This window comes from Cupressus sempervirens, chromosome 3 (genome assembly GCF_028749045.1).
Source record: "Cupressus sempervirens isolate cs-2001-9-10 chromosome 3, ASM2874904v1, whole genome shotgun sequence".
Lineage (NCBI taxonomy): Eukaryota > Viridiplantae > Streptophyta > Pinopsida > Cupressales > Cupressaceae > Cupressus > Cupressus sempervirens.
Window position 1 is genome coordinate 485,336,440 of NC_143120.1, and position 72,089 is coordinate 485,408,528.

At 34.8% G+C, this 72,089-nt stretch overlaps 1 pseudogene; it reads left to right on the forward strand.

Moving 5' to 3' along the window:
• The first annotated feature begins 2,376 nt into the window (after positions 1–2,376).
• Positions 2,377–10,910, forward strand: LOC149567285 (uncharacterized; annotated as a pseudogene).
• The last annotated feature ends 61,179 nt before the right edge of the window (positions 10,911–72,089 follow it).

Genomic DNA, 72,089 nt, shown 5'->3' on the forward strand with positions numbered 1-72,089 from the left:
ATAGGAGGAGGCATCATTATTTGACATTACATGTGCCACAAGAGGAGGAGAGTGAGGAAGATATTGATGTTCATTTCAGCCTTTTCCTTAAGAAAGCTAAGAAAAATTTAAAAAAGAAATGATTTTTTAAAAATGCTCTCTGATAAACTTTGTTGGATAATGAAAGAACGTTGTTTTAAGTAATTATATATGAATTTTACGTATTAATATTGATTTTCATGTCATGTTAATGAATATTTTTATTTGTTAATGAGTTCTTGATTAATATTGCTTATTAATGAGTTTTATATCATATTAATGAATGTTATGTGATTTTATTGATTGTATGTTAGAGTTCATAAATGGATGAATGAATGAATGAAGTATGTAATTAGATGTTAATGGAGAATTTAGATTGATGTTAGGAGGAGGGGGGTGAGGCCAGATGAGCTTCCACCTTCACGTGGTTGGCCTTGTTAAGTAGAGAATATTAAAGTATTCTTGAAACCAAGTGAAGCTCAGACTAGCATACCTTCATTAATTAATCTTATTTCATTCATTGCAGGTCTTTTCTTATAAGTGCATTTTGAATGTGTCACTGTCAAGAAACTATCAAATAAAAAAATAGAAGGTCCAATACTCAACTCATCTGGCATTATTGGGCTTCATTTTTGTGTAAGTATTCTTTTCTTGAATGCATCAAATCTACATGGTTCCTCTTTTAGAGATCAAGTTTGCAGTTTGAAAAAGAGAGTAAATCCTTTGTAAATGAAAATTATGACACTGAGATATACCACATATGCTATCTTTAATTCTACTATGGTTCTCTTTATTGGTGTTATGGTCATTGTTGCAGTTATGATTAGATTAAATCGATACCACCTTCCAAGATTGATGGGACATCTTAGGAATATTGAAAATTTAATAGGTAAGATTTATTGGTATATTTTTACTTAACTTCAATTCATATGGCTTCACAATGTGCATGAACTTCCAACTTACAAAATGCAACTTGAACTTGCAAATTTAAACTATTACTTCTACATAAGGATGCAAGGAGCAAAAATAGTTGGACTATATTAGATTTAATCTTGTTATCTACTCCATTGATGGGTTTGTGACATAGCTTATTTATGTGTGTTTTTAGTGTTGTAATGTCCCCTTTTTGATCATAGTGTTTAGTGGAATCTCTATTAGTTAGTAGTTATTAAATAAAATCTTGTTGGCAATTAAGTTAGATTGGAGTCATTTATTTGTGCAACTTGAAACTTTTTTGTCTTAATATTTTGTAATGGACTTGCATAAATTCACTTAGTATTTATAAACATTTGAAGATAGTATATTAGGTTACAAGAGACTTCTTCTTTGAAATCATACTCTTGCAAACTACTTTTGTAACTCTAAGAAAAAGTTCAAAAATATTAGGAATGAAACCAACAAGTGTGAGATGACATGTTCCATTAATAACTTGATAAGTGTTACTAGAATGTATTTTGGTTTTTCATTGATGATCTTTGATTAAATCTTAATAGTTCAAGTAGTGGTCCCAAACATGTTTATTTCAATTTTGGAATGAATGTTCTTGCATAAACCAAACACACACATTGATTGACCTAACTTGCTTTAAAAAGGTGTGATAGCATTTGGAAAGAATCTAAACTTGGGTTATAAGAGATTAGATCTCATAAATGAACAATACAAATAATCTAGAATTTAGGATGTTATCCAAAATCAAATGATAAGAAATATAAAGACATGCAAAAGAGGATAGGTTATAAATATGATAAAATGACCCCTTAGAGAAGATGTATTTCCCTCCCTGGGACAAGAAGACATTGAATTATTAGATATGAGGTGTTCAAACAAAATAATACATAGGAAGACCTCAAAATCAATAAGACATAATTGCATGATGATAATGACTAAAAACTATGATATATATGATTAAAATATATAACAATAATGCACAATCAAGGGTTTGAATCCACTCTTTTTTCATCATCCAATTAGCAAAATCTAGATTCTGCATAGACAAGAATTTGAAACCAATCATCAAAAATGAGAGAAAATGAAGTACTGCAATAAATACAATAAATAAATAAATTAAATACATGGGTACTTTTCTTAAACCTTAATGCAAAAAATTACTCTCATGTCAAGAAATCATTTAAATCTCTAAACTTTGTTCGATTGTGAATTTTCCACTCTACCAGTGGTTTGTGAATGATTATGGACATTTATGTAGAGATGATATACACAATTGGAAATGTGATATACCAGTGGGGAAAAGTAATCATGTAACTCATAGATTTCAACCATTTTATTTGAATGCAAGCTGAAACTTAGTTGCCTTAATTTCTATAGTTTTCATTTGCATCATGATTGTTTACAAACATCATGGGAAAGTCTCTCAAAGAGTTTAGTATTCCCCAATCACACTGTAACAAACTAGCACTATGATGAGAGGAAAGGGGTTTTAAAATATACAATGAACATAGGATGATGTGCTCTAACAATTGTGCTATAACAAACAACAATGAGTTGCCAATATCACCCTAGTTGTTTGGCCTCTTTATTCATGTTGTACCTACTTCTTCCCTTCCTCATGCTCATGAAATATTGAGAAAGAATAAGTTTTCCCTTCCTTATCCTCCTTCTTCTTCTCCCTCTACATAATATGGTGTCAAATATTGCATACAAACTTTGAATCATTTCAGCTTCACTCCATACAACTATGACACATTTCAACAAAAATATCTCATCAAATCAAAACATTGGGGTCATGCTTCTTCCAAATCTCCCATCTTTGTGTATATGGGGAATGAGGGATTTATTGAATGGTTTACTCAAAACATTGGGTTTATGTTCGACATTGCTCCTCAATTCAGGGCCCTTCTTGTCTTCATTGAGGTATGTTATGCTTTGATTTGATCTACATTTGATGCAGGAGCATCCTAGGTTGCTTTTCTATCCTGCATCTTTTTAGTTTTCCTAGTTTCTGTTGAGTTGTAATGTCTTGCATTGTCGAGTTCTTAGTGGGTACCAAGCATTCAGTGGATGCTGAACTTCTTGGTTGATGTTGAGTTCATAGTTGCTACTGAGTGTTCTTTGGTTGCCAAGTCATGCCTTGGATGTCGAGTTTGATTAGATGTCGAGTGTCAATATTTCATGAAGCCTTTTTCTTTCAAGTTTTTTGTGTTCAGTTTCTTGTTGAGGCTAACCTTTGCATTGAATTTTGTGTTAGATGTCTATTGTGAGCTAACTTGTGGCTTAGCCTAGCATTTAATATGAGAGTTTATTTTGTTGTATTTGCAATAGGCCAACTTGTGGCCATGCACGTATTTAAGAGACTTGCCTAGAATCTTAGGGATGGGACTTAGAGTGAGAAGGAGTAGAATGTGAAGTTGGATCATTGAAGATTGTTATTAAATTGATACATGGTCATAACCCAGAAGACCTTATAGCTGAGGATTTGATAGATCATTGAATGCATATATGAAAGAAGGCATTTTCTCCCTCTATCTTCTAAGTTGTTTGTATTGTTATTTCTATTGTGTTGACTCTGAGCAAGTAGTTTGAATAGCTGGGTTCTCCTTTGGCCCTAGTTTTTCTTATCTCCTTGTGTTAGGTGGTACCACAGATGAGGTTCATCCTTGTGGAGATTGGATTGTGGAGAACCCTTAGTGAATTTGGTTGTAGGTTAGTAGATTTCAGGATTTGACCTACAACTTGTAGAGGGTTACAATCTTGTAAAGATGGTTTGAGGTAGAGGAAATGCTGATAGTACAATATTAGATACATTGGGAAAAATTACATCTAGATTAGATGATGTAGAGACTGCCCAAAGGAGAAAAGTAGATCTTGATTATGTAAGTGATGATGAAGTAGTAGCACCAAACCCTAATCCAAAACTTGAAGAAGATCAAGATGAAGCAAAGTTGTTGAGAGTATTGTCTAGAAAAAATTCAAAGCCTATTGTAGAAGTTGTTCCTTATTATGGGAAATTGAACACTAATGTTGTGTTGGATTGGATCTCTAAAATGGAGAAGTTCTATGAATATCAAAATACCCTTGTTAATAGGATGGTGAAGATTACAGTTACAAGATTGAAAGGACATGCCTCACTATGGTGGGAGCATTTACAAACTGATAGACAAAGGAGATGAAAAAAAAAGATTAGAGCTTGAGTGAAAATGGTGAACAAAGTGAAGAAAAAATTCCTTCTTTCTGATTTCCAAGTTAGCTTGTTGTGAAAGATGTAGAATTTAAGATAAAGAGACATGACTGTGAAGGATAATTCTGTAAATTAGACATGAGATTTGGACATGTGGATGATAATGTTGAGAAAATTTAAAGGTACATAAATGGATTGAGATCTAGAATTCAAGATGAAATAAGTTTTATAAAATTGGAAAGTGTGGAAGAAGCATAACAATATGCCTTGAAAGCTAAGGAGATCTTGACAAAGAAAGATGAACAAACAAAAAGAGGTAGAGGTGGTAGATTCCAGAGAGGAAGAGCTAGATCTTATAGTGAAGGTGGAAGATTTGATAGTTCTGTGCAAGATAAAGGGAAATTTGAATGGAAGAATGATAATAAAGACAAGACCAAGTGGAAAGGTGGTAATTCCTACCAAGGAGGTACTGGTTCTTATCGAGGAAGAGGTAATTCTTATTCTAAAGGTGGTTTTCATGATAATTGTTTTAGATGTGGTAAATAAGGGCATAAATCCTTTGAATGTAGATCCTATGAAAATGGGCAAGGTAACATAAATGTTGTAACTCAAGAAGACATTGAGGGTTTGCCTAGTGGACCTGAGGCTAGAGAAAATCTAATGGTGAGAAGAACCTTATGTAATAAGGGAAGTGATGAGGAACCTATCCTAAGGAGAAGTCTTTTCAAAACTAGATGTAAGATAACTAGAAAATGTCACAAAGTAATCATTGATAGTGGAAGTTCTACAAATTTGGCATCAAAAGAGTTGGTTACAAATTTGCAGTTGCAAAGGTTGAAGCATCCTAAACCCTACCATGTTTCATGGATCAAAGATGAGCATAAGATATTGGTAAGTGAACAATGTATTGTGAATTTTAAGATTGGACATTACTTTGATGAAGTTTTATGTGATAGTATGCCTATGGATTGTTGTCATATTTTATTGGGTAGACCTTGGCAATATGATAGATATGCTATACATGATGGAAGATTGAATCAATATACTCTTTGGATGAATGGGAAGAAGAAAATATTGTTACCTTTGATTGAAAGTCCAGATGAGGTTAATTATACTACTGTGAGAATTTGCATGGTTAATGGAAAACAATTTGAAAAAGAGATGAAGAAGAATCAATTCTATTTTGTTATAATTCTGAGGAGGCTAAGTTGTGCCAATAGTAATTGAGTGCCAGTCAATGGTGACCAAGTGATAGTTGGTAGTATTGACCAAGTGCTAGAAGAAATTAAAGTTTTTAAATAAGTATAAAGATATTATTGCAGAGGATATACTTGATGGTTTACCACTAGTAAGGAGTATAAGTCATTGTATGGATTTGATTCCTAGAGCTAGTTTTTCGAACAAAGAACCATATAGATTCACACCTATAGAGAATGAAGAACTTAATAGACAAGTGCATGAGTTATTGGAGAAAGGTTTGATTAGAGAGAGTTTGAGTCCATGTGTTGTACCTATCATATTAGCACCTAAAATGAATGGAGAATGTGTATTGATTCTAGAGCTATTAACAAGATCATAGTGAAAAAAATATTTCCTATGTTGAGGATGGATGGCATAATGGATTGTTTGAGTGAAGCTAAGTATTTTACGAAGATTGATTTAAAGAGTGGCTATTATCAGATCAAAATCAGAGAAGCTGATGAGTGGAAGACTACTTTTAAGACAAAAGATGGTTTGTATGAATTGTTGTTTATGCCTTTTGGTTTGACTAATGCACCTAGTACTTTCATGAAGTTAATGAATGAAGTTCTGGAAAGATTCTTGGGTAAATTTGTGATTGATTATTTGGATGACATCCTAATATTTAGTAAGACTAAGGAAGAACATCTTGATAATGTTAGACAAGTATTGCATAGATTGAAAGAAGAGAACTCAATGATTAATCTAAAAAAAATGTTCTTTTATGCAAGAAGAGATTGTGTTTTTGGGATTTGTGATTTTAGTTGATGGTTTGAAAATGGATCCTAAGGAGGTAAAAGCAATTTTGGAATGGAATGTGCCTAAGAATATGGGTGAGGTAAGATTATTTCATGGTTTGGCTAGTTTCTATGGAAAGTTCATAAAAAACTTTAGTTCTATTTGTAATTCTATGACTGAGACAATGAGAGGAGATAAAAAGGATTTCAAGTGGACATATGGAGCTGATAAGAGTTTTGAGACTTTGAAACAAAAGTTTGTTGAGTTTCTTGTATTGGCTTTGCCTAATTTCAATAAGGTATTTCAAGTTGAATGTGATGCAAGTGGTAGTGCAATAGGAGTTATATTGAGTCAAAAAGGTAAAGCTATTGCTTTATTTAGTGAAAATTTGAATGATGCTAAAAGGAAGTATTTTGTGTATGATCAATATTTTAATGCTATTATTCAAGCCTTGAAGAAGTGGAGACATTATTTGATTCCTAATTAGTTAATGTTGTATACTAATCATAAAGCTTTACAGTACTTGGGAAGTCAACATTAATTAAATCAGAGACATATGAAGTGGGTTGAGTATTTGTAGAGTTTTACATTTGTGATTAAGCATAAGAGTGGAGTTACTAATAGAGTTGATGATGCATTGAGAAGAAGACATTCTTTGTTGACTGAAATGAAGGTTGAAGTTCTTAGTTGTGATGAAATCAAAGAGTTGCATGATATTGATCCTGATTTTTCTAAAATGTGGAGAGAGTGCAGGGCACTAAATCTAATAGATCACATAAGTGAGTATGATGAGTATTTCATTCAAGAAGATATGTTGTTCAAAAGAATTTAGTTGTGTATCCCTAGAAGTTTTATGAGAATTGATTTGATTAAGGAAAAGCATAGTGGTGGATTAGCTAGACATTTTGGAATTGATAAGACATTGAGTTTGCTGAAGGATAAGTATTACTGGCCACAAATGTATAAGGATGTTTAGAAATTTGTAAGTTGTTGTGGAGTTTTTCAAGTTGCAAAAGGAGTGAGTCAAAATACTAGTTTGTATACACCCATTACTATTCCTGAGAAACCTTGGAATGTCATTAGCATGGATTTTGTTCTTGGATTGCCTAAAACAATGAAGGGGTATGATTCTATATTTGTTGTTGTTGATAAATTTTCTAAGATGACTCATTTTATACCTTGTTAAAACACATCAGATGTTGAGCATGTTGCTGAATTTTTCTTCAAAGAAAATGTAAGATTGCATGGATTACCAAGAAGTATTATTTCTAACAGAGATAGTAACTTTGTTGGTTATTTTTAGAAAAAATTGTGGAAAAAGATGGGTAATGAGTTGAAGTTTAGTTCTACATTCCATCCATAGATAGATGGACAAACAAAGGTTGTGAATAGAAGCTTGGGTAACTTATTAAGGTGTTTAGTTGGAGATAAGCCAAGTAATTGGGAAGTAGTGTTGACACAAGCTAAGTTTGCATATAATAATTATGTGAATAGAGTACAAGAAAGACACCTTTTGAGATTTTTACAGGAATGCATCCTAGAGGAGTATTAAATTTGAGGGATGTTGTTGGTGAAGAGAAGAGAAGTGTTGCCAGAGAAGAATTTTCTGATTTTATGGAGTCTTTGCATCACGAAGTAAAATTGAGAATGGAACAAAGTAATCAAAAGTATAAAGAGAATGCTAACACGTCTAGAAGACATCATGTTTTGACATTGGTGAGGAGGTGATGGTTCATTTGAAGAAAGGAATATTTCTTATTGGAACATACAATAAGCTAAAAATGAAGAAGTTTGGACCTTGTAAGATTTTGAAGAAGTTTGATAGTGGTAATGCATATGAAGTGGAGTTACTTGATGACATGGATATATCTTCTATATTCAATGTTGCTGATTTATACGAATATTATGAGTCATAAGATGAAGTGGATGTATCAAATGATTATCCTAAGAAGAAGGTTGAAGAAATTGAGTAGATATTGGAATAGAGAGTTGGTAAGAGCATGAGAGGAAAAGACTACTATGAGTATTTGGTAAAATGGAAAAATAGACCTAGTAAAGATGCTACATGGATTTCTCAATCTGAGTTCGATTCAGCTTAGGTTGTGACACTTGCATGATTTATGAGAATCATTTCTTTCTACCCTGGTTGTTTGATGCAGGAGCATCCTGGATTGCTCTACTATCCTGCATCTTTTTAGTTTTCCTAATTTCTATTGAGTTTCAATGTCTTACATTGTTGAGTTCTTAGTGGGTGCTAAGCATTTAGTGGATGTTGAGCTTCTTGGTTGATGTCAAGTTAACATAGTTGTTGTCAAGTGCTCTTTGGTTGTTGAGTCATCCTTTATATGTCGAGTTTGTTTGGTTGTCGTGTTCATGTGGGTGTCAAGTACATGTGGATTTCGAGTTCAAGTGGATGTCGAGTGTCAATATTTTGTGGAGCCTTTGTTTGTCAACATGTTTGTGTGGTTTCCTATTGAGGCTGACCTTTGTATTGAATTTAGTGTTAGATATATGTTGTGAGCCGACTTATAGATTAGCCTAGCATTTAATATGAGAGTTTATTTTGTTGTATTTGCAATAGGCTAACTTGTGGTCATACATGTATTTAAGAGACCTTGGTTAGAATCTTCAAGAGGGGAGTTACAATGAGTAGGAGTAGAATGTAAAGTTGGATCGTCGAAGATTGTAATTAAATTGATACATGGCCATAACCCAAAAGGCCTTATAGTTAGGCATGTAATAGATCTTTCAATGCATATATGAAAGAAGGCATTTTCTCCCTCTATCTCCTAAGTTTTTTGTGTTGTTATTTCTACTATGTTGACTATGAGTAGGCAGTTTGAATAGTTGGGTGTGCCTTTGGCCCTAGTTCTTCATATCTCCCTGTATCAACATTTCTACTCCATTATTGATAAAATCTAGCTAGAAAGAAGATCATAGTCATTAAATCTATAGAAATAAAAAAAGGTAACTACTATATAAGTATCTCAAAAGTGTACATTATAAATGCTTCTTTAAAATATCTTGGATCTAAATCTTATTAATGCTTCTTCAAATGTCTCAGATCTAAATCTTCTTATTCATTATGAGAAAAAAATAATTATGTATATTTCTTGTTTAAAGTTTTGATTGATTAGGATGATTCATATGAGATCAAGCTATCTTGATCAATAAGATTCATCTATCAATATAGTTTTTCATGAATCAATTAAACAAAAAAAAGCTTCAAATTTATTTAAATATGATAGAACAATGATATCTCAAGGTCATAAAATCTAAGAAATGTTTTTTCTCATTAAGATCATGACTCATTTGAGATCACACTATCTTCTTTAATAGAACCTATCAATTAGAATGGTTTTGATTAGTCATTGGAAAAAATCAAAGTTTAAAGTTTGTAGTTCAAATATGAAGAACAATTATATCTCAAGGTCATGAAAATTTAAGAAATTTTTAAAATGATTAATCTGTAATCACACTATTTCCTTTAGTAGTTGTCATTAATTAGAATGGCTTTGATGAATCACTCAAACAAAACCAAATATAAGGTCCTCTTCTTTACTAGTATTGATTAATAAGAATGGTTTTGATGAACCACTCAATCAAATCAAAATTTTAGGTCCACTAAAATAATAGTATGTTGTGATCATAAAAAATCTAGAGAATTTTTTTCATAGGCATTACAATTGCAAAAAAAAAAATATATATTTTTGTTTTTAGAATAAACTATGGAAACCTATCTATTACTATTTTTCTTTGATTAGGCAAAGAAGATCTTACTATGGGTTTATATTGGTTTGATTTTAGTACCAATACTATGGAGAATCAATGCCATATGGGAGTCAAGAAATAGCTTACAATAATGCCACCACAATGGGCTATCTCAGTGCCTCTCTAGCTTTGGTTGATTTTTTTGTATTGATTACAAATCCGAAAAAGAATTTAACAATAAAGGATTCACTAGTAGTTGTGTTTGGAGGATCTTATGGGAAGTAAGTTTTTTTCACTAATTTTGTCTTGTGACTTCAAATTCTAGTGATGAAACCATATTTTTATGTCTAAAATATATAATCAGTTTGTAGTGTTAATAGCCTGGTGTGGGCTCAAGTATTCACATATTACAATTGGGGCATTTGCATCATCTGCTCTGATTTTAGCTTTTGATCTCATTGTAGATCCAATTGGTTTCAAAAACATTGTCTCAAATTATTTTAGGGTATTCTCAATTCTTTCTTCCATAGTTCATAACATTAGAAAGCAAATTTTGGGTTATAATGTGTTTGTTCATTTGATCAACATTTTAGATTACATTTTGAAAACAACAAATCATCAATTTTTTTCCTTTTCTTTTCACATAAAGAAAAATAGTTTAACTTAAAACTTTGTACTTTATAGTTGAATTTTGATAACAACGTTACAATTTGATTTGCTATGAAAAATATCCCCTTCTCATCATTATTTTAATAATTTTAAAATACTATATACACTATACAATGAATTTAGGATTTGTTTTTGAGTTTTGATGGAGTGAAAGTGAAAACTTCTTCAATATGATTAAGAAGTCATGGAAGATATTGGAGGAGATGTCATCAACTCCAAGTGGTAGACGATCCATCCAAGAATATTTCAAACTTTCCAAGTAAAATTATATTTTTTGGAAAAAAATTGTTTGCATTGGTGTAGAGATAGCGACATTGGTAAGGTGGAAGGCTAATTGAATACAACTTATTTTGAAGCTATAGAAGTAGATTATCTAATCCCTACTAACTTCACATATTAATTAAATTTATTTTTTCATTGATGATAGTTGGTTAAATCTTAATATATTATTTTCTCTTACATTGTAGTCAGTTCATGAACTACCTGATGGTCATGGCCAAACAATCTTTACAACTACTATTGCTATTGTTGTTCTGATGGTATATTTGAACCTGTCGACTGAAGTATGATAGCCATGACAACAATTTTGAAGAGGTGATTCTTTTATAGTACAATGGATCTGAATTAGGAAAGACTAGAGCATAAATAATAAAATCTATGTAGAGAACAATGACATAAGCATGCTTTATTTTACTCTTTGGTTGATTTGCATAGAGTAAAAGTATTTTGAAGGTTGGATTAAATCTTATTGGAGTTCAAATTTATCTTTTGTAAACTGTATCCCTTTTATTGCTCTTTATTTTAATTCATGACTTTTCTTAGCTCATTCTTGTAGTATACCTAATGCATAGACACAATTTAGAAAAGAATGCATGTGTATACTTAACATGTAGGCACAAGGTAGGAGAGAATGAGTGTTTTAAAGTAGTTTCTCAACATATTATTCTAAATTATTGATTATTATTGATTTACCCCTCCCTCCTCTCATTATGCTCTTCGGAGTTAGGTTACATTTTAAAAATTTGTCATAGGTTTAATTAGAGTTTTCATTCCCTATTGAGTACATATTGAAGGAAAATCCTTATTGATGTATCCTAACAAATCTGATTTGTCAATGAAATGCAAGGAAATGCTATTGTGTGAGTACTCTAGCATTAGAGCTAAGTTTGCAGGTGCATTCCTTCATGGGTGAGGTCGTATTCTTATTATTCTTTCACATTTTATTTCTATTATATGACACATTTATGAATTTATTCCCTTTCTTGCACATTCATTTAGTAATGGAACAAGTGGTATCAGACTTGTATTGGTTCTCACTAAACTATTTTAAATAAATATTATACATCCCTAGAGTTACCTGGTTGGGGAACAAAGGAACATGTTTTTGGGATGACGATTAAGGGCGTAAGTTTTTGGGTGGTAGGGGGACAATAGAAAGGTGGTTGTGTAACTACATACGATACCTTATAAATTCCTAATGCAAGTTTTCAAGGTGCATTCAAATGATTTTCAAATCAATAACATTTTCTTAATCCCATTTATGGATGTCACCTACATAGTTGATTGTTCCCAGTTAGTCATGAAAAATCTATTGTATCTCACGTGATATTGCTACTAGATGAGTATTCTTCTTCATTTTATAATTATCCAATTAGGTCTATTGTTGGAGCTTTTGGAATTTCATTCTAAAACTCTTTAAACAACCTAAAAAACAAATAGTAACAACTGAAGATAAATATCCGAACTAATCACTGACTAGGCTATCGTCGATAATTACTTTGGATATTTATCTTTAGGTAATTTTTTAAAAACAAATTATATTGGTCAAAATTTTGACCAATGTTGATCAACATTGATTGAGCTTTTGACCAAAATTTTTCAAAATTTGACCAAAGCATTGATCAAGATGTCATCGTGGGTTTGGTATCCTAGTCGATCGAGGGAGCCATTTTGACCAAGTTTGGTCAAAATTTTGACAGACCTCACAAATAAGGGAGGCCATTTTTTACCAAATTTGGTGTCAATATTTTAATGTTAACAAGGATTGGTCAAATTTTTAATGAGGAAAATAGTGAGAAGACAATTTGTAGATCATTCTACCAATGTGAGTAGAAAATTCAACCAATTTTCATCGAAAAAAGAGGCCAATTCTACTAGTGTCAGTATATCTTGTTCTATCAAAAAGATATTTAAAAATCCACTTTGATATCATTAGTTCCCTTAATGAGTCTTATCACCAAGATTGAAAGGTCTTTCGTTGATCACAATGAAAATGGTGATACCACTATAACTTACACTATTAGAAGAGTCATAACATATTTCCAATGATCATAGTTTTGGTGGATTTTAGCTTTTTACAACCTAGTCTTCAAGGATGCTTATCCTATTTTTCTTCTATGAGATTATCATCAAAGTAACTCCCATTATCAAAAAGATGTTATTTCTCCATCCCAATAGTCTAATTCCTATGACGAGTTTGATTGCCAAGAATATTTCTAATGACTAATGACATAGATACTCCTCATATTTCAACTCCTTTATTAGTAATGCACATGAAATGATCATTTGATATATGTGGTGGCTATCTCATCAAGGTAACTCATACTAGTGAATCTTGTATTGATATATTCTTCTAATGGCCCCCATTGGTCTAATGTCATACTAATCCTCCATTAGGGTAACACATAAAGTGTTCTACTAGGTGTGGGCGTTAAATATGGGCCTCTAATTCAATCACACACTTCAACATGATCATTTTTTTTTAGTTCATCCCAGAATGAATATGAGATTATTCATTTGACATGTCTGCACAAGGTGATCTGTTGCCTTCTAAATATATAAGGTTTTACTACATACTCTCAGAATTGAGAGTTCGATAGCCAAACCAAACTAGTATGAAGGATTTGAATGAATGAAAATGCAATATTAATCTATTTTTTTAATATTTTTGTCTACAAAGATATGAATCTAGATGATTTTAAAATTAATCTAAAAATAGTGAAAAGTAATTTAAGCTAAATGAGTGCATTGGTAATCTAAATGATGAGCATGTAAAAGCCCTAGAGATTCAAATGTAAAATTCTTGAGTGATCAATCCAATAACAATTTGATACTCTTCACTTGCATCCTCTCCAAATAAAAGGTCAAGGGTCTCTTTTATAGAATCCTGGATCCAAGCAACAATCAAGATTAAACCAAGTGTATGGCTCAAATTGAATGTGAAATTGAGTCCTCCTTTATTTATTGAGTTGAATAAGATGAAATAGGGGACACCATTGATCCATTCAAATATCTGCTCATAATTATTATTCTAATTAATTAAATAATTAGTTTCAACAATTATGATGAGCATATTTGATTAAATCAATATATTTAATTCCTTTTTCATGTGAGATAAATTAGGAAAGAATATTGATCCATTCAAACATGACATCATAATTTAATATTATAATTAATTATATAATTAGTTTCAACACTTATGATATGTATAGTTAATTAAAGCAATGTATTTAAGTCCTTTTTTATGTGTATTAACTAAAGAGGGTGGATTTAATTTAATTGAAGTGCTTAAGATATATAATTAAATTAATTAAATTGGGAGGTTAATTTAGCCAATTTCAATCAATATTTAGGAATTAGATAAAGTATGTAATTAATGCAGATTAGGGATTTTCTGCATTCAGAACTTAAGTCAAGTAAAGATGACTAGAACTAGAAATACCTAGTACAATAGGACTTAATTGATCAAGAAATAGATGTTGTAAGATTGATGCACCAAAATTGGTTTAGAATGCCAATGTGCCAATATAGGGGTATTACATTTACCCCTCTAATTTGAATAAATGTGCGAGTAACACGTTGATTCAAAGAAATTGAAAGTTTGAAGTATAGAACAAGAACTGAGATTGATTTCTAAGGTTTGATGACATGGAAACCAATTGATGAGATTTTTAGCGTTATCTCCAGAATGAAGCTTAACCCTTCAGAGTCTAGATAGAACACCTAGATACTAATGTAATAGAATAAAGATTGTCAAAATTCATAGGATTGTTCCCAAAATGAGACTCAATCCTAAGGAATCAGGGTTAGAATGCCCTGATACATATCCATTAAATGATGATAAGATTAATCATGATTCATAGGATTGTCCTCAAAATAAGGCTTAATCCTCAAGAGTCAGGGTTAGAATGCCCCAATACTTGTCCATTAAACAATGATTGAAAGAAAGCTTATAATTGTCTTTAGAACAAAGCTTAATACTCTAAAATCCAGATAGAACACCTGAATACTAGTCTATACAAAAAAGATAACAAGACCTAATCATGAGTAGTAGGATTATCCCCAAAACAAGGCTTAATCCTCAGGAGTCTCGATAGAACACCTAGATACTTTTCCATCAAGCCATGATTAGAATTGTTATGAGTTTGATCAGTTGATCAATAAGTAAGATTAGATAGCATATGATGCCAAATAGAGGGAACAAAGATGCTCCGATTTATGAGATGCCTCTAGCAATTAGGACATTATATTCATATTAAGTTGAAGCTAGATTTGAGAGATTTAATGATGTAATCATCCTACCCCCTTGGGAGCGAAATCAAAAGATGACACAACATAATAGTAATGATAAGAAATATATCTGAAGATATTGATGTAAGAAAATATTCAGAATAATATTGAACATTTTGAAAGACTATTAAGAAAATTTTGAGTTGATTTAGAGTGATGCGAAGGTTGAGTTGACCAAGTGTAATCATAGTTGACCATATTTGACCAAGGTTTACTTTTGATGAAAAAGTTGAGAATTTGGAGAAAATGTTGATATGATGATGTTCCAAGATTCATAAAGTATCAAAAAGATAGCCTACATAAGCATTCAATAGTGTCAGTCCCAAAAAATTTAAAATGCAATTTGGAGTTGTTTAAGTGTTTTAGATTTTGATTTTGATCTCAAAATTGAGTTCAGAGCAGTCCAATTAGCTAGATGGGTGATTTTCACATCCATCAAAGCAATTTGAAAAATTAGGTCAAAACCTATATAAGGGCTAGAATGGTCATTTTCAAATAATTTGATAGTTTTTTCTTTTGTAGAGAAGGAGCTTTGAGATGAAAATGGTGGTCCCCATGCATCTTCACTGATTTGAATGATCCAAGCAACACAACTGGCCAATAGACTATGAACCTCTAGTGAGTAATCAATAAACCACTTAGTCATTTCAAATTTCATGCATTTCGATAGATTTTGAGCCTTTTTAGGATTGTTTTTAACTTTTCCACCATTGGGGTCACCATGCAAGGACTCAATTTATCACGCGAGCCTCTATAAGACCTCGTGCATTGAGGTTCTACTAGGGAATTTTTCTCATACAAAATATAGGGTTTCATCACATAGGAGATACCCATCTCTTGTGCGTGTGACCCTAAAATATAGTCAACAATTATTTTGAGATTGTTTCCTCACACGGGCCAAGGAGATTTCTCACGTAAGAGTATACAGGTGTGTGCAAGGTTCCAAAGTCTCATGCGAGATTCCTATTAAGATCGAGTACTATTTTGATACAAATTATTATGTTTTCCATCCAGTTCATGTCATCTTAGGTCATTATAGTGTGTTTTTAGGATGTGTGAATTGCAATAGTTTATGATTACCACATTTATGTTGAGATCAAATACTAATTGCGTTATGTTGTTTTCATGTTATTAGGTTGACTTTCTAGATGTAGGATTCAGGTCACATTATCCTATCATTGGGGCACTGACTAGGTAGCTGGATGCTATAGAGCTTAGACATATTGATGCACTTGGTCTCTCTCATCTATGTGATATCCCTGATTTGTGGGTGAATCATGGTTTGGTGACAATGTTGGTAGATCATTTCCATTCGAAGACAAACACTTTTGATTCTCCCCTTGGAGAGATGACTATCACACCCAAGGATATGTACAAGATTCTATGGATCCCCTTCTACGAGACATGGATTGAGTATGATACACATCTATGACCTGGGACATTGGTATCGAGGGCTATATTCAATGATGAAATCCTTATGGGCAGAGCTATCCCTTGGGAAGAGTTGGTGTAGGTTTATGGCCTGACCCACAGATTGGCAGTTGTACTCGAAGCTTTCCTTGGGTGTTATCTAATGCCCAATAGAGATCAACAGGGCCTATCATGTAGATGGGATTCGATGTTGTAGAGGATGTTGGAGCAACCAACACACTTTGTTTGGGTCCAATGTATACTAGCTCATATGTTCTGCGAGATGCACGAGATTTTCTATAGAGAGATAAAGAGCATGGCAATAGGAGTGTATGTACTACAAATATGGGAATAGGAGAACCTACCCATCACTAGACCTATATGTGAGGATATGTGATAGCCTTATGAACCATGTATATATAGATACCATAGGTAGATGATCCAAACTACATTAGGTAATATTGAGCAGTGGAAAGCACATCTAGATGATCTGATAGAAGTGGTATGGTGGCCCGCAAGAGACAGAGGCATGAGATGATGCCCAAGCATAACTCACATATATGTTTACTTTTTGGCCATTTATTGGTCAAATTGATCCATGTTATTGAGTGATTCCCTTTAACATGCATGTGGAGGTAGTACAACCACCTAGAGGATATTTCACAGGAGTACTTCACATATGTCTGCTTCACTAAGGAGGTGGAAAAGGGGTGGTAAGTGAGATTGCACCTTGGGAGGTTGATGACTAATGTACATGGTATTGCACTGACCTAATGGGACTACATTCTAGTGATAGTAGATGGAGGAGTGACTCCTAAGTATAGGGATCATTTTATTAGTCATCCCTTTCTATAGTTTATAGATCCAGTGCAGACTGCAATACCAATGCAGCCAACCCAAGCCCCATAGTACCACAAAAATAGGGTTCTCAATAGATAAATACACATATTCTAATCCCTTCATGACAAATGAGAGTGGATCCAAGTGCTAGTTGGAGTGCTTCCAGGTAGAGGAAACCATGTGGAGAGATAGGAATCTTGGGTTCCATTTTAAATGAGGCACAAAGGCTGAGAGTGGAGGACCAACATGCACAATAGGCATATCATGGAGGAGGCAATGAGAAGATGCAGGATCAACCTACTCTTGAGCCATAGGGCAGAGACATCCTAGCATAGACATAGGATGCTCTGAGTAGATTGAGGGATTGAGTGAGGACAACACAACAATAATTTAAAGAGTTGTATATCCAGGTCATTGTATAAGATACATGCCTAACAAAGTGGGATCAAGAGATCTAAGAGCTTCAAGAGAAGCTAAAGCTCCAATAGGACAAGGTCAGGATATAGACAATAAGAGAGACATTGTTATGCATCTTATGTCATCGCAGTCCTTGAGGCAGTAAAGTAGGTGCCTCGTTATGAAAAGAGAAAAGTTATGTTTTAGACAAGAGAAAAGTTATGGCCTGTTGGAAACTAAAATTGGAATAATTCTTAGGTTGTCATTGATTTAAAACCTTATTGGTAAGATAGTTTCCATCTAAATAGAGTGTCATATTAAGATGATTGATGAAGAGGATTTGAGATGAAGACATGACAAGAGGACCTAGAGGAAAGGTTGAATTATGAGAAACTAAAATGGGAACTTGATTAGTTGGACTTTGGTAAGATAATATGATTATTTAATAATAACCTAAGTGCAGAAGATAGTTGTATTGAATCCTAGAAGGAATATCAAAAAAAAATCAAATGCATAGGCTTGAACAAGCAAAAGAGTAAAAGAACTAGAAGTTTATGCTGAGTGATCCTAGTGTTAACCAAGTGACAACATAAGCTAAGTAGAATACAATGTTGATCGAGGATCAATATCACTCAAGTATAAAAATGTATGTTGAATAGAATAGTTAATATTGACCAAGTAATTTAGTGATGATCGACATGTTAGAACGTAGTGTTGGCTAAGTGACAACATTTTTTTGTTTGTAAGGAAGTCTTGATTCCAACTAACACAATTGAAAACTTGGGATATGGAAAGCATGTTGAAGATAAGGATGGATGACCTAGAGAATTTAGTTCAAGGGAAATTTTGTTTGAGCATTTCTATGCATGGATTCAAAGATAATTTTGGAGAATTTTCTAGAAGAGAAAGGACATGAAATTATGAAAGGATTTGATAAATCTAACATAACCCTAAGATTTGTGGTGATATTTAAGCAGCAAAAGATCATAACTACCTATTTAAGGAGGGTTAAGGGTGACCTAATTAAGGTTAACAAGTAGATTCTTTGTTGATGTTATTGACTGGTGAACTTAAGCATGAGGCTGAGAAGAGTTATGAAGAGTTGAAGTGTGATCGCTTGAAGGAGTACCAAGTAAATTAGAGACAAAGATGATAATGAAGGTCAATCAATGGATGAACATATGAGCTACATTGTGATTTTTATTTGCAAAGTGAGTTGTATTTATCGAATCAACCTATTGTTACTTTCTAACCATTGTATCAATTTATAATCCTTAATCAAGGTTGAACTAATATCCATTTATAAATTCTTTAATCAAGGTGACATTCTAATGGAATGTTCTAAAGCCCTCTAACAACGTCACTCCTTATAGAGTTATTATATCCTTCCCCAAGGTCACATTTAATAGTGTATTTTGTAACCTTTAATAGAGTTGGCTCATAATAGAGCTCACTTCAAAAGAGTGAAAATTGATAGCATGTTACTGGTGGTTTTTCCCAAATTGGGTTTCCCCATTTTATCCTAGTGCCATACTTGTGTGGATGTTATCTAAGATGTTTTACTAATAATATTTTTACATTCTACAAATTTTTTATTATTAGGAAAATGGACTACAAGTTTTATGTTGCTAATTATTTTGTATAGAGACTGAGATACTAAATGTTTAGAACTAAAGTATTTGAAGTGATTAATAGTTCAATTGGTACATCTTGACCTAAGGATAATTGATTCACCCCCTCTCTCAGTTGTTCTAAATCATTCTAATAATTTTTATCAGATTTGTGGTGCTTATGCATAAAAATTTGAAAATAGTTGTAACCAAAGATCAATATGTACAAAAGTAAGTGTCAAAGTTGAACAAGGAGAGCTTCCTTGTAAAGAAGAGTTTGATGAAGTTGCATTTGGCAAGAATTGTAGAAGGAGAAATACTCTATGTGGAACTTGCATATGTAGAGATACCAAGACCTTTGACATCTCAATAGATGAAAGAGAAGCAAGAAAATAATCAGGAAATGTTGGAGATTACATCATCCCTAAGCTATACTGAGTTTGATGATATAAAAATGCCAAGAAAATGTGAGATACACTATAGACTATCTATGGAGGAGACACAAATTTTTTAAGAGAAAAATCAAAAAGTTTGAGAGGTAAGTTTGATGAGACGAGAATGAAAAAATATGAAACCAATGTTGCTCAATATTATGGATGAGTCAAAGAGATCGTAAATGATAAAAGAGGATCCAATGGAAAGATTGATGGTGAAACTAACATTAGTAAGGTACTAGGAACTCTACTTCCTATATATTTTATTAGAGTCCCTATGATAAAATAACTAAGATGTACACCTAGTAACAACCTGACTTTGGAAGGATTAGTTGGTAGGCTTACTATTTTTGAATTGTCAAACTTTGATAAATTTAATCTTACTACTATTGAATCTACTTTCAAATCCATTGCTAGACTTTCACTCTAGCCCTTTTAAGCTTCTATCTCGAAGAGTTTTCAATGAAATTATGTACAAGTTCTTGTCTAGATAGCCCCTAGATTGTTCTCTTCTCATCAAACATCCTAAGGTTTCCCTTTTGTGGTCTTTCTAGGCTTTCTCTACCCTGATTCCCCCTTATTCCTCCATGTAGGATTCTTGTTGTTCCACAACATTAAGTCTTAAGTGATCTAGGATTGGGAGGTTTGACTGGTTGAGAAATTTCCCAATGAGAAGAAACTCCTCCTTTGATTTTGTACTTCAGTATTTACCATAATCAAGTGTTTTCTTTGGATTCTATCCATTTTTGCATGGTTTTTGTCTTTGGAAAAATTCATCAAGTGAGGACCCAGAGAATGAGAAATAATGACATCCGTAGGATTATATCCAATCAATTCATGATGAAAGGACCAAGAGAAGCAAAAATATGAAGTGAAGAAACTCTTAGATTGAAGATCCATAGCTAGAGTTCATTTCTATGTAGAGAAATGGGACTTCATGTTTTCAGTTACTAACCCTCTGGAAGTGAACATATTCTAGTGTGTTTCTGAAGATTAAGATCATATCCTATTTTTTGATGCTATCTTAGATCAAAGGTTGTGATTTAGAAATGAATAGCTATGGGTATAAAACAAGAAAATTTGTGCTCCATGTGTCTAGTGGACCCATGCATGGTGTTATAAAGAAGTTAACCTGGGCCCTTGATATGCATTACTAAATGATGAATCCATGGTCAGTGATCCATCTTGAGGATATCTATGAAAAAGTGGCCAAAGTAAAGGTAACGTTTCTAAGTGCTTCTCCCTTTGGGAAGTAAAGGTCACTAGGTGCTTTTCCATCTGATGGAAACATTCAAGATTTATTTTTGAGAAGACAAGGAATGTAAAAAATTCTTAAACTTAATGTAGGAATATTCTGTGGAGATTTCTTTTCACAGCTTCTCCAAGCTAATTTGTGACATCAAGATGAAAATCCTTGTGCAAAAAAAAAAGGTGAGAACTCAAGGCACAAAATAATAGTTCACACATTGTGCCCCCAAATGAAAGGAAATCAAAGGCAAAGGTAAGTCTATGGAAAAGCAAGGTAATGCCTCTTTCCTCCACGCTTAAAGGATTTAAGTGCAAGCCTTTGCTCTAGATTCTCAAGAAAGAGGGCAGTTCTTAGTAAACTTAAGTAAAAGGATCTGGAAATGAAATAATCTTGCTACTATAGGAGATTAAAGTGATTTTATGGTCATTAGATTTATGAGTTATCATGTGGGTGGGAATATGTTTCAAATAGTCATTGATCTACCAAATTCATTATGAATTTGACTGTTATGGCAATTAATTATGAGTTACTTCATTTGCGTGACACCAATGATCCAATTTCCAAATCTATATGATCAGACTTTGGCTAAATGAGGTTCCTCATTCTACAATGATTATTTAGTTGAAATAATTGCTTTCTCTATATGAATTTATAAGCTAATGGCAGTTAGAGATGTCTGGTCTAATCATTTGATTGGATTAGAGAGTGAGCTAAAGAACTTTTCTAATACCTTTTTCAAGTTTTATAATCATGGTAATTTGTACAGAAGATTAAACACCGAGCCCCTCTATCCAATTACACAAAATTTGAAGGAAAGTGGTTTAGTCAAAACTATTGGTTTTCCCATGGTTGTGCATGCACCACAATTGGAAAAGGAATGCATTAAAAGGTATAAATAAAAAACCAAGCAAATATTTTTCCCTGACCAATCTATTTTTCTTTTAGTAAACAAAGAATTGATGCAGTCTGTGTTTAGAATTCCAGTGAAGGAGCAGTATCGTGACATAAACTTTTCTTCTTTTGCACAAATGTTCAATGAAAAGAAGGCTCTACGAAGAGAGGACATGCAAAGAACTTGGTTCTAGACCCCTCTTTCCAAAAAGAGTAAAATGTCAAGGACTCTCTTTGGAAACAATTTAAAGAGGGAAATTGTGGATATCTTAGCCTTGTTGCTAAGAATAAAGGGTAAAGAAGAAGTCTTATATTTCATTGAGCATCACTTCTATATAGTTTAGTTCATCTGTGTTGCTGAACTACAAGTTGACTAGGCCCAAATCATATGTGAAGATCTAGCCTCCTGGCTAACTTTGGTGAAATCATTCAAGAAATTTTACATGTCATCATACATAATATATGCTTTAGCCACACATCATCTTTGGCCTGGTCTTCCTAGCATTTAAGATTATGATGAGAACATTAAGGTATATGAGCTATATCCTCCTCTACAACTAGAAAAGAGCTTTGAAGAATACATAAAGGTGAATGACACCTTCACAATGAGGCTATGTCGAGAGTTGCAAGGGTTTCCTAAGAGGATATTATCACCTAAAGCTATATAAAAAATGAGCTATTTTAGATATTTTTTTATTAAATTTCATCATTCTCATACCTAAGGATTGGAGTATTCGATGATTTTCTAAAAGGACTCCCCAGGTATCCTAAAGATAAAGTAGTGCTTTTTGAGTTATGCGGGAAAATTCTAGATGTGAATACCCTATGTTCCAATGTAAAGAAGATAGTTAGCATCCCCTTACCAATTGTGACAGGACCTTATTCTTGAGCATCTAGGTTTGATGCCTAGAATTTGGTGAAAGCCTTTGAGAACAAGGTCAAGTTGATCAATTATGAAGTTCTAAGGCCCCAATATGATCTTGTTAGTTTTGTCAAAGATCATCTAAAGCTAGGACATGCTTATAGGCATATTCTAGATATTGAGGATTATTGGGTTAGATGTTATAATGAGTACCAAACTAGAGAGACGTACTAGTCTAGGGTAACTATTGATGAAATCAAGTTATATAATGATAAAATTGATGTTAGTGAAATTGCAAATGATGGTTCTTATATGTGACCCTCCACTTATGAAAAAATCAAGAACACTCATATAGTGTCAATTCTACTTGATGGTCAACATTGATACAATGGAAACTCTCATGACTGGCATCATCAAAAGGATAGACAAGTTGGTAAAATGAACCCGAGCAAGGAGGAAGAGAATTGGAGCCAATAGTTCTACTAGTGAAGTAGCATTTGGAACTGCTCAATCATCACCAACTACTACTTCCACTATTGCTGCCACATCAACATCATCTAGACTAGCTCAATCTATTGGTGGAGGAAGAGATCAACCTTTTGAAAAGAACATGCAAGTCCCTCCAACCTATGCCAGACACTAGAAAAGTGGGATATAAAGAGGCAGAGTCAGATAAAGATAAAGAGAAGGAGAAATTAGTAGTCAAGGATTCCTCCTCTGTAACAGTCATCAACCTAGATAGGAAAAAAAACCCTTTGGATGGATAGGAGAAAGATGCATCTCAAAAAGGTAAAAATCTAGCCCTTTTAGTTATTAAAGAAACTACCTTTCCCTTTTCTAGTAGGAGCAAGGTGAAACTCCTAATGGTGAGGAAGCTCTTTGATCCTATAGCTCTATAGTCAACACTCAATGTCTTTTCAACTGAATCTTGGTTGGAAGAGGCCATTGATAGAAAGAAGAGGAGACGTGAGAAGAGTGCTCCATCTAAATACCTCACCGTACAAGAAAATTAGTCCTAGCCTAAGTCAAATAAATAAAAGAAGCAGAAGATTATTACAGTGTTGGCAATAGACTCAATTTTTAGATACTTGCTTATGGAGATTGCAAAACCCCAAAAGGAGGGAAAGTTTCATGAATTAACTCCTAATCATTTTTAAATCAAAACTATTGACTTGGGAATTCTAGTGCATAACTCTGTGGTCAACATCTGGAAATCAACTATTACAAAGATAGAAGATAAGCTAGAGGAGTTAAGGTCTGAGAAGGAGGTACTGAAAGCCTCAAATAGAGAATTGATGGATTCACTAGTACATTTAACCCCAAATTTCTACCTTAAATTTTGACCAATCAAATATAAATTTCTTGGTTGGTCACATTATAAAGGAATTTTTTTTTTGATACATGCTTGTGTTGGTCGTAATTGTGACCAATGTTTTATATTTTGTTTTGGTCTCAATTGTGACCAACACAGCAACATAAAGATTTAAAAGAAAGTGGCAAATTAGTTGAGCATTTCACTTGAGCACCATATCCATTGAATATTTCACTTTTCTAGCATTTAATATTAGAGCATTTAGAAATCTTGTGAGCAACATAACCCTAGAAATCCTTCCAGCACCATTTCTAGGAATCTTGCCACAAAAATCAAGCAAATTAGGTAAGCATTCAAAATAGAAAAGAAAGGATTTTGTTTTGAATTAAGAGACATTCTGCAAAGTACTCCAATCTTGATATTCTTTATTTCTATTTTCAATTTTCTTATCAACTTACAACCATCGTCCTTGGAGAGAAATAAAACCCTTAATCTTAGGGTTTTTTGAACCAATCTTCCTCATGGCCATCAAAACTGTGCACTGCACTAATGCTTTCTGGAGCAAAGTTGATGATTTTGACTTAAGAGTGGTGATTAGGTTACAGATTTAGTGGAATTCAAAAATAACAGTTTTTCTTATCTTCATAGTTGGAATTTTATGCAACTTTAGGGTCTAGAATTTACAAATTAAAAACATGCAAAACTCCTTCAAAAAGTTGACTATTGCTAGGACAAAGCTGGATATTTTTGCTCCAAATGCTTCAATCAAACAACTCTCAAATTTTCATATTTTTCAGAGGCTAACGCGTGCTCTTTAATTTATGAAAATTCACAAGCTCCAAAATGTAGTATAACAACACAATCAACTTGGAATGAAATTTAAAACATTTTAGCTAGAAAGCTTCCATGATACAAAATATATTATGGAATTAGCAGCCCAAATCAAAAGGAAAATTTACAAAAATAGTCAATTGAACACCATCAAACCATATTTAGTTCGAATCAATTATAATTACACTGTTAATCACAATACTCTAGCTTCAAAAAAAATGATGATTCTATCTCATGAAATCACACTCTCACATACAATAAATCTAAAACCTTGCAATAAAAAATGATACATAGTTGGAGTTGCCTAGACATACATCTAGTATTCGCACATCAAAAAATTGTTCTCACCTACTTTTGGTGACATAGCATTAGCTTGGAGACCTAAAATTTTAGAATCCTAGAGAAATCCCAAACACATCAGAGTTTCAAATTTGATTTGAATATTTTTTGGAAGAATTTTAAGTTATTTTCCAAAAACTTGATATGTAGGCCTAATTGAATTGGGTATCTTTTTAGGTAGGATTAATAGTTCTTCTTGTGGGGTTTTGAAATGAATCTTGTAATCTTTAATTTCGGTGATTCTATGTTGGTTTAGTTTCTTAAAGCCTTTGGTATGCTTAGGGAGTGCCTTGAAGGTGTTGGTATTGAAAGATCCTAAGGGGGTGCTAGTGAGTGATAGAAAGGTGAAGAGTCATCTTGGAGTTTGGTGAATCTTTGTGTGTGGGAGTAGAAGTAGGTGAGATTGTGTTGCTTGGTAGATTTGTGAGTACCATTACCATTCTACCTACTTGCTTGGCCCATTGGGAAATTGGAAACTTTCCTTGTATTAGCTTACCATGAACAATTGTGGACTTCCCTTGCCTTCATCAGTTCTACTTGCATCAAAGAGACAAAGATAAAAAGGAGGGAAGGAAAGTGAGATAAATATAAAGATAAAGAAATGAGAGATGAGAGATATAGATGGATCAAGGGAGAGATATTAGACATTTATAATAGGGGAAATAGAGGGGAGAGAAAGAGATGCGGTGAAAAAGATAGAGATTGGGAAGAGAGATCAAGAGGAAGCTATAGTTGAAGATGGAGAGGGAGAGATATAGGTAGATAATATATTTGTATTATATCTAAATATAAAATTATATTGATTACAATAACTAAAATTTTAGCAAAATTTCCTTCCATGAGGTTATAGTGGATGTAATTTTTTTGGAGAGCTCCCTTATTGACGCAATTAAGGAGAAGGCATGTAAAGGTTTTTGAGACTGACTTTCTACACATTGATTGCATGTGTTTGAAAGTTTCTAGGAATTTTAATAAATTTTTTTGCATATTCCATGGTCACTAAGTAAACCAAATTAATTAAATTTATCTTTATATCTCTCACACACACCCCCTTGTGTGTGTGTGTGTGTGCACACATGTGTGCGTGTGCATGGCTTCCTATATCTATCTTCAACTTTATATCTCTCCCTCTCTTATTCTTTTCTTATGTCAACTCTATAAATATTTATCTCTTCCATATCTATCTTCCCCTTTCTCCTCTCTCTTTATCTACCCCTTTTCTTTGCTTCACATGCTCCATATTTATATATCTTCATCTCTATCAATCTTCCATCACTTTTACTTATTACGGTCTATGATATCTCCCATTTTTACATTGGTTTTCTTACTAAACCATTTTATTTTCCAACTCACAGTCAATTCCATGATGTAAAATTTCAATTCCGTTTCCTTGATATCATAGTTTACAAAGGGAAATATGGAGGGAGGAGTTAACACATAAGGCTCTATCATAGCCACACAAATGCCAATTTCTTGTTGTTCCACATATCACATTACTCAAAATTCACAATTCAACATACTCCCACCTCATTATATTAAAATAAACTACACTCTCATTGTCTAATTGCAAAAGTGGAGCTAATAAAAAGCAAAGGAACCCAAATGATGGGATGGAATTTAATTGGCATTTTTTATTGCAAGTATTCATGTGGCTTGATGAGTTGAGCTTGGGCAGAGCCTCATCTTGGCACGAGCTGGGAGTCCAAGAAGATTTGTGGTAATAAATCTACAAGTGAAATAGTGTTCCTTAAAATCAAATGCATGATCATGTGTAGTAAAGAAAGTGAGAAATGATGGAAATCCAAATAGACAACCCACCATAGATCCAAAACATGATCCTTGACATGAGAATTGAGCTCTCATGGTTGCAATGCATATGATCCTTCAATCACTTCTCTCTTCAACCTATGCTCCAACCCCCTATACTTCACCAATTTGCACAAATGCCACCTCAAACTTCCAAATTCCCTCAATTTGCAACATCAATCATCTCTGATAATTCATCCACCCATACACAAACCAAACAACACTGTGGGACAATTTTAGAACATACACCATAGCTCTTCCCTCCCTCAAAATCCCAAATAACTTTACCTTTTCCCAAAACACTTGGTAAAGTAAAATCATTTTCAAATACCCTTTTCCAAGTACCTTAACATACCTAGACCTTACTATAGACTTCTTTGGACTAGGTCTAACTATCTGCACAAAGTGACACTTAAGTAGCATAAAATCCCATCAATTAATAGAGTATCCTCACTCTTCTCTCATCCTTATCACTCCAAACTCTCAACAGAGTCATATAATGGCTAAATATGACTAAATCCCAAAGGGTTAAGACTCTGATGTAGAGCATGCAACAAAAGCACCAAAATGCTCTTCCAAACTTCAAATAGCACCTTAACTTGCTTTCAAGGATATTGATTGATCCAATGGGCTTCTAACACAGGTAGACTCTACCTTGCAAGTGGACTCCACTTTACAAGCCCAACCCTCAAACCTAAGGCATTCAAACAACTTAGATCAATCACAACTATCAGGGACTCCCTATCACCAATAGGCCTAAAATGGAAAATACTTCTTAGATTGATCAGGACTCAACTTCTCTATTAGAAAATGGTTTCTATAGACTCAAATCAATAAGAAACTCCAACTTTGAACTTCTTCTCATACCCAACAACAAATTTGCAAAGATTGTTACCAGCATTCTATTAGGACAAATTTTAGTTTCCACTGTCAAAATCCCAAACCATACAAAGGACCAACCAATGTTTTTACACCTTTAAACACCCTTCAACCACTCATAATATATTCCAAAAGATCAAGCACAAAATCTACTCTAGCATCAACTTATGCCTTGTTTAATGTCACAGTCCTAATTAGCTAGATTAGGCTGGGTTACAAGGAAAACATAAAGAAATGGGTTCACGAACTTGTTTCAACCACTTGGATCTCTTCCACACATTCAATTTTTCCTTCTACACCCTCACCTAGGTCAAATTGATCAACTTGGGAGCCTGATCCTTCTTTTTCCTTCAAAACTAGACTAGACATAAGACTATGTTCAGTTTAGGGCTTGTTGGTAAAAATAGGTTCCCTACTCCTACAACCCTAAAACTTTGCCATCTCAAAGAAACCTCTCCTAACTTACATTCCACAAAGTGGCATTGAAATCCCATAGTATAATTGCAAGTTAGGAAGCCATCTTTCTGAAACCCTCAAATTTAGGGTAAATCCGAGTAACCTTCACAAAAACTATTATAACTTTTATTCTAAATAAGATAAAGCCTTCAAAACAATTGAAATAGAACTTGAACTAAATCCTATATCCAACCATATGAAACTTTTACCACTACCAATCTATACAGGCCATACAAAATTGAAAAAATAGAGAAAAAGGAAAAAAAATTGAGTTTTATTCACTAAATGTTATTCACTCGTTTGTACAATGACCTTCTCCACTTGTGGAGACCTTAAATAAATTAATTCCAATGGTTATAGCTAATATTTGAATGGTTGGAAGACTGTACAACCCCTTTTTCAATTTGACAACCAAAATTGCAAAAAATGTTATCTAGCAACTTTTTGCATTTTGCAACTTTCTTACACTTTTTGCAATTTTTTACAAACCCTATATCCAATGGTGTCTTAATGATTGAAAACCCTATAAACACACTTATACCCACCTAAAACATCCTAAAAACATCAAAATACTCAAAATCACATAAATTAAGACTCTTTGGTTACATATGGTCACTTGGTTTATAACCACACCAATGTGCCAATGTACCTTACAAGTGAGTCTTTATTATAAGTAAGTACCAAACCTCTTTCCTAAAAATTCTAATCTATCAAAAAACCTTGATACCATGCCTTGGATACTTAGGTGCCCTGCACTAGACTCAATCCATTGGAAACCCCCAAAACCCCAATTTATGACCTCCAAACCCTCAATCCAAGGGTTTCTCAAATCTACTGTATCTGATCAATTCTAAGAACAATCGATAGTTGTTTATCCTTTAGATGATCATACTAAGATGGTTCAAACCATAAAATAGGTTCCTCCTTCAGACCAAAACTCTACTGCTACTCTATACCCATGAATTCCTTCTAGGAAACCTGCACTGTTTCATAACAGTCAACCAATGTTGCATTCTCCTTTGTAATTAAAAGGTTAGAATACAATTATACATGTTAGAAATGCACATCCCATGAATTATAGGCCCTTATAATTCATGGGATGGCCATCAAGTAATAAGTCTTAGGATAAGTTACAAGATAACTAGCAGAATCAACACTTGTTTACTTGCACTAGGCGTACAAACTTCTCAAAATGAAGTGAAGTTCAACAATGATTAAAATAGAATCGATAAGCCTTTCTAATTCATAAATATATCAATCCAAACAATGAAGAGTTCAAAAAATCAATGAAATAGAAAAATGAGGATTTTATTGCTCATTGTTTTTATCAATCTATACAGCCAGATCTCTAGTGTACAATGGATGCATTTATGCTTTAATGGCCTTCCCCAAACTATCACAACCAACTCTTACTGGTTGGAGGCTTAGTTTAAGCCTAAATACACCCCAAACACTAATTCCCTCCAAATACCTTTATAGTCATTTGTTTTTAAATATTTGAATTTTAAATAACAAAAATGGTTTTAAATTTATATTCAACCCTTATTCTAATACCTAGACCTATCTCCTGCCCTTTCTAAACTTCTTGTAAACATAAGTTAGGTTTGGACAACATTAGTCCAATAAAAAAAAATTCTTGGTCCTTTAAGGACATTACAAGTATGACTTTCAGTCCTTTTAGGACATTACAAAATAAACTCATCTAATTAGATTATTTTCTTATGAAAACCATTATAGCTTTTAATTCTAGTCCATTTGTATTGCTTGGATATCTCCTTGTCCTACTCACTCGTTTGTTCTTCATGATATGTTTTGGTGTCTTCATAGGATGATCTTGGTGCCCCTACACCACTAATTAGGCCTCTAAATTTTCCATTTTGAAAATATTTTGAAAAGAATTCAAGAAGATACCAGTTAAGTTATGATTTTAGAGAGCTTGAATATTTTCAAGGTTTTAGTTCTTCAACCCCTCCATACAACTCATTCCTATAAAATAGCCTACTTACAAGGTTTTGAAGACTTTACTTGTTGATGGGTCTTACAAAGATTCAAATCCTTCTTAGTTCTTGGAAACTATACCTTTAGATATTTCTATACATACTCCAATCCTTAATTGGCACAAACCAATAAAACTACTGCTCTATCCAAACCCTATAACCATCAAGTCACCTTGTCGGGTATGCCTGAATCCACCTAGGGATTGATTCCAAAAATAGAAGACCATTTCATATTGACCCTGAGTTATTTATAGTTCCCTAATATATTCCTAAAGGTTGTTGTTTTCCAAAATTGGAAATCAAATTAGAGTAATTTCTATGATAACTACTAATGCAAAGGAAGGGCAGTTGGTATTAAATATAGAATAAAAGTTGCAAACTTAAGAGACTTAGATACTTGTGCCTATTGACAACTTCAAATTCTTCAAGGAATTAACTTGTTTAAGTCTATCACAATATTCCTAGATGCTGACTCAATTTCTTAAATACCTAATTAACTGGCACAGTGTTCTTTAAGACTCTAAGACAATACCATACTTCTATAAATTTTTCTTAAATGCACAATACCCTACCTGTCAATCCTGATGCGTGCTTGGAATGGGGAAAACTTTGGTTTTCCTAAAAATGTTTGACAATCTAAAGACACTTCTTAATACCCTTTTAAAATATTTTTATAACATAGCAAAGGATTGCATATGGTTACCATAGACCAATATAATTGTATAAGGTTACCATAGACCAATATGTTTTTAATTTTAACCCTTGAGTGCATAGAATAGCATTTGACATACATTATAGACTATAAAAAATGCATGCATTTAAAATCAGTTCTTTACACTTGAAAATCCAACTTTTTATACTATAGATCCCAAGCCTTGGTTTCAGAAGTCATGTGCTACATCTTTCTCCATCTAATTTCAAGTACAAATTTTCTCTATTTTTCTTTATTGAGATGGTTGATAGCACAACATAGATTGTGCATTAGTACATAGGTATTACCAAGCCCTATCACATGTGGATCTCTACCTTCCCAAGTGGAACCCACTCTCCTAGGGTCTTTGTCTTTGTCTTTGAGCGAATTAGAACATTTATGTTGAAAAAAATACCAGATCTAAAGAATGCCAGTTATTTTTTCTTTGTCTTTGAGTGAACTAGAACATTAGAGACTCTCCTCTCTCTGGATCAACATTTCCTCTTGCCCCTTGGTCACTTTTTCCATCCTCCTCTTGAGCCAAATTGACTCTCCTATTTCCTTCTTGGCTACTGCTGCCCATTTTCTCAGGAAGTGCTTGTATGTAGCAAGTGCAATATGTAGAGGTAGAGTTATGGAAGGTCAACTAAGTATTTGTTTCTTTTCATTTTTTATATTTCTTTATCTCTTTATCAATCTATCTCTCTATCTGTACCTCTTTCTATCTGTCTCACTTTATTATTCATTTCTATGTGCCTTCCTCTTACTACTCCATTTGCAGGTTGCAAAAAAATCATCCTTCTTCCACCAACGAGTCATTCCATTCAAGAAAGACCATGTTTGATGATATTAACACACAAAAAAATAGGGAGACAATTGCTAGACTGTGGTCTAACTTAAAAATAAAAGGTGATGTAAAATGCTATTGTCCTCGCAAAAATTGTAAGAGCTTAAAGACTCAAAGATATTTAATCAAAACAACTAAGGAACATTGTCGGCAACATGGTCACATTGAAGGGGGAAACAAATATTGTCCATTGGTATGTATTTTAATAATTTATAAATTACATAAGAAATGATTTGATGATGACATCATGGTCATGGCTAATATAAAGTCATCATTTTTCATATAGGTCAACATCCCTAAGTTTCATGTTATGGACAATGAAAATTCAGAGAGTGTGGATTTCCAAATGAGGGAACATGGAGGTGTGAATATTGAAGTAGAAGGTAATGATACCATGGAAGAAGATCACGATGATCAAGATGATCACAATGATCAAGATGATGATGATGATGGTGGTGTTGACATAGAGCTTGATGTACCTATACTTGAGAAGGCACACAAGTCCCTATATGAAGGCTCTGAAACAACTCTTCTTGTTTTTGTATTGTTGTTGGTGAACTTGAAGTTTATAAATGGTTTATCCAACGTAGCAATGACACGTATGTTAAGGTATGTCATCTTCTTTCATTATTTTACTCGTAGTTCCCTTACAATTAACATTGGGTTTGTGTACCAATTGATATTCTTGAAATTAACAAATTATATTTTTGGTCGTAGGTTGATAGGTGAGAGTTTGTTACCACCATCAAACATTCTACCTCACTTGTATCAAGAATTATCTGCCATCATGAAAGATATTGGAATGGAGTATCAAACAATACATGCATGTCTGAACGATCATATTATATATCATAAACATCATGAATTTACAACACAATGCTCTATTTTTCATACTAGTAGATATCAATAAGATCGATTAACAAAAAAGGTGTCTCATAAGGTTCTTTGGCATATTCCCATTATTCCATGTCTACAACGATTATTCAGGTGTAATAGCTTGGCACAATTTATGGATTACCATGCATGCAATAGAATTCAAGATGACATTATGCGAATGCCTGCATATGGTTTGGCATTTAAGGAAATAGAGGAAAAATGGCCACACTTTAAAGAAGAACCTCATAATCTCAAGCTTTCATTGGAAGCAAATGGTGTCAATCCTTTTGGAGAGATGAGATCTACTTATTCAGTGTGGCCTTTTTTTGTTATCAAAAATAACATACCTCCTTAGTTTTCCATAAAGAGAGAGCACATAATGTTGACACTGATTGTTCCAGGTAATTTTTGATTTAATGGTCATTTAAATTAATTTATTATTACTAATCCATCAAAATGGTCATAATAATTATGTAATATTTTTGTTCATTCAACTAGGTAAGTACCAAGTTAAAGATATCAATGTATATATTGAACCCCTTATTGATGAGTTGATGGTATTATGGAATGGGTTACTATGTATCACATCTATAGACCAATAGGACAAAGACAATTTAAATTTTATGCAATGCTTGTATGGACAATACATGATGCCCCTAGGCTAACACATCTTTGTGGTATGTTCTCTTCTTAACACCTCTTTTTTGGTATGTTATAGTGACAACACAAAGTTAACATATTTAATCCAATTATACACAATCTTGTAGGTCTTTAGATAAAGGAAAAATTTGCATGTCTAGTTTGTGGTCCAAAGATGAAATCTCGTCATTTAAAAAGTTTAAGAAGAAGGTGTTCAATGAGAATAAACACTTTCTGCATAGAAATCATAAGTACCAAATTATCGAAAAACATCTTTTCAATGGGAAAGAAGAGACTACATCAAAGCCTTAGAGAATGACACCTCGCCTATGGAAGTTGGCATACAATAAAATAAATCATCCAGGTAATGTCATTCCATCTGATGGTTTTTATTTCAAATTTATATTTTGATATTGTGTTTTGTTTACTGATAATGTAATTGATGCTTGTGAAGGTCGTCAAGGCATCAATGACCAACTTCCAAAAGGACTAAAAGTTTATCCTACACAATTTACTAGGTCGTTGTACTACAAGCAACTCCCAATTGTGCATTTGTTTGATCTTATGCATATTGGAAAGAATGTAACAGAGACATTATGGAAAATCTTGGATGGAAGGCGTGACAAAGACCAAATTGTCAAAACTTGTAGTGACATTGAAGAATCCAACCATGCAATGAAAAATGGCATTTGATAAAATAACAATGGAGACCAAATTGATACAAGTGCCCTTATTTGGTTATTGTCAGAGCAATAGAGCAATGCTATAAAAGAAGTCATAAAAAAAATATGACTTCCCACAGGATTTGTTGTGAACATAAACAATCTCATATCAAAGAAAAGTGAATTTGGGCCAGGATTGAGAATACAGGATTGGCATACATTTATTAAGGTAATTCATGTTATTTTGTATTCACTATATATTTGTATACTTCATGTAGTTTTAATTGCATTCTTTTATAAAATATTGACAAGATCATTTTACAAATATTGTAGTACATTCTACCTCTATCTCTCCCACACCACTTCGCTAACAATGTCAAATAGGCTATATATGATCTTGGAAAATACATGAGGTGGTTGTCATCTAAAGAAATCAATAAAGAAGATATAAAATATTGGAAGAGAAAAATTCCTCTTCTTATGTGTGAAATGCAAAAGTGCCTACCTCCAAGTTTTTTCAATGCACAAGAACACTGCCTCATACATCAAGTTGAGGAGATTGAATTGTGTGGACCTGTACCAACCAGGTCAATGTGGATGGTTGAGAGGCACTCAAAATTTTTGAAAGTCTTGTTTCGACAAATCGCACATCCTGAGGGTTCTATGGTATACTAGACCATGGTGTACATTAGTGAATATCTTCTTAAGTTTGTAGCAAAGATCCATGTAGATTGTATTTGGGATCCTAACTCAATTAACAAATTTGAAGGGGAGTACTTGATGGGAAAAGGTAGATTGAGGAAAGTAAGAGGTAAATCTAAGATGTTATTGTAGTTAATTAATTCTTATAAATTTTCAATATAAGTTATTTATAATTGGTGTATTTTTTTTTATACAGGTGGTCGAGAGTGGGATGCGATACATTTGTATATTGTGAACAATCTTGATTGGATGATGGTATGGATTGAATGATGTCAACAAAATGGTTGCTCATTAACATGGGAAGGTGTTGGTTCATTGGTTACAAAAGCCCATTGTAATGGAGATTCCAATGTTACACCGATGGTAGTTGATCTAGTAAAGGGTTTAAGAGGTGGAGAAGTATGTAGAAATTTATTAATGATCATATCTCAATGTATATTTTGTATCAATTCACAATGCAAATAATTTACGCATGCTTCAAAAATTGTAAGTCAAGCACCACAAAGCTATGTACTATCACGACCATAAATTTTGTATAAAAAAGTTAGATGACACAAAGAAAACTTGTGATTCTGGGATAACTATAGTTTTTGAGGTCACCAATATATCATCTAGAAACGACATACATCCTCAACAATCTTAAAATCAATACTATGGCATCTTGGATGATATAATTGAATGTGACTTTAACTCCTTCAAAGTAGTTCTATTTGTTGTCAAATGGTACAGGTTACAACTAAATCAAAATGATCTAGATAGAATGGTTATTCAACATGATAATGGATTTACAATGATTAATACAAGGTCATTTGAGCCAATTGGAGATGAGCCCTATGTTATTTCAAGCCAATGTGAGCAAGTTTTTTACTTAGAGGTTCCACATAAATAGGGTTGGTCATTTATTGTTAGACATGATCCAAGAGGAAGGCTGATAAAGTATAATGTTATGGAAGAAGAAGATATTGAAGATTATGAAGAAACATATGATGAAGATCAAGATGATGGTGATGACGATGATGGTGATGATGATGATGATGATGATGGTGATGGTGATGATGGTGATGGTGATGATGGCAATGATGATGGTGATGATGACAATGATGATGGCAATGATGATGGTGATGATGGCAATGATGATGATGATGATGATGAAGAAGAAGATAATCAATGACTACAGACATCATCACCCCTTCTGTTGATGATCTTGTATTCCATATATAAGTTAAATTTGTTCATGTTTGCGATGTTGCATATTGTTCATGTTTTCTTCTAAGTTATTTGTAGCATACGTGTATCATATAATTTTTAGCTAACTTAAAATAAATGATTAACATATACAAGAAATATGATTACATATTTATTGTGTTCAATTAAAATGATTACAACATATGTTATTTATAATTACCATTGTTTATATTATGTTTGATTATCACCCTTTTTCCAAATAGTCAATTGACTACAGACATCATCACCCCTTCTGTTGACAATCTTGCATTCCATATATAAAGTAAATTTGTTCATGTTTATGATGTTGCATATTGGTCATGTTGTCTTCTAAGTTATTTGTAGCATACGTGTATCATGTAATTTTTAGCTAACTTAAGATAAATAATTAACATATGCAGGAAATATGATTACATATTTATTGTGTTCAATTCTAACGATTAGAACATATGTTATTTATAATTACCATTGTTTATATTGTGTCTAATTATCACCCTTTTTACAAATAGTCAATTGACTACAGACATCATCACCCCTTCTATTGATGATCTTGCATTCCATATATAAGGTAAATTTGTTCATGTTTACGATGTTGCATATTGTTCATGTTGTCTTCTAAGTTATTTGTAGCATACGCATATCATGTAATTTTTAGCTAACTTAAGATAAATGATTAACTTATGCAGGAAATTTGTTTACATATTTATTGTGTTCAATTCTAATGATTAGAACATATGTTATTTATAATTACCATTGTTTATATTGTATCACCCTTTTTGCCAATAGTCAATTAACTACAAACATCATCACCCCTTCTATTGATGATCTTGCATTTCATATATAAGGTAAATTTGTTCATGTTTATGATGTTGCATATTGTTCATGCTATCTTCTAAGTTATTTTTAACATACATGTATCATGTAATTTTTAGCTAACTTAAGACAAATGATTAACATATGTAGGAAATTTGATTACCTATTTATTGTGTTCAATTCTAATTATTAGAACATATGTTATTTATAATTACCATTTTTTATATTGTGTCTGATTATCACCCTTTTTGCAAATAGTCAATTGACTACAAACATCATCACTCCTTCTGTTGACAATCTTGCATTCCATATATAAAGTAAATTTGTTCATGTTTACAATGTTGCATATTGTTCATGTTTTCTTCTAAGTTATTTGTAGCATATGCATATCATGTAATTTTTAGCTAACTTAAGATAAATGATTAACATAAGCTAGAAATTTAACCCCTTTGGTGTGGATCATGCATAGTGACATGAACTAGTAGGTATAAGTAAATAAATAGACATAATTTTCTTATATTCTTCTTGTTTATCATTGACCATGTATGTTATAAATAGACATATTATATAATCATATAATGTATATACAGAAAAAAGAAGGTCTGTATAGAAATATAATTGTATAGTCACTTTCAACTTACTACATTTCATATCTCCCGTATAGATAAGGAAGCACTGCATGTATAAGTCACGACTTGATTATTCTATCTATATATATATATATATATATATATATATATATATATATATATATATATATATATATATATATATATATATATATATATATATATATATATATATATATATATATATATATATATATATATATATATATATATATATATATATATATATATATATATATATATATAAAATTTAAATACTATCAAATTTCTATTTGATGGATTGCAGGACCCATCAAATAGGTAATTGTCAGATCTATCTACATCGAATGAGGGAAATGAGGAAATGGTAGATGAAAGCTCTACATGTAGTACAGCTAAAATAGGGAGATCAACTAGAGATCAAAAGATTAGAAAAAAAATTGATAAATGCATGCAATTTTTCCTTGCTAATGGGGGGTCATGTTCTTATGATGATGAGACTAAAGGCGACATCAAAGTGCCCTTTTAGTACACACACATTGAGAAAGAATGGGTACCCAATGAGCTACCTCCAATTAACACAGATTTTTGTGTTAATGAGAGGATATATCGCATTGCTCTACCCTCATTACATAGTTTTGGCCTATTTTCCATGGATGGGATAAAGGTATATTACAACAAAGTTGTCAAATTGTTCAAGTATGTCGGTCCATGTTACAATTACAGTGATTGGATGCAAATTGTTAGATATAAAAAAAGTATGCGTAGGTATGCACTCTTAGCTAATTATATACAATGGAAATAAAATGATCAAAGTTAAAGATTTTCTATGTACATTGATGGGATACCAAAAGCAACAGCTAATATTGCAGGTTTTATAAATAGTATGTGACCTTCCTCAACTAGTAAGCAACCCAATTGCATATTTGAGGCGCATGAGGGGAATGAAGTTTTTGTTTGTGCAATAAAATCAATAAGTGTAGGGGAAGAACTGCTAATAGATTACCATTTAAATCGCATAGATACAAACAAAGTTACTATCATGAGAGTTGTAAGTACTATATACCATTTTGTTAATAAGTTTTTTTTTGTTGTCTATTGCTTTCAGTTAGCAGAAGTTTTTATGTTTAATCTTTGTGATAGGACGTTATGGATCTGACAGATGATAGAGGCCATGAGGATGCTACTTCCACCCATTCTTTAGCAAGGGTAAACCTTATTGAAATTGTACAAATTAGATAGTTGAAAAATGTTATATTATTACGTTATTTTATTTACAGTGTTTGAGTTTTTATGATAGTTTTATTAATATTCCTCTCACAATCTAATGTTCAAGATAAAGAAAAAGCACCTGCAGTAAGTACAAAGCCACTAGCTACCCCTTCTGATGACGATATTGCAGAAACTCCTAATGTAACAATAATGTTGAAGAAAAAAAATTTAAAAATTAATTTACAAATAATGAGAATTTTGGATGAAGAAAATATTCCATCCGAGGAGATGGTGAAGAGGCTATCTGATTTGAGAGCAAGCTCGTCATTATGAAGTAAGCAATAATGAATCTTTAGTTATAACAAAATTTCAATAAAGATTTATATTTTATAATATTTTATGTTGCAAAGTAAAATATGTAATATGTTTTCTTGTTACAAGATTTTTTGGCAACTGATCCATAACCTAGTCAAGGACAACGCGGTGAGGTCGGTAGTAGAAGAGCTCTGACTGCCACTAGTAAAATAATATTTTAGTTAACAAGTTACAAGGAATTTTTTAATTGTGTCATAGATCATACGTAGCATCATGAAGTCCCTGATGTGCATCGTACTATCCATGGAGGTGCTCATTTTCTATTTAAATCTAATTATGTAATTATTAATACAATTTAACATCTTTAATTAAACTTGGTGTAACCTTTTTGTGTATATTTTAGAAATTTAGAGGATATAGAATCATGTCATGCTAAACAAGTGTCGAAGGATGTTCAGACTGATCAGCATGTAGCTCATGTCACACATTCAGGTAAAGAAAATCTATGTTTTGTTTTTTAAATTAATTTTTTGATTTATAGTTATTTTACTTAAATAAAAACCCATAATTCACTAATATAAAATGGTGTGAATTTAACTCATGAGGTACTTGTTATTGTAGCATACCCCCCTTTGGTGCAGTAGCCTCATGTTCCTCAAGAGATGAGGAGGAAACATGCATTGCAATTAGAACCGGTAGAGGAGGGGGATGACGAGGACATTGATATTCCTCTTAGAAATTTCATGAAAAAAAAAATAGCAAGAAAGCCAAAAAGAAATGATTGTTGTATGTTAATGAATTTTATGTGTTAATGACTTATTCATGAATGTTGTGTTAATGAATTATTCATGGATGGCTTACTCATGAATGTTGCACGTTAATGAATTATTCATGAATGTTGTGTGTTAATGAATTTTATGTGTTAATGAATTTTATCATGTGATTATAATAATTGAATGTTATATTTCAAAAATGGATGAATGAATGAATGTTATTAAATGTTAATGGGGAATTCAGAGTGATGTTGTGAGAGAGGGGGGGGGGGGGAGGGAGGCGCCAAATGAGCTTCCACCTTCATGTGGTTGGCCTTGTCTAGTAGAGAATATTAAACTATTCTCAAAACCAAGTGAAGCTCAAACTTTAAAGATAAGCTTATAGTTAATAGTGACAACCAATTAGCAAGTCCAAATGAAGTTCTTCATTACAGGTACCTTTTTAGTTTTTAAAGCACAATGTCATGTTTTAATATTGTGTAGTTTTTTTCTTAAGTCAAAGTATTATTTTACTATAAGAACATAATTTATGACCATTTTAGTAACTATTCTAACATCTCTTTATGATAAATCCTATTTTGGCAAAGATGGCGATAAGTGGTGATGTCTATTCCTTGGGAGATTGGATTGTACAGGTTTTTTTCTCAAAATCATTTGCATGTGGTAGAAATGCTTACTTACAACCATTTCATTCTACATTTAAAAACATTGATGACACTCTAGACACAAAATAATGCTAAGTATAGAGATAAGTATTCATAAACAAGATGGTGAGAAAGATAAGTATTCATAAACAAGGTGGTGAGAAAGATGGTGAGAAAATGGGTATTTTGGGTGAGTAGTACTCTCTAATCACATATTTTCTACTTCTTCTAAGATTGGGTTTTTATACTCTTATGGTCTAATTGGTACTTTTTTTTGTTTGTAGGATGGAGAAAGTAGACATTAAGACTACAAGTAGCTAGTTCAAGATTATGGGTACAATTTTGTGTGTGTCTGGAGCCATGGCCATGAGCTTATTGTGTGGTCTTGCTATAAGCTAGCTCTGGCTTTCATTAGACCCTCCCTCAAAAAACATCAATTCCCTAACTTTCTACATGAGGGGAATTTAGACAAAACTATCACTGGATGCATTTACCTCTTAACAGTTGTGACAATCATGTCATTTGCCATGATTGTACAGGTGGAAGCTAAGATCAATTATTATTATGTTTCATGATTAATTGAGTTGAGAGGCTCATAATTCACAGATATGTTGTAGACTTTTTCCTTGGTTCTATTTGATATTGTCATCCTCTTTTCCTAGTTTTTAGTCCTTTCTTACTATAATAGAAACATTGGTCTCATTCATGAAGCTCTTTGCTTATATAGTAGTTGTATTCTTGAGTTGTGACTAAAAATTGAGAGCATGCAATGTAGGTAGAGACAATGAAAAGCTTTCCAACCCCATTATCCCTGTCAACACTCACAACACTTTTGGGATCCAGTGAAACTACTGCTTTGATAGTGTTTTTGGACAAGGGTGTTGATAAATCATCATGGTGTTTGGAATGGGGTGGGGTTGTCATTGTTGTGCTTGGGGTGAGTGAAACAGATCTTATCATTTTATTGTTGTTAATGTTTTAAATCAAATTTCATCATTCATCATTTTAATCTAGGAATATTTTGATTTTCCTATTTTGATTTTTTTTTTTCATATTTTGATATTTTCATGATGGATCATAGAATTGATCAAAAATATGAACAAATCATCATAAATAATAGAAGTTTCAAATTATTAAATTTCCCTACAATTTTTCAATGTCCTAGCTGGGACTTTGTGGCAAATTCAAAAGCCTCACTTTCTCACCATCTTGTTTATGAATACAATTTTGTTTATGAATACTTATATATTTGATAAGTATGGAGAGTATGGAGATAAATATGGGGAGTATAATAAGTATTCATAAACATACTTATCTATTTGAAAATTGCTTAGCAACTTTTTGTTGCATTTTGTAATTTTTAACATAATAAAGTCCTAAGACTCTCAAACCTTCCTAAGACCTATATACACTTATTCTAAGGTCTTTTCAACCATTTTGGACTATATTCCTTATTCTAAGCCTATTTAGCCCTTATAGGTCTCTAAGGATTCATGGTTTATAGAAACACCAAATGAACCTTGAACCTTTACAAATGGGCTTATAACAACATGAACTTATTCCTAACATCCTAAAAAGAACTCAAGTCCCTTGAGTTGGTATTGTGTCCAATTGATACCCTACCTTTTCAATCTCTGTTTGAGTCATCCAAGTTGCATCTTCATTGGGTGTGTCCTTCCATTTGACTAGGTAGGAATAATAGGTGTCTCTCTTAGTTTGTTTTGTAACCTTCTTGTCCAAAATGCATTCAATCTGAGGTTTAGTGACCTTAGGTAACTGAGAAACATCAGCACTATCCTTATGACTTATTCTTGCATCACAAACATCAGTAGGTGGCTTATATGTATAAAGATTAGAAATGTTAAAAATTGGAGAAAGGCCTATATCTGATGGAAGATCAATCTTATATGCATTGTTTCCACATTTCTTTAGGACTTATCACCATACTTTGACATCAAGGACAAAGGGTGTCCTCTAAAACACTGTATGGACTTTGTGTTACCATGCATTACCCTATAATATGAAAAGTCATATCTATAACTAGACCCACATATCCTTCTTTGCAATTCATGACTTCAATATTTACATTAGCACCTATTGTTTTGTATAGGTTACAAGACTGATATATACCAACTCTAGTGTTTCTCTTTTAGCATTGGCATTAAATGCACTCCACAAACTATGGAAATGGCCATGGAATGAGAAAAATCCATCTGGAAAGGTGATGCTCTTAATTTGGAAATAATTTCTGTGTGCTGCTTAGAAAATTGTCTTTTAAGTTACTAAGATAGTGATCTTCTCTATAGTCTACTGCCAATTTTCAACCACAAATGTGGCAACCAGCTAGTGGGATTGTGATGACTAATGATATCTATGCTACGAATCTAGAAGAAGTTGATGCTTTCATAGCTTTGTCTAAGAATGATTCCTATGTAATGTCTACCTCTAGTGGAAAGGTCTCCTTGTTCAATATGATGACATTCAAGGTGTAATTTTCTTTTGGTGGCCTTTAAGCTTCATTTTTACCTTTATTGTACACCAAGAATGTAAGAGTGCTTGAATGGAGAAATGTTAGATGTGTTTTGATTTGTTTTTGGGATGTGAGGCCTCACCCCGACCCATCGTAGCATAGTGATACATTACTATTATTTTGATATTCATGACTCGAGATGTTGAGACATTATTTGATGCTTAGAACATACTATACTATTTCATGTTGTGTGATGTTACATTCAGATATATTTGATGTTTGTCATTTAATATTTCATGTATATGTATGTTGATGAAATCAGTAATGTAGGATTAAGACTTTGATTTAAGAGAATTTAAATGGTTAAGAAGTAAGCAGGTTTGAGATCCTTGAGAGGATAGGACCTTTTGCATACCGTTTAGCTTTGCCACCTAGCTTGTCACGTATCCACGATGTGTTTCATATTTCAGTACTTAGAGGATACATTTATGATGAGTCTCATATTATAGATTGGGATTCTTTACAGGTGGAGTCGGACGGACAGCTAGCACTGGAGCCTATCCGCATTATTGCCCGACGGACCCTAGCACTTCGAGGCTGAGAGCTAGACTAGGTTAGGGTCCAGTGGGACTGTTACGATGAGGTCATAGCTTCATGGGAGGATGCAACACAGATGCAACCTCAGTACCTGTACCTTTTTTATGAACTCCAAGAGGAAGTTCATGCCTAGTGGGGGAGTATGTGAGGCCTCACCCTGGCCCATCGTAGCATAGTGATACATTGCTATTATTTTGATATTCACGACTTGAGATTTCAAGACATTATCTAATGCTTAGAACATACTATACTATTTCATGTTGTGTGATGTTACATTCAGATATATTTGACATTTGTCATTTAATGTTTCATGTATATGTATGTTGATGAAATCAGTAATGTAGGATTGAGACTTTGATTTAAGAGACTTTAAATGGTTAAGAATTAGAAGAAACCCTTATTGATGTATGTTTCAATTTATGTGGATTTCTGACACGTATACATATATGTACATGTGACTTTACGAGACTACTAATGTGTGCAATAAGTGTGCAGATATTTTAGCCAAGGAACCCTACGGAGGAACAGAACTGATCTTTGTGTGCTAATTTTGGAAACATTGTTGTTCATAATTCACGTATTGTATTCTGAGATGTATGTATGTATCTTCCTATGTTCAGTGAATGTTAGTGTTCATAATTATGTTCTTTTAGTGTCGCTTGACACTCGTAATTTGGTTTTGTTCTTCAGTATGCTGATTAGGGCTAGTTGTGTAACCTTTGGACCCAAGTTGGTTTAAGGTAGTGTCAGTTTGCTAATTAGGTTCTTAATCGAGGTTAGTCATCCCTTAATCTGGATTAGTGCTTAATCTGCATGATAGAGTAGTTAGAAGGTCCTATTTTATTCCTAGATTTTGTTTGGCTCTAAACCTTTTTCCTAAGGCTTAAAACATGAAATAATTATACCCAAAGGGTATGGGTATGGGTTAGGGGTCTTTTCCAACCCTAGTGAGAGTAGAGTTAGGAGTTTCTAGAATTACAAGTGGGTGGGAGAAGTTATTGATCCCTTGGGTGGTTGAGCTTTGAAGCTTATTTAGAGGCCCTTCTTGGACTAGTGGAGGTTGTTACCCAATCTCTACATTTAGAGAGGAGTTCTTGAAGATTGAAGGAAGGAAGTGGAAACTCTACTCAAACTTGTTCATTGCCATTACCTCTTTGTGAAGGTAGGAAATTCTCATCTCCCTTATTCAGTTTTCATATTTGTTTCATGCTTATGCTACCTTGTTGTTGTTTCAATGTTTGTATGTTTGTGGGTATGTTGGGAAGATTTGAAAATTATGTTATTGTGGATGATTTCCTTTCATGTTTATGTTGCAATTTTGAGATTTTTCTTGCATGGGTGTTTTGGTATTACTCAGCTTCGGAGAGGGCAGAAGTGACCAATTTTGGCAAAGGTCTATCTAGTTGGACTCCAACTAGTGTAGAGTCTCTTCTTAGGATGAGAAGAGGGAGAGAGGGTAGGGTGTTATGGGCCCCTACCCATTAGCACAAACCTTGTATGAGTATGGCATGTTTAAATGGCAGAACGAAAGTTCTTGGTTAATAGCCACAATTGGGAATCTGATTTGGTGTTGTTCTTGACTTCTCCTATTGAAAGAATCCACCTTTCCCTAGTGTTGATTCATTGTGGATCTTATTGTGAAAACCTTGTATTAATATGCATGTTTGAATTGTTCTTGGTCATGTTTTTTTGGTCACCTGATCAGATTTTGTCCCCTCCATGGTTCTTAAAATATGTTGCAAAAATCGTTATAAATCCCTTGATGAGGGTCATGAAGAAAACTCAATCAAATTGTTGTAATTGGGATTGATATCCTATGTAAATTAGTTTTTCAAAATTTGTTGTAAATGGCAACGAAGCCCAGTTTTCTTCCTGGTTCTTTCTCGACTGAGCCTTTGAATTAGGTTTGCCAATAAAATTGGTGTTTGAGTATAATTGGTTGTCATGTGATTTAATTGTAAACTTTAATCTGGATGGATGCACATCAAAATAGGATGGAAATGTTGTTGATTTAATTAGGCAAATTTCAAGTTTACTTCTATGTTGGAAACGAAAATTATATCATGGATGTAGATTCAGTTTGATTTAGCAAATTTTCAAGTTCTTTATATGTTCCTTATGTGTTCAAAATGATAATTATGTTCAGGAAAGAAAATAATGCCTATGGTTGATATATTGCAAATGCAAGTTGTATAGGAAATCACATTAAGTATGGTGCTATTATGCCTCAAACTCTTGTATCAATGTTTTAATTTTATACAAAAAAATTCTAGACTATATATATATATATATATATATATATATTCTCGCATGGCTTTGAAATCTACACTTAGAAAATTTTCAAAAAAAAATGTGGCCCAAGAGAGTAAAAACTCTCTGCCTTTTGTATGAGAGTAGCATTTAAATGTCTCTAGTGATAGAGAATCAAAAGATTCTCTAATTATTCTTTTCTTCCTTTTTGAATATGGTATCTAAAATGAATAAAGAAGCACAATAATAAAAATCATATAAAGAAAGAGATTATAAAACTTAATAAAATAAACTATATATATATATATTTTTGGCTACCCATAAAACTTTATGTCATTAATATAATTCCCCCTTGGTGGACGTCAGTTTGGAAGGAGGTATTAGAAATGTTTTTTTTATGTTGCAAAGTCAAGAAGTCATCATGTAGATGATGTCACCTGTCCCCTCTCTTAAATTCGCAGTGATCATGAGACTGGCTTGTTATTATATGTTATTCTTCCCACCTCCTTTATTCCTCACTGAGCGCTCACTCAACTTGGGGGAAGCATTAATTTTGCAGTTAAACAAAATAGAAAAAGTTTTGCTTTTGCTTGGTCTCTATTTACTCCCCTAGCGTTGGTCACCACCTCACGCATCCACTTGGGATTGCGCAACTTCCGTCCACGCAGGATCAGGGGGCCCAACCTGCCATGTGCAGGCCTCCGGCAGTGCGTGCGCAGGGGGCTAGGGTGTAGGTGGGGGCTTAGGGTAGTGTGGGGTAGCTTGGGTTAGTTGTTAATAAGTTTAGTTTTAGTTATTTATGTTAGTTAGTTATTGTTTATTTTATTTTGTGTTTTATTAAATGTTTAATTAAGTTAGTGTTAGATTTTAGATTAGTTAGAAATTAAGTTAGATAGGGTAGTTAGTATTTTAATGATATTAGTTTAGTATTGTTAAGTAAATATGATGATTATGTAGTTTCAATTTTAAATGAGTTTAATTAATGTGATGAATATTTAGTTTTAATTCTATTTTGGTTTAAGTATTAGATAGGATTAGTGTTATTAAAAGAAGGTTAGTATTTTAGTCTGTTTACCCATTTATATTGAATGAATAACTAAATGAAATTTACGTTTTATTTATTTATCATTTAAGTTAGTAAAATTTAGTTTATTAAAATGCAATTATTGGAAAGTGATATTAATTAAATTAATATGGATCAAGTATTTTTTGTAGAGTTAGTTTATGTTTTAGTTAGTGTTTTAAATATTTAATTAAATATAATTTTGTTAGCTTTAATCATGATTTGGTTAGTAATTGTTAAAATTAGATTCTGAATTAAAGAAATTTAGATTTAAGTGTAATTATTTAGTAATGTAATAAATGTCGAGATCAGATTAATAACGAGAGTTCATTTTAATGATGTATTCCTCTGCAAGGATTATAACCTTAAAATGATATGTAGAGAACCTTTAAATTGTGTTGTTAACCAGATCAAACTTAGAGCATTTTAATTATTAATTTAATTTTTTTTTTTAAAATTGTGTGTTTTTGCCCTCGTAGTTTGGGTATGACATTTTGGTATTAGAGCCTGTGTTTCAACACTAGGAACCTTAAACCATTGTGCTTCCTAAACTTAACTCAAACTTTTAATTGTGTAGATGTCGCCTGTTACTCGTAGCCGACGAGGGAGAGGTCGTAGGGCTAGGGGTGGTAGAGCGGGACAGGAGGATGGACCACCTCCACCACCACCACCTCCACCTCCACCACCACTGAACCCGAACTAGGACATTATAGATGCACTTCAAACTTTGATCGGTGTAGTTCAGCAAAGAGTAGTACCTGTAGTTCAGCCAGTTCAGTAGATTCCAGTAGTGGAAGTAGAGGGACCCAGAGGAGGCAGGCCCAAAGTTAGAGAGAGGACTAGGAGTCCCCCACCGAGGCAGTTAGAGGGTTAGGGTGAACATGAGGAAGAGTCCATACACCAGAGAGGACCCCCAATTGACAGACCTCCTAGACATGTAGGAGATGATATCAAGGAATTGATTCGACTTGGGCCACCATTATTTACCGGTGCCACTGAGGGAATAGTAGCAAAGGCATGGTTACAGAGCCTACAATGATGCTTTGGGTTACACCCTTATGGGAGTAATCTAAAAGCATGCCTAGCAGTTCATCAGTTGAGAGGGGATGCCTCCAACTAGTGGCATCAGGAGGAGATCATAAGTGGAGTGAGGATGGACACCCTCACATGGGAATCTTTCTTAGAAAGGTTTTGAGAGAGGTATTTGTCAGAGCATTTTTGATAGAAACAGATAGAGGAGTTCCATTCTCTTTATCAGAGAGGCCTTTTAGTGGCTTAGTACGAGAGTAGGTTTCTCGACCTCCTTCCTTATGTGGAATACATGAAGGATGAGAAACTACGAGTGCATCGCTTTATCATGTGGCTGAATTTCTCTCTTCAGGGACCAGTTCGAATGGCCTTCCCTACCACCGTCAAACAGGCAGTAGAGATAGCACTAGTTGCTGAGGATACTCGAGGTAGGTAGGAGTTATGGGATCGATCTCAGAACCAAAACTCTTCCCAGCAGAAACCCCCTTGGAAAGGGAATCAAAATTTTACAGCAGGGTCCTTTAAGGGCCAACAGTCTCAGTAGCCAAAACCCCAGCAGCAACAGTAGCAAAAATCTTCTCAAGGTTATCAGGGCTCCAAGCCCAAGCAGTGGTAGTCACAGGGTCCTAGGCAAGATTAGAAAGTACAGGCCACACAGTCACAGTCAGTTAAGACTCAACAATCTTCTAGGGGTGGTTACAGTGGATCTAGCAGGTTAGGAGGCCCACAATAGTCTGGGTCAGAGGGTGCACAATCTTATACTTGCAAACCATGCTACACTTGTGGTGGCATGGGTCATATAACTAGGGAGTGTCTGCAAGGATAGGCATCCAGTGGTCAAAGTAGGGCTTTTTCAGAGCCAATAGTTGGTGACCTAGGTAGATCTCATAGAGTTTTTGTAGCGGTTGACAACCACCAGGCTGAGCATCAGGCCACAGTTATCAAGGCTACAGGTACTATACAGGGCTGTATGGTTGCAATTTTATTTGATTTTGGAGCTATTGACTCTTTTATATCTCCATATGTGGTGGAGCATTGCAGGCTAGTGGCAGTTAGACAGGATGTTAGTTGGGAAGTAGAATTAGCCTCAGGAGCCAGAGTGTCAATTAGTTCCATGGTGTGAAGTTGTCAGATGCAGATTGGAAACATGTCCACTAGGACTGATCTACGCAGTACCCCTCTAGGTTCTTATGATGTTGTTCTTGGCATGGATTGGCTTTATGCCCACAGTTCCAAGATGGATTGTCGACAGAAGAGGGTGGAATGTGTGGATGATGATGGTATCTCTAGGGAGATCTTTGGAGTGAAGAGGTCGGTGTCCCTTCGTATGATTTCTGCTATGCAGCTTAGACGGTGCATGCAAAAGGGTTGTCAGTTGTTTTCTATCACTATTAGTGACAGAGAGGAAGATTAAGAGAGGGAGCCATCCCTTGATGATTTTCCAATCCTTTAGGAGTTTGTTGATGTGTTTTCTTCAGAGCTTCCTGGTATGCCTCCACCTCGAGCAGTGGATTTTCACATAGACCTTGTACCAGGAGCTAAGCCAGTTTCGAGAGCACCATACAGGATGACTACTCATGAGCTTAGTGAGCTAAAGGCTCAGTTGGAGGAACTCTTAGAGAAGGGGCATATTCAGCCTAGTGTGTCACCTTGGGGTGCACTAGTGATCTTCATCAAGAAGAAGGATGGATCACTTAGGTTGTGTATCGATTATCGACAATTGAACAAAGTGACCATCAAAAACCAATATCCTCTTCCCAGAATCGATGACCTCTTTGATCAGTTGTAGGGTGACTAAGTATTTTCAAAAATTGATCTAAAGTCAGGTTACCATTAGTTGAGGATTGTGGATAGTGATATCCCCAAGACAACTTTTCATACTAGGTATGGCCATTACGAGTTCACCGTGGTATCTTTTGGCCTTACAAATGCTCCAACTATATTCATGAGCCTCATTAATGGAGTATTCTATACCTTTTTGGATAATTTTGTGGTTGTGTTTCTTGATGACATTCTGATTTATTCTCATGATGAGAGAGAGCATGAAGAGCACCTAAGACAGGTATTGCAGAAGCTGAGAGAGAATCAATTGTTTGGCAACTTGTCAAAGTGTGCATTCTTTAGACTCGAGATACATTATTCTAGTCATGTCATATCAGGTGATGGTGTCTCAGTAGACCCATCAAAGATTAGGGCTATTATGGAGTGGCCAGCACCCACCAGTGTTACTGAAGTGAGGAGCTTTATGGGGCTAGCAAGATATTACCGAAACTTCATTTCAGGATTCTCTAGATTGGCACACCTCATCACATCTCTTCAAAAAAAGGGGAAGAAGTACGAGTGGATAGAAAAGTGTGATAGAGCTTTTCAAGAGCTCAAGAGAGCCCTCACGAGTGCACCGATTCTTGCAGTACCAGATCCTGTTGCAGATTTTGTGGTGTGCACCGATGCATCTTTAGATGGATTAGGGGCAGTCCTTATGCAGGAAGGACGACCTATTTCCTTTGAGTCTAGGAAATTGAAGACTCATGAACTCAATTATCCTACTGATGACCTAGAACTTGCGACAGTGGTTCATACCTTGGTGAGATGGTGACATTTCCTTCTGGGTCATAGATTCGAGCTTCATTCCTATCACCAGAGCTTGCAGTACATATTTTCTCAACCGAACCTTAATGCTAGGCAAAGAAGGTGGATGGAGTTTCTGTGTGAGTATGATTTTGATGTTCATTACATCAAGGGAAAGGAGAATGTGGTTGTAGATGCCTTAAGTAGAAGGCACCATGAGCTTTCATCTGTGACTACTTGCACTGACTTGAGAGAGCGGATCTTGCAGCACTTACCAACTGATGAACTTTATGCACAAGTTAGTGATGTAGGAGCATCCAGAGGTATAAGGGCAATCCTGTGTCACCCAAAAAAAGTACTTAGACTTAGTTTCTATTTCATGTGTTTTCATTTTTGGACACCCATTTGGGTCAAATAAAGGTTCCAACTCTCACAGTTCCACTATCAGTGTGCTAGTAAATCTTGAAAAATAGGAGTATGTAATTGGGCCATCATTTTGGTAAACTAGAAGGTGTGAATTGGCCAGATGAATGTAATTATGATTTAGAACATTCCAGAAAAATAATCAAGCCAAAAGGCCCCACGGTTTGAAAGTTATTGTAGTTTTTTGAGTTTTGGAGACCTCCTGAGAATGCTTCAAAGTCAGGTTAGGGGCATTAAATGACCTTGAAAAGGGCCAAAAAATGGGGGATGAGCAAAGCCTATCCATAGGGCTATAGGGTGCTTCGAGAGCTTTTCAAAAATGTAAATGGTTTGTCAATCGGAGCTACGGTTCAAAAGTTATGGCTCCCGAAAGTTCGGTTACCATTTCTGGATTCTTCTAGATTTGCGCTGACTTCTAACGTAGCTTTTAGAGCCTTCTATTTGGTCAGTGGATGCCTACTAGAACTTTCTAGAATGTATTCCTAGTCCTTAACCTTTCAAGGTCTATTTAAGGAGATTCCTGGCATTGTAGAAGGTAGTTCGGAGTGGAGTTTGAGAGGAGGTACTAAAAAGAGAAATTATCTCCACATTTATGCTATTGTAAGCCCTTAGGGCATGTTTTGAAGTTTATTTTCTTTGTACTGAATGTACTATCTTATTTTCAGTTAATACAATTTCTCTTTTTTGTTGTGCCCACTCTATTCTTGGGTTGTGTCCCCATTAAGTGGTATTAGAGCCGATTTTCCTGAGTGTGTAGACAGAGCGCCGACTATGAGGCAGTTTGCACCAGGACTGTGTGGTTGTGGGTTTGAGTTAGAAGATGCCTCCATGAAGAGAGTGTGGTAGAAGGGCTAGAGCTATTAATCCTGAGGAGGTTAGAGCCCTCCAAAGGCAGGTACAAGCATTGCAAGAGTAGCTCCGTCACAGGTGATGACAGTGAGGATGACAATGAAGAAGAAGAAATGGGACTAGAAGGGGAATTTGATGGGGAGGTTCTGAATCATGCAGAGGAAAGGCTTTTTAGGGCCATTAATAAGTTTGGGAAAAGAACCACAATTGAAGTGGGTGTATTTTCAGGAAATTTGAAACTAGATGAGTTGATCGATTGGATCAATGAACTGGAAGAATACTTTGAGTATGAGGATATCAGGGACCCAAATAGGGTTAAGTTTGCAAAGGCCATGCCAAAATCTGGTGGCAAGAGGTCCAATTGGAAAGAAACAGAAGAGGAAAGGAGAAGATCACAAGATGGGATCGCATGGTGGAAAAATTGAAGAAGCAGTTCATTCCTGTGGACTACGAGCCTGATTTGTTTAAGAAGATGCATGGGTTAAAGAAAGTAGGAAGATCAGTCCAAGAATATACAGAGGAATTTTACCGACTCTTGATTAGAGTAGGGCATGCAGAAGCAAATAAGGAGAAGGTTGCTCATTATATTAGTGGGTTGTGACCTAGCATCCAGGAGGAATTAAGTTTGGTAAGAATAACCAGCGTTGAAGAGGCATACCAGTTTTCTCTACGAGTTGAAGAGAAGCTGAATAAAAGGTTTGAAGGAAGACAAAGAGGGTGCAGTCAAGGAGGAAGGGGAAGTGGTAGATCATCTGGAGGCTGCAATGAAACCCAAAAGAAAAATGAAGATGTGGGTACTAGCAGGAAACAGAGGAATGAGGGTTTCAATCACTCCCATGATCAAGACTTTGGAAATCAGAGAGGAAGAGATAGAGGACATGGACAAGGAAGAGGAGGCTTCCGTGGTACCTATTTCCATTGCAATGAAGAAGGTCATCGTGCCTTTGAATGCCCTCAACGACAAGGAAGGACAGATAGAAGAGCTGAGGGCCAAGCTAGGGTTGCTCATGTGGATGAAGATGCACAATCATCACATTTAGAGGATGCAGAAAGAGGAGAGACCTTGGTAAATGAAAGAATCCTACTAAGTGGTGAGATTGAACCAGGACAATGGAGGAGTTTGTTTTATACTAGATGTAAGTGTGAGGATAAATGTTGTGATGTGATCATTGATGGTGGTAGCACTGATAACTTGGTATCAGAAGAGATGGTCTCTAAGCTAAAGCTCAAGAAGGAGAAACATCCCCAACCCTATTGGATTGCTTGGGTAAAAGATGATCATAAGGTCCTGGTAAGTGAACAATGTTTAGTAAAATTCAAAATTGGGAGTTACCATGATGAAGTTCTCTGTGATTTTATTCTGATGGATGTTTGCCATCTATTGCTGGGTAGACCATGGCAATTTGATAGACATGCAGTACATGATGGACATGCAAACACATACTCTTTGACAAAGGATGGAGTTCACCACAAATTGAAGCCCATGAAAAAGGAAGGTGAAAAGGTATGTAGCAGTGCTAGGATTTGTCTTGTTGATGAAAGGAAGTTTTTAGATGGCATGAAACATCAGCATATGTGCTATGCTTTGATTCCTAGGAAAGATAAAGAAGGTAGTAGTGAAATACCACTTGAAGTTTTAGATTTACTAGGGGAGTTTGAAGATATTATCTCTGATAATATTCCAGATGGATTGCCACCAGTAAGGCAAATCAGTCATCAGATAGATCTGATTCTAGGAGCTAGTTTTCCTAACAAGGCTGCTCACATGATGACTCCTACTAAAATAGAGGAGCTAAATAGACAAGTTCAGGAGCTGTTGAGGAAGGGCTTGATTTGAAAGAGCCTGAGTCCATGTGTAGTACCTGCAGTACTCGCACCAAAGAAGGATGAAGAGTGGAGGATGTGTATAGATTCTTAAGCTATAAATAGGATAACCATCAAGTACTAGTTTCCTTTGCCAAGGATGGATGATCTTATGGACTGCTTGAGTGGAGCTCAGTACTTCACAAAGATAGATCTGAAGAGTGGTTATCACCAGATACGGATTTGAGAAGGAGATGAGTGGAAAATAGCCTTCAAGACCAAGGAGGGTCTTTATGAGTGGTTAGTCATGCCCTTTGGATTGACGAATGCCCCAAGCACCTTCATGCGGCTCATGAATGAGGTACTTAAGAAGTTTTTGGAAAAAATTGTTATTGTCTATTTGGATGATATTTTAATTTTCAGAAAGACTTTGGAAGAACATTTATTGCATATTCGTAGTATCCTTGAAAGGCTAAGGGAAGAGAAATTGTTAATTAATCTAAAGAAGTGTATCTTTGCAAAAAGGGAGTTAGTCTATTTGGGGTTTGTTATATCACCTGAAGGTCTCAAAATGGATCCAGAGAAGGTAAAAGCCACCTTGGAATGGCCTACTCCAAGGACTGCTACTAAGGTAAGATCATTTCATGGTCTGGTTAGTTTTTATAGGAATTTTATTAAGAATTTCAGTGGCATATGTGCATCCCTAACTTATACAATAAGAGGGGATAGAAAAGAGTTCAAATGGACTGCAGCAACTGCGAGAAGTTTTGAATTGCTAAAGAAGAAGGTAACAGAACAACCTGTGTTGGCACTTCTAGATTTTAGAAAGGTTTTTCAGGTGGATTGTGATGCCAGTGGCAACACTATTGGGGTTGTATTAAGCCAAGAAGGTAAGCCTATTGCATATTTTAGTGAAAAATTGAATGATGCAAAGAAGAAGTATTCTATTTATGATCAAGAGTTTTATTTAATAGTTCAGACCTTAAAGAAATGGAGGCATTATTTATTGCCAAAGGAATTTTTTTTGTATACTGATCATCAGGCATTACAGTACCTAAATAGCCAAGGTAAATTGAATCAAAGGCATATGAAGTGGGTAGAGTTCTTGTAGAGTTATTCATTTGTGTTGAAGCATAGAAGTGGAAAATCTAATAGGGTTGCAGATGCACTAAGTAGGAGACAGTTGTTGCTTACAGTAATGCAGGTTGAAGTAGTTAGGTTTGATGAACTCAAGAATTTGTACCCGAGGATCCTAATTTTTCTGAAGCATGGAAAGCTTGTAAAGAACCTGTTGCTATAGATAGAACCAAGTGGTTAGACTATTTGATTTAGGATGGCATGTTGTTCAAAGGTAGTCAATTGTGCATTCCAAGGAGTTCCATGAGGGAAAATCTGATTAAGGAGAAACACAGCGGAGGGATGGCAGGACATTTTGGTCGAGATAAGACCATTGCCATTCTTAGAGAATATTATTTTTGGCCTCAAATTTCACAAGATGTGAAGAAGTTTGTATAGAGTTGCCAGGTTTGTCAAGTTGCCAAGGAGTTTAGTCACAATACTGGCCTATATCAACCATTGCCTATTCCATCAAGGCCATGGGAGGACATAAGTATGGATTTTGTTCTTGGATTGCCAAGGACACAAAGGGGTAATGACTCTATATTTGTGGTGGTTGATAGGTTCTCCAAAATGGCACATTTCATTCCATGCCACAAAACTCATGATGTTGTCCATATTGCAGACTTGTTTTTCAAAGAGGTGGTAAGACTACATGGTCTTCCAAGGAGCATAGTTTATGATAGAGATACTAAATTTGTGGGGTATTTCTGGAGGACATTGTGGAAAAAATTAAGAACTGACTTGAAATTCAGTTCCATGCATCACCCACAAATTGATGGCCAAACAGAAGTCTGGGCAATTTTTTGAGATGTTTAGTTGGGGATAAGCCCAAGGGATGGGATTTGATTCTACCACAAGTAGAGTTTTCTTACAATAACTCTATAAATAGGACTACAGGAAAATCACCATTCCAAATTGTCTATGAGAATAGCCCAAGGACTGCACCAGAATTGAGGAAGATAGAACAAGGGGAGAGGACAAGTGCTGAAGCTGAGGAATTTGCTGAACATATCAAGCGTTTATATGAGGAGGTTCAAGCACACATTACCAAGATGAATCAAGAGTATAAAGCTAGGGCTGATCAAAGGAGAAGACATAAGGAATTCCAAGTAGGGGATCTAGTCATGGTGCACTTACGAAAAGAAAGATTTCCAGCCGGTACTTACAACAAGCTGAAAATGAAGAAATTTGGTCCCTGCAAAGTTTTGAAGAAACATGACTTAGGAAATGCATATGAGGTGGAGCTACCAGATGGTATTCACATTTCTCCCATTTTCAACATTGCAAATTTAACAGAGTATCATGATGATGGTGCAGATGAGGAGCTGGTGTTAGAGCCATATCTGATTCTTGCTTCTAAGAAGGAGGAGATAGAAGACATTCTACATCATCGTGTGGGTAGGAGTACTAGAAATAGGCAGTATGAAGAGTATTTGGTCAAATGGAAAGGACGACCGATCAAGGACTCAACTTGGATTTCAGCAGCTGAGGTTTCCCATTTGGGATTTCCTCTACCATTCATGAAGTGATAGGGTCACTTTTCAATCTACCCTGGGTGTCTGATGCAGGAGCATCCAGAGGTATAAGGGAAATCCTATGTCACCCAAAAAAATGTACTTAGACTTAGTTTTTGTTTCATGTGTTTTCATTTTTGGACACCCATTTGGGTCAAATAAAGGTTCCAACTCTCACAGTTTCACTATCAATGTGCTAGCAAATCCTGAAAAAATAGGAGTATGTAATTGGGCCATCATTTTGGTAAACTAGAAGGTTTGAATTGTCCAAATGAATGTAATTGTGATTTAGAGCATTCCAGAAAAAGAATCAAGTCAAAAGGCCCCACGGTTTGAAAGTTATTGCAATTTTTTGAGTTTTGGAGACCTCCTAAGAATGCTTCAAAGTCAGGTTAGGGGCATTAAATGACCTCAAAAATGGCCAAAAAATGGGGAATGAGTGAAGCTTGTCCATAGGGCTATAGGGTACTTCGAGAGCTTTCTGGAAATGTAAACAGTTCATCAATCAGAGCTACTGGTCAAAAGTTATGGATCCTAGAAGTTCGGTTACCGTTTCTAGATTCTTCTAGATTTGTACCGACTTCTAACATAACTTCTAGAGCCTTCTATTCGGACGGTGGATGCCTACTAGCACTTTCTAGAATGTATTCCTAGTCCTTAACCCTCTGGGGTCTATTTAAGGAGATTCCTGGCATTGTAGAAGGCAGTTCGGAGTGGAGTTTGAGAGGAGGTACTGAAAAGAGAAATTATCTCCACATTTATGCTATTGTAAGCCCTTAGGGCATGTTTTGAAGTTTATTTTCTCTATACTAAATGTACTAGCTTATTTTTAGTTAATACAATTTCCCTTTTCTATTGTACCCACTCTGTTCTTGGGTTGTGTCCCCATCAGTTAGTCAGTTAGTACATTCTTAGAGACCCTTGGAAGGGAAGTTTGCAGAGTATTCCTTGGAGTCTGATGGAATTTTGTGTCATAGGGGATGTATGTATGTACCTTCCATTGGGAGTTTGCGTGAGCTCATTGTACTTGAGGCTCATAGAGCACCTTATGCAGTGCACCCCGGTGTTAAGTTACATGCAAATTTGAGGCAGTTGTATCATTGGCCAGGCATGAGAGTGTAGATTGCTAAAATATTTGCCAGATGCCTTGAGTGTCAGAGGGTGAAGGCGAAGCATCGTCATCTTGGTGGGCTTCTCTAGCCACATGAGATAGCAGTGTAGAAATGGGACACTATATCTATGGATTTCATTGTTGGTCTTCCTATGTCATCTCGTCGCCATGATGCCATTTTGGTGATAGTTGACACATTGACCAAGGTTGCCCATTTCTCACCCATGCGTACTACATTCATAGCATGAGATATAGCTCGAGTGTTCTTGCAGGACATTGTTAGACTTCATGGTGTTCCTCGTAAGATCATCTCTGATAGAGACTCTTTGTTCACTTCTTCATTTTGGAGAGAGTTGCAGTTGGCTTTGGGCACCAGGCTCAATTTTAGTACAATGTACCATCCTTAGATCGATGGAAAGACTGAGCGAGTGAATCAAGTTTTGGAGGACATGCTACGTATGTACATGATGGACCATCAGGTCAAATGGGAGGAATACCTACATCTTGTCAAGTTTGCCTATACCAATGGGTACCATTCTTCCATAGGTATGCCGCCTTATGAGGCCATGAATGGGAGATCATGCAAGACACCCTTGAGTTGGGACAGGATCAAGGATCAAGTATCTATTGGTCCCCTGTTAGTAAAGGAGATGGAGCAGTAGGTAATCCTGATCAGACAGTACCTGAGAGAGGCACAGGATAGGCAGAAGAAGTATGCTGATGCGAAGAGGACAGATCGAGAGTATCAGGTTGGTGATAGAGTGTTCTTGAGGGTGCGACCACACAAGAGTTCGATTCATTTTAGAAATGGCTCTAAGTTGGCACCTCAGTTTGTTGGGTCATTTGAGATCCTTGAGAGGATAGGACCTATTGCATACCATTTAGCTTTGCCACCTAGCCTGTCACGCATCCACGATGTGTTTCATATTTCAGTACTTAGAGGATACATTTATGATGAGTCTCATATTATAGATTGGCATGCTTTACAAGTGGAGTCGGATGGACAGCTAGCACTGGAGCCTATCCGCATTATTGCTCGATGAACCCTAGCACTTTGAGACCAAGAGCTGGACCAAGTTAGGGTCCAGTGGGACTGTTATGATGAGGTCATAGCTTCATGGGACGATGCAGCGCAAATGCGATCTCAGTACCTGTACCTTTTTTATGAACTCTAGGAGGAAGTTCATGCCTAGTGGGGGAGGATGTGAGGCCTCGCCCTGACCCATCGTAGCATAGTGATACATTGCTATTATTTTGATATTCACAACTCGAGATGTCGAGACATTATTTGATGCTTAGAACATACTATACTATTTCATGTTGTGTGATGTTACATTCAAATATATTTGACGTTTGTCATTTAATGTTTCATGTATATGTATGTTGATGAAATTAGTAATGTAGGATTGAGACTTTGATTTAAGAGACTTTAAATGGTTAAGAATTAAGCAAGATGAAGAAACCCTTATTGATGTATGTTTCAATTTATGTGGATTTCTGACATGTATACATATATGTACATGTGATTTTATGGGACTACTGATGTGTGCAATGAGTGTGCAGATATTTTAGCCGAGGAACGCTACGGAGGAACAGAACTGATCTCTATGTGCTAATTTTTGAAACCTTGTTGTTTGTAATTCACGTATTGTATTGTGACATGTCTGTATGTATCTTCCTATGTTCAGTGAATGTTAATGTTCGTAATTATGTTCTTTTAGTGTCACTTGACACTCGTAATTTGGTTTTGTTCTTTAGTATGTTGATTAGGGTTAGTTGTGTAACCTTTGGACCCAAGTTGGTTTAAGTTAGTGTTAGTTTGCTAATTAGGTTCTTAATTGAGGTTAGTCATCCCTTAATCCAAATTAGTGCTTAATCTGAATGATAGAGTAGTTAGAAGGTCCTATTTTATTCTTAGATTTTGTTTGGCTCTAAACCTTTTTCCTAAGGCTTAAAACATGAAATAATTATACCCAAAGGGTATGGGTATGGGTTAGGGGTCTTTTCCAACCCCTAAGCCCCTTTTTTTGACTTTTGAGGCCACTCAAAATGTCTCTTTTTGCCTTTGTGCGAAAATTGACCATGGTTATCTTGAGTTACCTCACCTCATCTCCACTTAGTGTTTAACCCTAGTGAGAGTAGAGTTAGGAGTTTCTAGAATTACAAGTGGGTGGGAGAAGTTATTGATCCCTTGGGTGGTTGAGTTTTGAAGCTTATTTAGAGGCCCTTCTTGGACTAGTGGAGGTTGTTACCCAATCTCTACATTTAGAGAGGAGTTCTTGAAGATTGAAGGAAGGAAGTGGAAACTCTACTCAAACTTGTTCATTGCCATTACCTCTTTGTGAAGGTCAGAAATTCTCATCTCCCTTATTCAGTTTTCATGTTTGTTTCATGCTTATGCTACCTTGTTGTTGTTTCAATGTTTGTATGTTTGTGGGTATGTTGGGAAGATTTGAAAATTATGTTATTGTGGATGATTTCCTTTCATGTTTATGTTGCAATTTTGAGATTTTTCTTGCATGGGTGTTTTGGTATTACTCACCCTTGGAGAGGGAAGAAGTGACCAATTTTGGCAAAGGTCTGTTTAGTTGGACTCCAACCAGTGTATAGTCTCTTCTCAGGATGAGAAGAGGGAGAGAGGGTAGGGTGTTATGGGCCCCTACCTGTCAGCACAAACCTTGTATGAGTATGGCATGTCTAAATGGCAGGATGAAAGTTCTTGGTTAATAGCCCTGATTGGGCATCTAATTTGGTGTTGTGCTTGACTTCTCCTGTTGGAAAAATCCACCTTTCCCTAGTGTTGATTCATTGTGGATCTTATTGTGAAAACCTTGTATGAATATGCATGTTTGAATTGTTCTTGGTCATGTTTTTTTGGTCACCTGATCAGATTCTGTCCACTCCATGGTTCTTAAAATGTGTTGCAAAAATCGTTATGAATCCCTTGATGAGGGTCATGAAGAAAAATTAACTAAATTGTTGTAATTGGGATTGATATCCTATGTAAATTGGTTTTTCAAACTTTGTTGTAAATGGCAACGAAGCCCAGTTTTCTTCTTGGTTCTTTCCCGACTGAGCTTTTGAATCAGGTTTGCCAATAAAGTTGGTGTTTGAGTATAATTGCTTGTCATGTGATTTAATTGTAAAACTTAATCTAGATGGATGCACATCAAAATAGGATGGAAATGTTGTTGATTTAATTAGGCAAATTTCAAGTTTACTTCTATGTTGGAAACAAAAATTATATCATGGATGTAGATTCAGTTTGATTTAGCAAATTTTCAAGTTCTTAATATGTTCAAAATGATAATTATGTTCAGGAAAGAAAATAATGCCTATGGTTGATATATTGCAAATGCAAGTTGTATAGGAAATCACATTAAATATGGTGCTATTATGCCTCAAACTCTTGTATCCATGTTTTAGTTCTATACAAAAAAATTCTAGACAAAATATATATATATATATTCTTGCATGGCTTTGAAATCTACACTTAGAAAATTTTCAAAAAAAATGTGGCCCAAGAGAGTAAAAACTATCTGCCTTTTGTATGAGAGTAGCATTTAAATGTCTCTAGTGACAGAGAATCAAAAGATTCTCTAATTATTCTTTTCTTCCTCTTTGAATATGGTATTTATGATGAATAAAGAAGCACAATAATAAAAATCATATAAAGAAAGAGATTATAAAACTTAATAAAATACCCTAAATATCTATTTTTGGCTACCCATAAAACTTTATGTCATTAATATAATTCCTCCTTGGTGGACGTCAGTTTGGAAGGAGGTATTAGAAATGTTTTTTTTATGTTGGAAAGTCAAAAAGTCATCATGTAAATGACATCACCTATCCCCTCTCTTAAATTCACAGTGATCATGAGACTGGCTTGTTATTATATGTTATTCTTCCCACCTCCTTTATTCCTCACTGAGCGCTCACTCAACTTGGGGGAAGCATTAATTTTGTGGTTAAACAAAATAGAAAAAGTTTTTCTTTTGCTTGGTCTCTATTTACTCCCCTAGCATTGGTCACCACCTCACGCATCCACTTGGGATTGCACGACTTCCGTCCACGCAGGATCAGGGGGCCCAACCTGCCATGTGCAGGCCTCGGGCAGTGCGTGCGCAGGGGGCTAGGGTGTAGGTGGGGGATTAGGGTAGTGTGGGGTAGCTTGGGTTAGTTGTTAATAAGTTTAGTTTTAGTTATTTATGTTAGTTAGTTATTGTTAATTTTATTTTGTGTTTTATTAAATGTTTAATTAAGTTAGTGGTAGATTTTAGATTAGTTAGAAATTAAGTTAGATAGGGTAGTTAGTATATGTTTAGTTAGTTTTAAGTTAGTATTTTAATGATATTAGTTTAGTATTGTTAAGTAAATATGATGATTATGTAGTTTCAATTTTAAATGAGTTTAATTAATGTGATGAATATTTAGTTTTAATTCTATTTTGGTTTAAGTATTAGATAGTATTAGTGTTATTAAAAGAAGGTTAGTATTTTAGTCTGTTTACCCATTTATATTGAATGAATAACTAAATGAAATTTACGTTTTATTTATTTATCATTTAAGTTAGTAAAATTTAGTTTACTAAAATGCGATTATTGGAAAGTGATATTAATTAAATTAATATGGATCAAGTATTTTATTAAAGTTATTTTGATTTTAATTTTTGCTTTGTAGAGTTAGTTTATGTTTTAGTTAGTGTTTTAAATATTTAATTAAATATAATTTTGTTAGCTTTAATCATGATTTGGTTAGTAATTGTTAAAATTAGATTCTGAATTAAAGAAATTTAGATTTAAGTGTAATTATGTAGTAACATAATAAATGTCGAGATCAAATTAATAATGAGAGTTCATTTTAAAGATGTATCCCTCCGCAAGGATTATAACCTTAAAATGATATGTAGAGAACCTTTAAATTGTGTTGTTAACTAGATCAAAATTAGAGCATTTTAATTATTAATTTAATCTTTAAAAAAAAAATTGTGTTTTTGCCCTCATAGTTTGGGCATGACATTTTGCTATTAGAGCCTGTGTTTCAACACTATGAACTTTAAACCATTGTGCTTCCTAAACTTAACTCAAACCTTTAATTGTGTAGATGCCGCATGTTACTCGTAGCCGGCGAGCAGAGGTCGTAGGGCTAGGGGTGGTAGAGTGGGATAGGAGGATGGACCACCTCCACCACCACCACCTCCACTTCCACCACCACCGAACCTAAACCAGGACATTATAGATGCACTTCAGACTTTGATCGATGTAATTCAGTAGAGAGTAGTACCTATAGTTCAACCAACTCGGCAGATTCCAGTAGTGGAAGCAGAGGGACCCAAAGGAGGCAGGCCCAAAGTTAGAGAGAGAACTAGGAGTCCCCCACTGAGGCAGTTAGAGGGCTAGGGTGAACACAAGGAAGAGTCCATACACCAGAGAGGACCCCCAATTGACAGACCTCCTAGACATGTAGGAGATGATATCAAGGAATTGATTCGACTTGGGCCACCATTATTTATCGGTTCCACTGAGGGAACAGTAGCAGAGGCATGGTTACAGAGCCTATAATGGTGCTTTGGGTTATGCCCTTATGTGAGTAATCTAAAAGCATGCCTAGCAGTTCATCAGTTGAGAGGGGATGCCTCCAAATGGTGGCATCAGGAGGAGATCATAGGTGGAGTGAGGATGGACACCCTCACATGGGAATCTTTCTTAGAAAGGTTTTGAGAGAGGTATTTGTCAAAGCATTTCTGACAGAAATAGATAGAGGAGTTCCATTCTCTTTATTAGAGAGGCCTTTTAGTGGCTCAGTACGAGAGCAGGTTTCTCGAGGTCCTTCCTTATGTGGAATACATGAAGGATGAGAAACTACGAGTGCATCACTTTATCATGGGGCTGAATTTCTCTCTTTAGGGACCAATTCGGATGGCCTTCCCTACCACCTTCAAACAGGTAGTAAAGATAGCACTAGTTGCTGAGGATACTCGAGGTAGGCAGGAGTCACAGGATCGGTCTCAAAATTGAAACTCTTCCCAGTAGAAACCCCCTTGGAAAGGGACTCAGAACTTTACAGCAGGGTCCTTTAAGGGCCAGCAGTCTCAGCAGCTAAAGCCCCAGCAGTAGCAGTAGTGGAAACCTTCTCAGGGTTATCAGGGCTCCAATCCCAAGCAGTGGCAGTCACAGGGTCCTAGGAAGGATCAAAAAGCACATCCCTCACAGTCACAGTCAGTGAAGACTCAGCAATCTTCTAGGGGTGGTTACAACGGATCTAGTAGGTCAGGAGGCCCCAAGCAGTCTGGGTCACAGGGTGCACGATCTTATACTCGCAGACCATGCTACATTTGTAGTGGCATGGGTCATATAGCTAGGGAGTGTCTGCAAGGACAAGCATCCAGTGGTCAGAGCAGGGCTTTTTCAAAGCCAACAGTTGGTGACCTAGGTAGATCCCATAGATTTTTTGCAGTGGTTGACAACCGCCAGGCTAAGCATCAAGCCACAGTTATGGAGGCTACAGGTATTATTACAGGGCTGTATGGTTGCAATTTTATTTGATTTTAGAGCTACTGACTCTTTTATATCTCCATATGTGGTGGAGCGTTGCGGGCTAGTGGCAGTTAGACAGGATGTTAGTTGGGAAGTAGAGTTAGCCTCAAGAGCCAGAGTGTCAATTAGTTCCATGGTGTGGAGTTGTCAGATGTAGATTGGAGACATGTCCACTAGGACTGATCTACAAATTACCCCTCTAAGTTCTTATGGTGTTGTTCTTGGCATGGATTGGCTTTATGCCCATAGCGCCAAGATGGATTATCGATAGAAGAGGGTGGAATGTGTGGATGATGATGGTATCTCTAGGGAGATCTTTGGAGTGAAGAGGTCAGTGTCCCTTCATATGATTTCCGCTATGCAGCTTAGACAGTGCATGCGAAAGGGTTGTCAGTTGTTTTCTATCACTATTAGTGACAGAGAGGAAGATTCAAAGAGGGAGCCATCCCTTGATGATTTTCCAATCCTTTAGGAGTTTTCTGATGTGTTTTCTTCAGAGCTTCCTAGTATGCCTCCACCTCGAGCAGTGAATTTTCACATAGACCTTGTACCAGGAGCTAAGCCAGTTTCGAGAGCACCATACAGGATGACTACTCATGAGCTTAGTGAGCTAAAGGCTCAGTTGGAGGAACTCTTAGAGAAGGGGCATATTTAGCCTAGTGTGTCACCTTGGGGTGCACCAGTGATCTTCGTCAAGAAGAAGGACAGATCACTTAGGTTGTGTATCGATTATCGACAATTGAATAAAGTGACCATCAAGAACTGATATCCTCTTCCCAGAATCAATGACCTCTTTGATCAGTTGTAGGGTGCTCAATTATTTTCAAAGATTGATCTAAAGTCGAGTTACCATCAGTTGAGGATTGTGGATAGTGATATCCCCAAGATAGTTTTTCGTACTAGGTATGGCCATTACGAGTTCACTGTGGTACCTTTTGGCCTTACAAATGCTCCAGCTGTATTCATGAGCCTCATGAATGGAGTATTCTATACCTTTTTGAATAAGTTTTTGGTTGTGTTTCTTGATGACATTCTAATTTATTCTCATGATGAGAGAGAGCATGAAGAGCACCTGAGACAGGTATTGCAGAAGCTGACAGAGAATCGGTTGTTTGGCAGCTTGTCGAAGTGTGCATTCTTCAGACTCGAGATACATTATTTGGGTCATGTCATATCAGGTGATGGTGTCTCAGTAGACTAATCAAAGATTAGGGCTATTATGGAGTGGCCAGCACCCACCAGTGTTACCGAAGTGAGGAGCTTTATGAGGCTAGCAGGATATTACTGACACTTCATTTCAGGATTCTCTAGATTGGCACACCCCATCACATCTCTTCAAAAAAAGGGGAAGAAGTACAAGTGGAAAAAAAAGTGTGATAGAGCTTTTCAAGAGCTTAAGAGAGCCCTCACGAGTGCACCGATTCTTGCAGTACCAGATCCTGTTGCAGATTATGTAGTGTGCACCGATGCATCTTTAGATAGATTAGGGGAAGTCCTTATGTAGGAAGGATGACCTATTTCCTTTGAGTCTATAAAATTGAAGACTCATGAACTCAATTATCCTACTCACAACCTAGAACTTGTGGCAGTGGTTCATGCCTTGGTGAGATGGTGACATTTCCTTCTAGGTCATAGATTTGAGCTTCATTCCGATCACCAGAGCTTGCAGTACATATTTTCTCAGCCAAACCTTAATGCTAGGCAAAGAAGGTGGATGGAGTTTCTGTGTGAGTATGATTTTGATGTTCATTACATCAAGGGAAAGGAGAATGTGGTTGCAGATGCCTTAAGTAGAAGGCGCCATGAGCTTTTATCTGTGACTACTTACACTGACTTGAGAGAGCGGATCTTGCAGCACTTACCAGCTGATGAGCTTTATGCAAAAGTTAGTCAGTTAGTACATTCTTAGAGACCCTTGGAAGGGAAGTTGGCAGACTATTCCTTGGAGTCTGATGGACTTTTGCATCATAGGGGACGTATGTATGTACCTTCCATTGGGGGTTTGCATGAGCTCATTATACTTGAGGCTCACAGAGCACCTTATGCAGCACACCTTGGTGTTAAGAAGTTACATGCATATTTGAGGCAGTTGTATCATTGGCCAGGCATGAGAGTGTAGATTGCTAGCATAGTTGTGAGATGCCTTGAGTGCCAGAGGGTGAAGGCAGAGCATCATCATCCTGGTGGGCTTCTCCATCCGCATGAGATAGCAGTGTGGAAATGGCACTCTATATCTATGGATTTCATTGTTGGTCTTCCTATGTCATCTTGTCGCCATGAAGCCATTTTGGTGATAGTTGACACATTGACCAAGGTTTCCCATTTCTCACCCGTGCGTACTACATTCACAGCACGAGATATAGCTCAAGTGTTCTTGCGGGATATTGTTAGACTTCATTGTGTTCCCTGTAAGATCATCTTTGATAGAGACTCTTTGTTCACTTCTTCATTTTGGAGAGAGTTGCAGTCAGCTTTGGGCACCAGGCTCAATTTAGTACAACATACCATCCTCAGACTGATTGCCAGACCGAGCGAGTGAATCAGGTTTTTGAGGACATGCTACGTATGTACATGATGGACCATCAGGTCAAATGGGAGGAATACCTACATCTTGTCGAGTTTGCCTATAACAATGGGCACCATTCTTCCATAAGTATGCCGCCTTATGAGGCCTTGTATGGGAGATCATGCAGGACACCCTTGAGTATAATTGCTTGTCATGTGATTTAATTGTAAACTTTAATCTGGATGGATGCACATCAAAATAGGATGGAAATGGTGTTGATTTAATTAGGCAAATTTCAAATTTACTTCTATGTTGGAAACAAAAATTATATCATGGATGTAGATTCAGTTTGATTGAGCAAATTTTCAAGTTCTTTATATGTTCCTTATGTGTTCAAAATGATAATTATGTTCAGGAAAGAAAATAATGCCTATGGATGATATATTGAAAATGCAAGTTGTATAGGAAATCACATTAAATATGGTGCTATTATGCCTCAAACTCTTGTATCCATGTTTTAATTCTATACAAAAAAATTCTAGACTATATATATATTCTTGCATGGCTTTGAAATCTACACTTAGAAAATTTTCAAAAAAAAATGTGGCCCAAGAGAGTAAAAACTCTTTTCCTTTTGTATGAGAGTAGCATTTAAATGTCTCTAGTGACAGAGAATCAAAAGATTCTCTAATTATTCTTTTCTTCCTTTTTGAATATGGTATTTAAAATGAATAAAGAAGCACAATAATAAAAATTATATAAAGAAAGAGATTATAAAACTTAATTAAATACCCTAAATATCTATTTTTGGCTACCCATAAAACTTTATGTCATTAATATAATTCCTCCTTGGTGGACGTCAGTTTGGAAGGAGGTATTAGAAATTTTTTTTTATGTTGCAAAGTCAAGAAGTCATCATGTAGATGATGTCACCTGTCCCCTCTCTTAAATTCGCAGTGATCATGAGACTAGCTTGTTATTATATGTTATTCTTCCCACCTCCTTTATTCCTCACTGAGCGCTCACTCAACTTGGGGGAAGCATTAATTTTGTGGTTAAACAAAATAGAAAAATTTTTGCTTTTGCTTGGTCTCTATTTACTCCCCTAGCGCTAGTCGCCACCTCATGCATCCACTTGGGATTGCGCAACTACCGCCCACGCAGGATCAGGGGGCTCGACCTGCCATGTGCAGGCCTCGGGCAGTGCATGTGCAGGGGGCTAGGGTGTAGGTTAGGGCTTAGGGTAGTGTGGGGTAGTGTAGGGTAGCTTGGGTTAGTTGTTAATAAGTTTAGTTTTAGTTATTTATGTTAGTTAGTTATTGTTTATTTTATTTTGTGTTTTATTAAATGTTTAATTAAGTTAGTGTTAGATTTTAGATTAGTTAGAAATTAAGTTAGATAGGGTAGTTAGTATTTGTTTAGTTAGTTTTAAGTTATTATTTTAATGATATTAGTTTAGTATTGTTAAGTAAATATGATGATTATGTAGTTTCAATTTTAAATGAGTTTAATTAATGTGATGAATATTTAGTTTTAATTCTATTTTGGTTTAAGTATTAGATAGTATTAGTGTTATTAAAAGAAGATTAGTATTTTAGTCTGTTTACCCATTTATATTGAATGAATAACTAAATGAAATTTACGTTTTATTTATTTATCATTTAAGTTAGTAAAATTTAGTTGATTAAAATGCGATTATTGGAAAGTGATATTAATTAAATTAATATGGATCAAGTATTTTATTAAAGTTATTTTGATTTTAATTTTTGCTTTGTAGAGTTAGTTTATGTTTTAGTTAGTGTTTTAAATATTTAATTAAATATAATTTTGTTAGCTTTAATCGTGATTTGGTTAGTAATTGTTAAAATTAGATTTTGAATAAAAGAAATTTAGATTTAAGTGTAATTATGTAGTAACATAATAAATGTCGAGATCAGATTAATAACGAGAGTTCATTTTAATGATGTATCCCTCCGCAAGGATTATAACCTTAAAATGATATGTAGAGAACCTTTAAATTGTGTTGTTAACCAGATCAAACTTAGAGCATTTTAATTATTAATTTAATTTTTTTTTTTTTTTTTAAAATGGTGTATTTTTTCCCTCGTAGTTTGGGCATGACATGGGAGGTTTCTAGATTTCATTCTTGCAGTCTATCAGTATAGCTTTCTTCTTTTGTGATTTATTATTTTGATGCATCACAGAGTATGTTGTCAAAATTTTGTGATCTATGTATCGAACTTTTCTTATCTAGCTCAGTATCTTCAATATAGATAATAATTCAAATATTTAAGGTCTTTAATGTAGATCTATAGAGTATGAATGACGAATTTATTTCGAATTTGAATGCTCTTGAAATTGTTTACATATATTTTTTCTATGTCAACATTTTCTATGATCCATTATCACCTTGTCTTTTCTAGATCATTGTTTCAATAATGCATTATAGAGTACGATCCATGTTCTTACAATCCATCATCAAGATTATTATTATTATTTTAATTCATTATATTCATGGGTGTTTGAACTCTTTGAAAATCTTTATTATGGACCAAGAAAGTAAGACTGCCTAAATTTTTTTTAGATTTAATTATTTTTATCATTTTTTCCTATCAATATTTTAGATCGTGTTCTATGATCTACCATCACAACTTTCATTTTCTCTAACTTCCTATCGTGATCATGATAGATAATGGAGTATGCACCAATTCCATAATGTCTTGTTAATAACTCATAAATATTGATGCAAAAGAGAATTATGAAGTCATATTAAAATCTTTGAAATTCATTAAATTTTGAGAAAAATAGTGTACACTAAGTGAACTACTTATAAATAGAATCTTTATGCGCTTTGAATTTTCATTTTTTTGAGTTGATTGTGTATTTTTGTAAACACAAAATTAGAAATCATAGCTTTATCCATCATCATAATTTTTCTCTTTTCTAGCTCATTATCTTGTTCGATCCATTATAAACCTAACCACACTCATATGAAAAAGTCTTAATTTGTATCTTAAATTGGAAAGCTTGTAGACTTGACTGCAGGTATCTCCAAAGTTATATTTATGATCTAGCATGACTTTTTGTTTCTTTTTGAGCTCACTTTAAATGATACATCATGGCAGTTCTCTTTTTCACTAATTCACTGTCTAGATTATAGATTCTAAAATATGAATTGCAAAGTCGATGCAAAAATGTTATACATGGTCAAAGTGAACTGTCCTCATTCTATTCATTTTGTTTTGGTGTTTATTTATAGGAAGAGTAGTTGGGGCTATTCAATATGATGACATTGTTCAATATGATGACATTCTAACTTGTGTCTTTTCAAAACTTGTTTAAACTAACTAGGTAAAAATGAAGCTTAAAGGCCACCAAAAAAAATTTATAGGCTTAGCATTTTCACACACTTTGAATGTATTGGTATCTTCTAGGGCCAATGCCCAGGTTTGCCTTCATTTTGTATATCCATTGCCATCTCATTTTGTACATTCACATGTTTATAGATTCAAATTACTAAATGTTTGGCCAATGTTCTAGTAGCTCTATTTCTGGAGCATTGATAGATGGGAGAAGCGAAAGTCAAAAATTTTACAAGTAAAGACAGGAAGATCATCACCACCAGTTGGGGATACAAGAGTACAGTTCCACAATGATCAAGTTCACTTGTTGGTTGTTCATGAGAGCCAACTTGCTATTTATGATGCTTCTAAGTTTGATCGTTTGCATTATGTAAATCTTTGTTAGCAATTTAGAATTCATAAGTGATAATGATATAAGCTACCTTCTCTATGTGAGTGTAAATTGATATTACATTTGTTTGTACTGCAGTAGACACCTCATGATTCTCTATCTGCTCCCATTTCAACTATGGTATATTCATGCGACAACCTTCTCATAGTTGCAAGCTATTGTGATGGTGTCGTTGGAGAATTTAATGCAAAGAGCTTGAGGCCACACTGTCGTCTTACACCTTCTACATATTTAGCTTCAAGCATGAATAGGTAAGTTGGCCCAGGTAGGCAAAAGTTATGTTATGTATGGATAAATGGATCCCCAAGTATTTTATGATTTAACTCAAAATGTATCCTTTGATTATTCATGTAGTGTCTATCCTCTAGTAATTGCATCACATCCATCTGACTCAAATTAGTTCGCTCTTGGAATGATTGATGGAGGAGTTTATGTCATTTAGCCTTCAGAATTAGTAGGAAAGTGGGGTGTGGGACCTCCTCTAGATAATGGTACCCTTGGATCAAATCCAACATTAAGCAATCAAGGCTTAAACCTAGCTCCAAGGTAGTTCATCATATTAGAACATGGAAAATGGTGGCTTGTACTACCTTTTTATGTTTATCACTTACCTATCTGCAACTCCACAATTGATATTGATGATAATCTCTTGCCCTCACCGTGCTCCTTTTGGTATATCAGTCTTGTAACCTGTATATATATCTTCAAGAGCATGGTGCTTCTTTGTGCATAAGTTTGAGCTTTTAGAGAAAGTCATTTACTTATGAACATTCCAACAAAGATAATGTATACTAAGGATATGGATTTTCTAGCTATTAAGTGGAAGTTTCACATTTTTTGAACATTCAAATAACTTTACTTTTATTGATGCAGCTGAACTACGAGTGCCTTTTTTTTCTTGACAAATGGTAAGCTTTCAACTTTTGTGAAGCCATTACAGATGCAAATGAACAACTAGTGAGGTGTCAATTTTAAGGATATTTTTGTTTCTAGAGTACAATTCAATTGCTAGAAATAGGTTCACTGATTGATTGCATTTTAATATTATGTCCTGGATGCTATTACCAAGGAATTGATCAACAAGCAGCCAAATAAGGGGTTATAGTTATATATTCACTCTTATGATGATGTGATTGGGACTATAATTTTTTTTGTCATGTTTATTTTTTTGAAAAATAAAGATTAGTCAGTGTTATTGGCTTTGATTCTTGATAAATAATTCTTTCCTAGTTTTATTTTTCCCTACAATCTTCACAAGCAATGGTGTCTCAAGAACCAAAATTTAGATGGGTTGTGTCAATTATTGCAAAGGCTTTGCTCTCTTAAGAGCCTTTTAAACTGCACAAAATTTGATTCTAAAGCATAATTTTTTGGTGGAGACTCAGGATATTGTGCATATTTCTTCCTCCTTCCCATTGTTTTTTATGAAATAAATCATGTGATATGAATGAAACAATGGTGTGGAGGTAGAAATGTGCACAATACCCTAAGTCTCATGCACTGAGCAATTATGCTTTAGAATCAAATTTTGTGTAGTTTAGAAGGCTCCTATGATATCAAAGCTTTTGCAATAATTGGATACCCCGTCTAAATTTCTACCAAGCATTGGTCTCAATTTTGACCAACATGTCTTCCCTTTTTTTTTGAATGTACGGTATTGCCATAGAAAATTAAGGGGTCTTGGTTATAATTTTGACAATAGGTGAAAGGGATCTTGGTTGCAATTTCGATGATGATTGGTCTTTTTTGCCATCAAATGTTTGGCTTTACCATCGAAAAGGTCAAGGGGTGTATGCCAAAATTTTGACCAGTGATGGATGCAAATGAGGAAATAAGAGTTCAAGCTAGACTAAGGAAATCAATGAAACTCACATCAGTAAATTGACCTTTTTGAAGTTAAAATTTTGACGCATAATTGCAATGACAAAAAATTGACTAAAAAAGATCGATGATGAGTTTAGTCATCTATTTGACCAACTCAGGTCACAATTTTGACCTTTTCTCATCAAAATTTAGGGCTAAATTTACTAGTGATTACATTAGGGCTACACTTGGAAGAACACCTTCAAGCACATTTAATCCAAGTGTAGAGGAGAACAAG